The 72,089-nt window shown below is 35.4% G+C and overlaps 1 long non-coding RNA gene across 1 annotated transcript; it reads right to left on the bottom strand.

The window, feature by feature from the left end:
* Window positions 1-49,698: 49,698 nt before the first annotated feature.
* LOC115306513 lies at window positions 49,699-59,675 on the bottom strand. Its single transcript, XR_003915349.1, has 3 exons — window positions 59,558-59,675; window positions 57,257-57,463; window positions 49,699-49,844 (listed from the first exon to the last, which is right to left on the bottom strand). It is a non-coding gene; the product is annotated as an uncharacterized LOC115306513 (long non-coding RNA).
* Between the last annotated feature and the right edge of the window lie 12,414 nt (window positions 59,676-72,089).

The following is a 72,089-nucleotide window of genomic DNA, read 5'->3' as shown; positions in this document are numbered from 1 at the left end:
ATTCTCAGACCTTATTCATCTTATAACTGAAAGTTTGTACCCTTTTACCAACTTCTTCTTATTTTCCCCCAGCCCCTGACAACCACTTTTCCACTCTGTTTATGAATCTAACTTTTTCTTTTTTTCTGGATATAAGTGAGATATCAGACAGCTAGACTGTATTTTAATAAATTTAAATTTTTAGATCATTGGAATAAGGATTCTTAGATGAAATTTCAAGTAAAATCAAACACATTATGGTGAGCATGTAATTATTTAAAAAACAATTTAGTATTCCACCTATGAAACAACAGTGAACTCAACATTTTTTAATTTTTTCAGAAAATCCTTCAATTGTAAATATTTGAGTTGTGGCCAAGAATTGCTAATGTACTAATTATGGAGATCCAAAGTTTTTTAAGGACCTTACTGGATCATTAGAGATCAATTTTGGAACTTTAAGATAATGTAAAAATTTTTAAAATTGAGGTCCACAGAGATTAATTCATCTACACAAAAATAGTTAATAAATGGAAATTCTAGAAATTAAATTCAGAAAGGTAGAGTGGATCAGATCTGAAACATTTTATATACCAATGGTTTTCTGCCAATAAGTCACAGACCACAGATGCTTGGTTTTCATATAAAACCTCATGTCTGTCAGAGGACTCTCACCCTGCTTTCCTTTGTAATAAATACCCTTAAGAAGATCAAAGCATTTTTGGTACCAAACAACATAATGTAATTGATGGTTTTCTTTATTGAACAAAAAGCCTGTATCCATCGGGTCAAAGTTCTGCACTTTAGGAAAACCTACAACCTGAGACATATGTAACTACTGAGCAGGTCAGTTCATGTGGAAGTTATAATTGACAATAAGCAGGATTCCACTATGGGAGACATTTTTTTTTCAGTAGGATGTAGGATTGAGAGCTTAAAATTATTTGCATGACACATCAAAATATCATGCTTAATGCAGGTTATTTAAATGCATACAGCAGCCAAGAGCTATCTCAGATGAGTGAAATGAGCTTGGGAGGTAATAGGGAGCGGGGAAGACTGTGGCCAACTAAAGAACCACATCAGAGCTGAATTCCAGCCCTGTGGGAATATAAACATAATGTTGCCAGATCATTTGGTTTTCTTTCAAGATCAGTTGGAAATTCATGTTTTTTGGTTCTGTTTTTTAGGTGGAGGGAGGTTGGAAAGAAAATATATTGGCTTTACATCCTAACAACAAATACACTTTATCAGCCCAACCAAATAAAACTCTAAATTGCATTTAATCCACAGAGTTCTTTAATTACCTACCTCCACTGTAGCTATATCAAATATTTTTGAGATGACGGAAAGTAATGACAGTAAAAGCCAAATATGCAGATTTTTTTCCTCTATAACTTAAATCCTCTGAAAAATTGTGAAGAAAAAAAAGCAGTAAGAACCTCCAAGAAATAATTTCCATATAAGCTTCCTTACATTCAGGCCTACTGTATGAATATACCCAGTATATGTTGTGAACTAGTAAGATTGAGAAATATTGTATTTATCAATATTTTATATCTTTCCATTTGGTTGATTATAGGAACCTGCCAATAGTAGTTCACGTGGATAGCAGAGCTACGTGGGGCAGTGCGTTTTCTTGGGTGAAATGCAGGGCCTGGGCACACAGATCAGGAATTTGTGCTTCCGTCACTAGTAGTGAACCGCTATGTCTTGGATAACTGGAGGTAGGTTAAGATCAGGAGACAGCAAAATAAAACCGAATTATCTGTCAGAAACAGGAGTTAAGATACCAGGCTGTGTTTGGAAACACAGAAATCAGGGTTATATTGTGAAACAGATGCAGCAGAATGAAAGTGAGACTGAACCGTAGTAGCTTGTGTCAGATTGCACCAGGCAGATGAGATACAGTGGAGGTCGGAGGTGAGGGGGCGCGCAGGAGAAACTTGGGCTCAGGCTCAGAGGCTGAAAGAATTTATAGGCAGATCTTCAAAAGACACCAGAGTATCTGGAAGGCTTGAATACCTGGCAGGATGTAGTGGTGAATCCCCCACCAAGTCTGGTTCACATTAAGATGTGTGTTTCAGCTTGTACACTTCCATTCCTGGCCAGGCAGGACAATCAGGATCTAGAATAGAGGTGAACACATGGCAGTGTTTTTATACCTTCTCTTAATGCTAGGTTCTGAAAAACAGACAACAAATCTACAAATAGCAATTTAGTTCAGAGGCCAGGGACTGTTTTCTGTCTTTTCACTCGTACTGTTCAGTCTCCACTTAACTGTCAGTATATTTGATCTCCAAGGACCCTTTAAACAGACAGCACATCTCTTGGTTTTTGTTATGGCATTGAGAAACGCTGTGGTGGGAGTCCAGTCTGTTGAACTATTTCATGTGTCTTGGTTAAGGACCAACAACTACGCTGAATGAAAACTTGTATTTAATAGAACAGTCTAGTTAACATTCTAAAATACTGTGGCAAATCTAGTGTCATCCTCTTTAAGACATTTTACAAACATGTACTATGTGTCATGTATCATTATTGCATTCTAAGATGAAGAACCTATGCACAGTCCTAGCCCTACAAGATCTCCTGTTTAGGAGAGAAACATATCTGGAGACAAATAATCATAATAGCATGATGAAGCACTATTAATATAGATAATAACAAATACTATCTGGATACTGAAGAGCAAGCTGAGATTTACCTAAGAATTAGGGAAATCTTTACACTTCACCTTAAAGGTAATAATTCTTCAAAATCTTTTTTTTCTCTGCCTACCTGATTATTTGATACTGATGAAATAATTATTGATTAATCCTGAATGTTGTTGCATTAATTATTGGGAAGTTCATTATATGATATCACAAACTAAATGGCTTAAACTATAGAAATTTATTTTCATTGTCTCACAGTTCAAGAGGCTAGAAATCTGAGATCGAGGTTATCCACAGGGCCACGTTCCCTCTGAAGGTACGAAGAAATATCTGTTTCAGGCCTCTTTGCTAGATTTTGGTAGTTTCTTGGCTTGTGATAGCATAACTCCAGTCTTTCCATGATGCTCTCCCTGTATGCGTGAGTCTATGTCCAAATTTTTTCTTTTTACAAAGATACCAGTTGTGTCAGATTAGGGGTTCACCACACTCCACTGTGACCCCATCTTAAGTAATTGTATCTGCAACAATCCTGTTTCCAAATAAAGCTACATTTTGAAGTACTAGGTATTAGAAGTTATTATTTTGGGAGAGTTCAATTCCACCCATAACATTTATCTAAACCCTGTTTATTTGATAAAAGGCGTGAGTCTCCTCCAAGGCTAGGATTCTCTGAATCTGAACATAGATGAGAACATTGCCAGATGCATACAGGCCCAGGTGTGCTTTCTGTGCACTGTGAGCACTTGGGAAACATTGATAATAAGGTCTGCAAGGGATCTGGTGATTTGAATTACTTGTGTAAGAGAAATAGATGATAACAAGGTGTTTTAAGATCTAAGTTTAGAAAAAAAATTCCCTATAACTGCTAAGTATGTATTGGATTTATAATTTTCTTTTTACAAAGCTGCTTTTAGGTTTTGCTGAAAGATGTGTATGTTTTTGAGTTATACTAGGAATTCAGCAGGTCTTCCATGATTTCTTGCAAAAGAGAACCTGTGGTAATACAAAACTATTTGGTTAGATGTGTTCAATCTGGAAGGAGTAAGGATAGGTTCACCACAGCTCAGTTTGGTTTGTCTGCCACTAGGCGTTATATTGAAATGGTTAGAAAAGTGAGAGAGACAGATTGTTTTATTTATATAAAGAAGGATAAACCATGCTAACTCTACATAAGTGTTGGTAGATAACCAAAGAGTGATTGGCATATGTTAATAAGAAACCTATGTTTCATTGTGATTGATTTTTCATATTGAAATATAGGACATAAGCTTTCCATTACAGTGGAGGCCTGTTATACAGGGCATGGGAGGGGTCAGGGTTGATAGACAGGAAACTTGTAATTCTCACCACTTTGACACAAGTGACACATTTTAAGAGGTGGCATAACCAATACTAAGATTAGGATGTTGTTAAAAATTTCAGTCATGAAGTTTCTCTCACACTAGGATAATGAAGTCTGTTGTTGTTTATAGGAACAGTAATTGGGTACTTAGTGTTGATATAGCTTCTGTCATTTCTGACTCCTTTCTGACTCATTGATCTGAGTGTAAAAGATGAGATATTTAAAACTAGCAGTAGCGATAACATAATCAAATTTGACGTTTTCATAGAGAATATTACATCAAAGGAACACCTGTGGTTACTCAAGTTTTTTAAAGAACAGTTTAGGGGAAAAAAGAGATTAGCCAGAAGGTTAAAAAGAGAAAAGGTGTAGGGAATTAAAATCCAGAGAAACAGCATAGAGCCTACTAAGGACACACGATTAGGGATTCATGAACCCTGAGGAAAGTAAACTAAAATGAAAGTAAGATGTTAGGGTTTGGGAAGGATGAAAGACAAGTGATAAAAGCTTGCAAAATGACTTTTAGGGATAATGTTTGGAACAAAAAAAAGTGATCCCCAAATGCATAATAAAACATTTCCCTTGAGATCAGCATATCAGAAATGCAAAATCCATAGGAGATTGATTTGATCTATTAGAGTGCTTTGTTGGGACTGGAACAATCCAAAGAGGCTGCAAAGAAAGCAAAGAGATTGAATGGGTGCTTTGTGCCAGGACTTCCCTCCAGGATGATGAAGAAGTGTCTACCCCAGAGTTACTCTGTACAGACAAGGAAGGTGAAGAACTGTCAGAGAAATCAAAACAAAGACCTGATTGAAAAAATATGAGAAATTAAGTGGCCATAAATCACTAAGTTCAAATGGTCTTCATCTAAAACTTCTGAAGAAGTTAAAGAACGATGTAGCTAAGCTACCACCAAAAATGTATCAACACCTTCCATCAAAGAGGAGGGTGATGAATGCCCATCCATCCCTGAGAATAGCCCAGTGTTACTTGTAAGGTTAGGTTTTAATAAAAAACATGGTGTTGTCTAGAATTATTCATGCCTTAAAAAAAGAGTTTTATTTTTCCCCCAGTAGAAAATATATACTTTCACAATTAGCTTCTTGTTTCTGGGTGATATTTCACCACAATAGGCTTTATTCCGTTTTTGTTTAGTTTTGCGTCGGTGGCTGTTATTTAGTTCTGAGCGTGTTTCTGTACAAGTTTGCAACCTTGAACGTTATTGATATTGCTTACTAGACACACACTGATGGGTTACCAAGGAGAGGCTTGTAATCCAGCCTGAAATAACTCAGGACAACATTTGCTGGTTGTCACCTTGGTCTGGTTGATAAGCAATAACTTTATTGTTACAACATGTGGTGGGGTTTTAGGTCCTGAGCACCATGCTGAGAAGAGTACAATAAAACCTGCTTGGTAAACTTGATTACAGAAAGCAATGCATGCATCTCTTTTGCTTGAGAATTTTCTCGCATATTGGGAAAATTGTTATATTTAAGTTAGAGCAATTCTTGCAATACCCAAATTAACTCAAATTAATAAATGGCTTATGAACATGTCAGAGTTTCTGGTGACAAATTCAGGGCCTCCCTTTAAAGACCAGCCATTGATTGCACAAGAGACTATAGCTCTCTGTTTAATTCTTAGCAGGTGGGCACAGGCCAGGCCTTCCCATCTTGCATTGCCAGTGAACCTCGAACGTGACCTCTCCAAGGGGAGGAGGGGGATTCATTCGCCATGTTTACTTTTTACTGAAACTCTTTTCAGATAAAGGCTCCTAACTGTGCAGAATTGTTCTTAGTTAAGAGTGTGAGATGTGTGTTGTGACTGGTGTTTTTGACAACCTCGGGAACAACTCCAAAGCTATCACCATACCCGAAAAATAAGCTCATAAAGATCTTAATGGATCTTTATAAAGGATGTGATATGAAAGGCCAGTTAACTTTGTCTGCTAAAGGGTAAGGAAGGGATTCAAGACACACTCTCTTTACTGCCCCATTCTTGCAATTGCTAATATAAGCCAGGATTCTCTCTCTTTCCAAATTATAGCATGATTCATTAAAATGCACATCTGTCCTGTAAAGGAAAAACTAAGTAAAGACAGACTGTGGCGTTAGGTGGTGGGAAGAAGCATTGGTTCAGAGGATACTCAGGAATCTGAAGTCAGCATTTGGATCTTCTTAGACCACTGACCACTTTTGAGAGTCTAATAAAAAATATGAAAACAGTCGTCAGAAAAAATGTGTATGGTAAAAATTTAGTAATGCCGTTTCCAGTGGCTCATAAACCTTCAATGTTTGGATTAAAGACACTGTCCTGGTTAATGCTGGGTACAGTGACCCTCCGCTTGTGCAGGGACCTGTAATTCTCCTCGTTGCTTCAGGAGCGTCGCCTAGCCATATTTAATCATGTTGCTTACATTTTCGTCAAATGGAATTAAAAATATTCTTCATGCATGAGATGTAGAACTATTATTATATCGATCATTAGATAAAGTAAATCTCACTCCAATTCTAACTAACTGCCAGAATGTATAGTTTTCTTAATTCTCTGAGCAATCATTTCTTTATCAATAAATTAAAAAATTGGGTTACATTTTCTCTGAGGTCTATTTCAGCTTGGAAATTTATGACTACCTATATTTTGCAGGAAAAATTTCTTACTCTTATTGACTACTCATTCATAACAGAAGTCTCCTATCACTTGAGAAGAACACAGAAATGGTAGAATTATATACAGTTGGGCATCTGTACATTTAAAAATAGAATTTTAAAAATCATAGATATGTATGATTTATATATATGTAAAATTTATTTTATGTGCATTAGTGTTTGAAATATTACCTTTTATATGCCTATTAAAAACAGAAAATATATCTTGAAAATTTGTCAAATTTTATGATTTAATCTTTATGATATTTAGGCAAATATAAATGTCCTCTTAAATTTGTATCTAGTTAAGGAGACAGGACATCCTGGACAGGAAGAGCCATGAACTGATTTAAGCTACCTAGTTCAAATCCTCACTGTGTTGTCACTAATTCTGTGACCTTGAGCCTTCTTCCATATAAATTGGAGCAGATAGTGACAGTGTCCAATGTTACCTGGTATCCTATTTGGTTTTGTTGTTATTTATTTACAAAAAGTATTTTAAAATGTTTATTTATTATTGAGACAGGGGAAAACAGAGCATGAACAGGGGAGGGGCAGAGAGAGAGGGATACACAGAATTGGAAGCAGGCTCCAGGTGCTGAGCTGTCAGCATAGAGCCCGACGCGGGACTTGAACCCACAAACCATGAGATCATGACCTGAGCCAAAGTTGGATGCTCAACTGACTGAGCCACCCAGACGCCCCAACAGAAAGTATTTTTAAAATGAGGAGTGTAAGACTAAAACTGTATTCACTCCAATTTTTTGCCTTCAAGTAATAGAAAAACTCCAATATACACACTTATTCATCTCTGCAATAAAGAAACTCCCAAACAGCTAATCCCGGGGTAGTGTGATCTTCTGTGGGGTGGGGAACCTGGACTCCTTTGATGTTTCTCTCTAGTATTTTTAGCCTGCAGTTTTTACTGCATTGCCCAAGGAGACCACTTGGCTACTGACTACTCTATATTCCTGGCCTATGGGAGGAGGAAAGAATAGATAGATGGAAAAGATTTCTTGTTGTTCTTCAAGGATATTTCTGCTGCTTCTATCCTATTGTCCAGACCTAATCACAGGCCAGTCTTAGCTGCAAGCTTTATGCTAGGTGCCATGTGCCTGTCTAAAACTTGGAGTTTCATTACTAAGAAAAAAGGCAATGTATAATTGGAAACAACCTAGTGTTTTTGCCACCAATAAAACCCCTGACTAGATTACTTTTAATAGCCAAGATTTAACAAATCCATAGAAAACAAAAAAATGAAAATTTTTAAATAAATTACTTCAAGGCTTAGTGATTAATAAGAGAAGTGCTTAGTTTCTTCAACAGTCATTAATTCCTCTAATTCATAAACTTGTGAACTTTTGTGTTTTGCCTTCCCCATTATTCTCTGCACTCATTGTACATAACTGAAATCTTTCTTCAAAAAAACTTCCTTAAATCTCTTTATTTAGGTATTTTTTTCATCTGAAATTCAATATCTTCCACATCATACTCTAATCTTAGCACTTATGACACTATAATCATTAGTTACATGCCCATATCCCTTATTAGAATATTCCTGCAGGGCAAACACTACCTCTGACATGTTTTTGTAACCTCAGCCCCTAGCACATTCCTGAAGCATAGTGCATTCAATCACTGCTTGTTGAAAAAAAATTAATGGCCTATGTGAGGTAATTTATGTGTAGCACGTATAGAAGTCTAGCAATTGCTAGATGAGTGCAAACTAGAAACCACCTATTAGCTGTGCCACATATATTTGTTTAAGCTATCTTAGTAGTGTAACTGGTCTTTGAATGATTGCTCTAATCTAACGTAACCAGAAAGATAAGTAGATTAAAAATATCCCCTTTCCTTCTCTCCTGCTCTGCCCATTGGACAGAAAGTAAGGAAAATGAGAATGTGGAGCCATGATTTCAATTTAAGTCATGTGAAGAGTAATGTCAAAATTCTGGCCTCATCTTTTGTAGCTGAGCAGGTAGACAAACAGCCTCTCAGTTTTCATCTTCATTCTTATTCTGGACAGACCTGAGAGGTTACTCTGATATCTTCGGTAAAGGAAAGGCACTGACACTTTTTTGACCTGACTGCCAAAAAGAAGTACAGTCCCAGAGAAAGAATCAGTTAAGCATATTTCTTACTCTTTTGGGTTCAAACTGTACCATCTCTGAGAATGAATGTTTGTCTTTGGGGAGGGTGTGTGCGTGTGTGTGTGTGCGCACGTGCGTGTGTGCCTATCTGTCTCTCTTGACTGTACCGTTACTCCTAGGCAAGTCTTTCTCTGGGTACATGACATGTATTATCCATAATGTACAGGAGAGCTGAGTTGTGACAGGGATTGAACATCTGGGTCAACTCTTCACACACTGAATGAACACACGACACTGACCATCTAGTCTCAGGAAGCAACGTGCACAAAATGGTCTGGTGGAAACTCATGACATAAACACAGTTCTCTGCCCACTTATCCCTTTGTTTATATTCTTGTGGAGACTTTGGGCTCACATTACAAGACTGTCCTTATAACCTACCCAGTCCCAGCTCTGTGTCAGCCCTTAACCATCCTCACTTAACCCTTCCTGCAGTCTCCTGTAGATGTTAATGCTTACCGTACATTGTTTTTGTATGCCTTCCTTACATCACTGCAGCCTCAGGAACGCCTCAGCCTGTCACTGCTCTGGCTGCCACACTGCCTCAACCTCTCTCTCTCCTGACCCTCTCTCTCTCTTCCTCTCTCTCTTTCCGTTTAGAGCTCCTCCTTCCTCTCAACCCCACAAATCCTTTCTGTGTTATAGCCCCATCTTGCATAATTCCTCATCCCCATATTCCTGGTTCAGTCTTTGATGGCCTGAGGTCCAACTTTTCATCAATGATGTAGTCTCTCCTTTCAAGCAGGATGATGCACATCCCAGGTCCACTCACGATTCTTGTTGTCAGATTCCAGAAAGCTGGGGTACCAGGCCCAGACCTGCTATAGAACTTCTAGTCTTCACTGGCTAATAATGGCTCTGATAGTTTTCATCTTAGGATCTTCCATTTTCCTTTGTCTCCGTTGATCATCAGATTTTATTTTAAAAGCAATCTTCTTTGTGTCACATGCTCATTGACACTTAGTCTTACTCTACCCTTCTAAGCTCTCCTTCTACACAGAGGAGAAAGATGGGGAACTACATTTCCCAGCCCACTTTATCTGCAGGTTTCTGGTGCAGCTCCAAGAATGAGAAGCATTCACATAAAATGTAGTAGCTGGAGAAGGAGAAGACATTGTCCTCTGCCAGCATTTGCCGGCTGGGTCATAGGAATAAGTTTACAGTTGTCTGGGGATATGTAGAAAGTTATGTTTGGAATCCCCTGCCACAGGCAGTCCAGCCATTGGTTCTAGGTTCTTGTGACTCTTGCAGCCTCTGATTTCGTGTATCAAACCTTCCTCATATTTCTTCTAGTCCTTCCCACTTCATAAGTCTCAATTTTGACTCCATAAGTCTTCTTCCTCTCAAAATGCCTAAAATGTACTTGATGTTCTTGAAATAAGTAAGTAAATAAATAAATAAATAGGCCTGCTTGACTCCTTAAGCAAAAGATGTATAAAAGCTACTTGGACATATCAGAAATGGCAAAGGTAGTACACATTTTACTGATATTTGGGAAATGTCAGTTCAGAAATAAGGAAAATAAGCAAAATTAGTTTGGCTGGTGGGTAGACATTAATGTGGATTAGACTGGAAAAGTTCCTCACAGTAGGACTGGCTTGGATCTCAGTTAAGCACCTGATGGCACCTGGAGCTCTGTCTAGCAAAAGAACAAAAACTTAAATGCTTGAGGAGACAGAAAGTAGTGAAATCAAGTAAAACAGGTGGGATATAACCAACAGAGAATAGCAGTTCTATGACAACCTGGAGACTGCAGGCCTCTCTTCTTGTGAAGGGTGCAGCCACACCATAATATCTAGTTGTTTCCATGTAGAAATAGAAAGCATGAGTTTCTAGAATTACAGTTTATGAGGAGAAGTCAAGAAACTAACTTTTTTAAATGTTTTTTTAGTTTATTTATTATTGAGACAGAAATACAGCATGCGTGGGGGAGGGGCAGAGAGAGAGAGAGAGTGAGACACAGAATCAGAAGCAGGCTCCAGGCTCTGAGCTGTCAACATAGAGCCCAACATGGGGCTTGAACCCAAGAACCGTGAGATCATGACCTGAGGTGCAGTCAGACGCTTAACCGACTGAGCCACTCAGGTGCCCCTAGAATCTAAGTTTTAACATAAAATCTTTAATATTAATTAATTGCCAAAAATGAAAAATTATTTCTGACCATTTGTTTGCTGACATTGCTCTAGACTTAATAATTCAAATATGGAGAAACACACCACTGGAGGAAGAGGAACAGTCCTTAGTATAGATCAGTTTCTATTACATAATTAAATGGTGGCTAGAGATATAAAACTTGGAAATATGAAGAAAGGCCTCTTGTACAGTGGGGTGCACAAACTTGAGTCAGGGATGCTAGATTAGAAATTGGAATATAATCGTAAGAGACCAGGTGGCTTTAATTACTAGGGTAATGCCCACCTGAATTATAGGGGGAATGAGTGGACAGGACAGTATGGTGAAACGTGGCCTGACACATCACGATAGCAATCTCTCATTGTGGGAATGGAAACATGTGAAGGGTTGTAGTAGAAACCAGCACAATGCAAGTAGTGAGGGGGATCCTGCTAGAAGCTACGCACCAGAGGTAAACACCTAGAGGTGCTTCCTGTGGATCATACAGGAAAGATGTGAAATAAAGCATTCCTAACAGTACCCTGAAAGAAACTGAACCTTGAAAAGAAAGAGAGGGTTATAGACACTTGATACTAAATTAGTAAATTTAAATTTTTAGATGCCTTTAAAAATGATTAATTTTTATTAGTATGATCACACTATGCTTATGTCAACACAGTTTTGATTAATTTCCCAGAAAAAAAAAGTAGTTCCTTCAATATGATTTTCAACATACTGAAGAAGGTAACATTAGCTCCTTTCAGTTTGGAAAAACTAATAAATATAAGCCAGGTTAAATGAAGGCTATATATTCTTGGTAAAATAATCACTTTTAGAGACTGTTCAGATAAATGCTGAAAGTCTACCTTGTTTACATTGCCTTATGTTAAAGATAACCTACACGAAGAAACAAGTTCTTCTTAATTATTAAAAGATTATTTTCATAATTACTGAATTGCTTTTTTTCGCATGTGAGTAAAGTGAAACACATCTCTCTGGCTTACTCTTTGCTTCCAGCGCCACCTCAGCATATGGCACAGAGCAGGTAAGAAGTCACAGACAACGGTTGAGTGAAGGAATAAATAAGTGCATGAGAACATTGGCGTGATTTTTCCTCGATGGGGAAAATTTGTTATACAAAGAATTCTACATTTCATAGTTTTTACTCTAGTGATTAGAGACATCATTTTTGAAGACAAGTGTAGACTCAAATACGGAAAAGGGCTTGAGTTGTGTAATTGGGCACGGATCACTCAAACCCTCAAAATTTTATGTTGCTCATCTTTATACTTAGAATGATAGCCAGTGTGAAAAAGTTACTTTGAGATTTAAATGATTACTTATAGGTAAAGTGCCTAGTAGATGGCTAGGTTCAAAGTTGGCCAGAAAATTCTAACATTTAATGTCTATCATCAACGATATGGTTTCTTAGAATCTGCTTAATTCTTGATGTCCAATAGTAAAGTCTGTTAATTGTTATCTATTATTTGTCCTTTTCCTTATTTATCTCATTATTTAATTTTTCATTATCATTTTACTGCATGCCACTGAAACTTTTCTTTATATGGTCAGAGAGAAAGAAGGCTTACTTTTTTGAGATATTGCTTTTGATATTTACCCAATTGCAGTAAAATTCCATGATCAAGCTCCCTATATGAAGTATTTATTAATGATACTAAGTTGTATTATTGTCCTTTCTTTAGTTTTCTAAAGCCTCCCTAGTCATTACATTATTATTGTCAGATTGTTCTTAGGTGACCTGATAGTAAATTAAATAATGCCTGGTATACTACATGTTTATTAAAGACCACTTCTAAGTATTAGTATCATGACCTAACCAGATAAGGCCATTGGCTTCACTGAGTTTTTAATTTAGTCTAAGCGACCTATGTTCCAAACAAAAATAAGATGCAGCTCTGGGGAAATTATATTGCAATCATATGCTTTGAAGCTCACCTTAATCCCACTTCAAATGTATAACCATGACAGATAAAATATAAAAAATATTGAAGAAATTCACTACCCAAAAATGATGTAAAAAAGATAAATACCTCCAAGTTCAAGAAGTTGAAAAGAATAAAATAAAATAATCAGAACTGAAGCGGATGGCCTGTTGGATTCTAGATCTGGAAGCAGTCAGAAGCTGCTAGGAGTCCAACTTCTATGGAACAGAAAAGAGTAATGTATTTGGAGTAAATACTGGGAAAAGAGCCAAACTCACTGCTGGAAACCAGTTGCCTGAGTGGGGCTTTCTACCGTGCACATAAAGGAGAGAAGAAATTTCTGGTACTGGGGCTCTGCCTAGCATGAAGCAATTTGCTTGGGGACGTAGGAGGATACAGAGCCAATCTCCCAACCAGAACCTGAGACAGACTCTCCATGCTTGGATTCCTGGATCTTGGAACTATTCCCATGGTGTAAATTCCTCAAACTTCTAAAATAAGACCTGATTATAAACTCGGGTCCCAGGGACCAGGTAGAAGCAATCCCAATACCACTACAGAATGAGAGCAATAGAGAAACAGAGAGACAGAAAGACAGAAAGAGCATGCACCTGGAACTCAACATACCAAATCCCATGAATAAATATAATCCTACTAAAAAAAATCTATGACCAGTAATAATCACAAAATTTCACAGGAAATTAAAATCACACAATAATCTAAATTTATTTAACACTCTTGGAATCCTCAAAAAGTATAACTTGAGGAAAAATATTTTAGAAGCATATTTGAACCAAAATGAAGCAAAATAAAAAAATGTGGATGCATAGAAACAATTGAGAAATTTTGGAAATAAAATGAGTTGTTAAAAGAAAAATATCATAATATATAAAGTCTATAGTGACCTCAGAATGGTATAGCAAACTGTAAGTACACTGTGCTGTGGAAATAACACAAAATGAAGCACAAAATGGATGAAAAAATATTAAAGAGTCATAAAAACAGAGATAGATTAAGATGACTCAACATAAATTTAAGAACAATTTAAAAGAAACAAATATAGGAAATAGTATAGACCAAATAATTAATAAGACAATGACTGAGAATTTTCCAAAACTGAACATAACATGAACCCATTAGATTAAAAATGAACACCATGTATTTTTCAGGATCCATAAAAACAAATACACAGTTAAAAAAACAAAATAACATCAAGGATAAAGGATAAATACGAACTCTTCAGTTGCACCATAAATAAAAGACAATTTTTCCTTAGTGGCCTCATATAGCAGATTTCTTATCCACAATAATGGCCAGACACAGTGGAGTAATATATTAAACATCTTAAGAGGAAGATAATTGCCAATAAAATGGGTTTTTTTTTGTATGCAGCTGAACAATTATCCAAATGTAAGGACTAAATAAAGGATTTTCTAGACCATAAAGGAATAGGAGATTGTACCATCTTCAAATCATAATATGTAAGTCAGAGGGAAAAGTAAAATGTGAATAAGTCAATAGGATGCAAAAGCAATGGTAAGCCCAGATTATTTTAACATGTATTGACTCATTTCATTAACTGCTTCTGCATATAAAATAATATAAATTTTTGTTTTTAAGAATATAGACCTAAATTCTAGAGATAACTGTAAAGGATGATGGAAGAAATTTAGTGTGCTGGATGATTAAGAGGTAATCAAGCTTTATATTTATAAAAATTTTTAAATGTTTTAAAATTTATTTTTGAGAGACAGAGACAGCGCGAACATGGGAGGGTCAGAGAGAGAGGGAGACACAGAATCCGAAGCAGCTCCAGGCTCTGAGCTAGCTGTCAGCACAGAACCCGTCGCGGGACTCGAACCCACGAACTGTGAGATCACGCTCTGTGCCGAAGCTGGACCTTTAACCGACTGAGTCACCCAGGCGCCTCCAAGCCTTATATTTAAATGATGAGTTTGATAGAGGTATTGGATGGTTTAAGACATTGTAAGAAAGTCTTATCGTGAGAGACTGAATATATCAGCCGATATATTCAGCTACCAGGACATGTATGAAAAGAGCTCAGGCCTGCATTTCTGCAGCACTCAGCCCCCCCAAAAAACAATTCAGCAGTTGGCCCAGAATTGTTGTGACTTAATCAGTGAATATCAGTTTCTTGTATTTTGCCCACCAACTCCAGAATCCACCAGCAAAAGCCAAATATGCGTTCCAAACCATTCACATAACTGATTTCTAGTCAGCCTTGCTTCTAGCTTTCCCCATGCCAGCAACCTCTAATCAGAGCAAACCTGCAGCCTTCCCACTTTTCATTGTAAAGTTTTTCTTCTCCAGTCTCTTGGCCCAAAGCAAATGATTGTGACACCTCCCTTGCTAATAATATATGCTCTGAATAATATCCTCACACTTTGTTGTTATCTGTATAATTTTTATTTATTTTCTTCAAAGCTAAATATGTATGGCTAAAACCATTAAGGAAAACCATTAAAATAATAGACATACAATTTATAGCTAATAAATAGAGTAAAAAAAAAAAAGAAGAGAGTATAGACAACCTTATCAATTTAACAAATGTCAAGAAAGCTTAAGTTAGGCCAAAGGGGGAAAAGAAACCTTAAAGAAATAGAAGCACCAAATAAAATGTAACACGTCAACTAATTGTATCACTAATAGGAGGATTAAATTAATCAGTTAAGAGGCAAGAGAATGCCAGATTTATAAAATTGTCTTCATGTAAAGGCTATTTAAATATAAAGAGGTAAAGATATAATAAAACTATCTAGAAAGTTTGAAATGAATTTCGTGTAAAAGATAAATCAAGCAAACATGAAATACATGAAAACAGATGTTTTAATCTTATTCACAGAACAAATTCAGAATACTGAAAAGCATTAATTGGAATAGAGATAAGAATTGCACAGTAACAAAAGCAAGAAGCTGTCAACATAATATAAAATTTATGACTGCCCATGCTTTACATAAATAACTTTGAAATATACAATGAAAAATTGCTAGAAATCTAAAGACAAATGAACAAAGCCATCATTATAGTTGGGTATTTACATTATGGGTAGTTAACAATTTATGTAAATAGAAATTGATGTATAAAACAAAAAAAAAAAGTTTGGGACTCCTGGGTGGCTCAGTTGGTTGAGCGTGCTACTTTGGATCAGGTCATGATCTCATGGTTCATGATTTGGGGCCCTGCATGGGACTCTGTGCTGACAGCTCGGAGCCTGGAGCCTGCTTCAGATTCTGTGTTTCCCTCTCTGTCTTCTGCTCGTGCTGTCTCTCTCTTTCAAAAATAAATAAATATTAAATTTTTTAAAAATATAGTTCAGGTTAGGAAATAGAAGATTTGAATAAAACAACTAAATGACTTGATGTGAAAGAGAGAACAACTAAAATACAACATAAACACATATATTTATGCATCAATATAAAATAAAATATAATTAACAAATACAATACATTTTAAATTTTGAATCAGATACACAATGTTCTAAAATATGTATTTACTACAAAAATTGTCTCATGGTGAAAAATAAAATTTGCATCAACCAATAAGCTTTTTAAAAGTGTAATAAGTAGCTCTTCAAAAAATATCTTAGGCACAGATGATTTTAAAGAGTAATTTTTAAGTGAAAAAATAAATAATGGGCAACTTAAGAGAGACCATTTCAGATAATAGGAAAATAAGGAAATCTGAAAATTTCACTTACATGGATTTTTACAATGCTTGTTTGTGTCTAGCTTTTTTTTTTACCATAATGTTTTGAAGAATCATCCATGTTTAAGCATGTAGCAGGACTTCATTTGTTTCCATGGCTGAGTAATACTTAATCGTACTGATATGCTACATTTTGTTTATCCATTCATCAGGTGATCAGTGTTTAGGTTGTTTCCACGTATGCACCACCCAAGATATTTTAAAGACATTTACAAAGGTTATGTAAGAAAATTGTATTATAAACCTATCTCACTTATCACTGTAAATAAAAAACGTAATAAAAGTTTCAAATGATATTCAATAAGGTATTAAAATATATCTTATCATGTAGAATTTAAATCTAAGACTATATGCATAGATAGCTACGTGCCCTCTATTAATACTGTACACTGCCTGAGAGGAAAAAGACAGTTATCTCAAAAATGCAGAGTCTATTCAATTTAGTCTTTTTATCAAATACAAAAATTAAATAAATACATTAAACTTGGTAAAGGGTTTCTGCTAACAATATTCAATCAAATTGATACCTAATATGGAAATGTATAAACACTTCTATTAAATCATGCTTACTATTTAATCTTATTTTGAAGGTCTTACACAATGCAATATAATGTGGAAGTAAAAGTATGAAAATTGGAAAGAATAAATACAATAGGTGTTTTGTGCCCATAATATTATTTTCTACGAATAAAATACTAACGTACGTATAGCACAATTATTAAGAATGATGGGAGAATTCAACATGACTCTTGGATATAAGATTTGCAATCAAACTTCTGTCTACCCCAGTATGTAATAGATTAATATAGAGTAGAATAAAAATGTATATACTTGTAAACATGCCTTATACGTATGTGTCTAACAGGGAATATGCCGTCACAATGGTAAAAAACAAAAACTAAAACACTGTAAGGACTATAGCCATCTAAAGCTGTGTAAGGCTTTTATTGAATACATCATGAAATTTTTTTTTACAGTACATTTAAAAATCTTCTAAAATGGAGAGGTAGTAATAATTTTTTAATGAAAAGCCTTGATATTACCAACAAATTTCCTCTTAATTTTTCTACAAATCTAGTAGAGTTTCTGTCACAGTCTTTTGTAGGGTATTAGTGACTTTGTCAAGGAATGACAGAATTTATATGGAAGACTAAAGAGGATATCAAATATAGGCTTAAGACATAAGAACTGAAATGACAATTGGCAGGAAAATATTATTTTTAAAGACACCAAAATAAAATTTATAAATTTTTCAAAATGGATTATCTCATTTCAGAGAAATTGATCATTTCTATAAAACAAAAGACACTGTAAAGCAAATTAAAAGTAAAGTCAATTTAGAGGCACTGGGTGGCTCAGTAGTTTAAGTGTTTGACTCTTGATTTTGGCTCAGGTCATGATCTCCTGATCCTGGGTCAAGCCTGCTTGAGATTCTCTCTCTCTCTCTCTCTCTCTCTCTCTCTCTCTCTCTCTCTCTCCCCCACCCCTATTCACACACACTGTCTCTCAGAGTAAATAAATAATCCTAAAGTGAAAATAAAGTGAATTTAAAACAACACTCGAACTGGAAAAAAGAGTTTCAACATATATTACATACAAAGAATTAATATCCTGAACTTATGAAAACACTTTCCAGAAGTCAATAATGAAAAACATGACTAAGAACAAGTCAAAAATAAAATCGATAAATATTATGAATGCAAGTCACAAAAGAAGAATAAGGACATCTTTGGGAGGAATAAAATGGGGACACAGTTGCCTTAGAAACTAACAGTCAGTAAGAAAAGGTTACAAGGTGAAACTGCTTACACATCGGACTGCCCAGGATTAAGGAGGATCGGGAGAATGGAAGAGATGGGGTGAAAACAGGCACACTTCTACGAGCTGACATTGGTAATATTTTTTCTCATCTCATAACATAGTCAAGAAAATTGGGAAGACTATTCAAGATAGGCGATGGCAATTGTCAGTAGACTTTTGTGTACTTTCTTACTTTTATTTTTCTGGGTTTTTTTTTTTTACCAGTGCCTTATGAAATAAATAAAGAAGAAAAACAAAGTGATAAGTGAAAAGAAAAAGAAAATGGGTCTATGAGACAAAATAACACAAAATATATTATATATATTGTTTGGTTAGGACAGTCTTCTTGAAGTCTTTAGCTTGTAAATCGAGGTTTAATTATTTAAATAGCAATTTCCTGAGGCCCAGTTGGGCAGTTAGGAGAAGAGCCTACCAGATACAGCAAAGGGCAGATATTAAAGCGCTGAGAAAGGAGGGAGTGTACATGTTTCTAGGGATAGAAAAAAAGCCAGGTTGGCTTGAGTGGAGTAGAAGATGAACTGGACCGGATCAAAAGTCCTGACCACGACAAGACTATTTGTATTCTTTAGGATCAGTAGGGAGCCCCCTGAATGATTCTGAGGAGGGGCACATTACAATCAGTTCTCTTTTATGATTCTGTTCTATTATGGGAAGACTAGATTAAAAGGATCAAGAAGAGACTAACAAACACTAAATTGAAGATTGTTGCTATTGTCCAGGCAAGAAAGGAAGTTAGTGTAGACCGAGGGAAATAGAATAATTTCAGAAATAGTTTTAAGTAGCACCAGTGAGACTGTGATGGGGTGGAGGGGAGGAATTTTTTCAAGTATGGCTCTCAGACTAGCGTGAACTAGTACTATTTAGACTACAAAAAGAGAAAACATAGAGAAGGAACAGGTTAGAGAAAGGAGTGGCAGAAGAGAAATCAAGAATTCAGATCAAAGTGGAGAGAAGTTTTTAAATGCCCAAACAAATATAAAACCAAGCAACGATCAACATAACATTTGTTTGTCCAATGTAATACCTTGCTGACTTCCTATTTTAGTATCTTTTAAAATGGGAGTGTTTATTTCTTAACATTTAAAAATCATCTCTTTCTTTTCCAAATCATCCTCTTAAAATATTTGAGTGCTTTTATGTATCGAATTTCAAATAATTTTGATTCTTATTTAGTTGTAATTTTTAAAATCCCTTTGTAGGAGTTCTAACAATATGTATGTTCCTGATTGGATATCCTATAAACTATTGTGAATTCAATTCTTTTGGAGAATATTAATAATTTGTTACTTATGATAGTACACAACTTCTAGGGCTTTGAAAATTTTAAGATGTTTTTGTATAGAGAAAAGAAAAAAAAGGATTTGCAATTAGACACATTGCAGCAAAGGGGGGAAATATCATGATGTTTAAAGACATTTAATCATAAGTTTTTCACAGCATTTCACTTGATGATTGACTGATTTTAAATTCAATAATTTGCTCATTTAATGTTGTGTCAAGGACTCTAAACCCTAAATAAAATGTGTAAAAACAACACAATCTTAAAATTAGCTAACATTTCTTGAGGACTTACCATGTGCCAGATATTGTACAAAGCAATTTATAACCATCCCAATAATAAATTTATTAAGTATTATTATTCTCTTTTAGCAGATAGGGCAATATAAACCAAGTAGGAAAGATAATATACTTGGAAAACAAAAACTGTATATCCCTATTAGAATGAAATTACCTTCCTGTGCTTCTACATGCCAGGAACCAGAACTTTCATGAACCTCAAATTTGGAGGAAGAGTGTCAACTGAAGCTAGCTAGCTTCCAGACCTGAGTTAGGGAGTCATTATAATCTGTCTCCACATCATTATAAAGGAAGTTACATTTTGTCACTTAGGTGTATTGAGTAGTGCTTTTTGATTCAGGGAAGAAAGCCTATTTTAAAGGTCATCATGTCAGTTGTAACATAATCATGTTTTTATTTCCAAAACCTAGGCCTTTGGTCTTAACTGAAGAGGATACTAACTAGGTTAAAACAGTTTAACATTATTTCAGAAATCTTCCAAGAGAAAATGTGGGGGCGAAATATTTAACATGCATTTGTTCTAAAAGGAGGCTGGCTTGTATTTATAGAAAGTGCCCACTTTTGAAAGCAGTATATAATCGCAAAATTATACATTTTTAGCTAAGACACTAAAACCAAACTACATATGTTCTGTTGAAGAAGTCAGTTTCTATTTCATCCATGTTAGATAGATGTTGACAAAAATATCCAGAGGGAAAAAATTGTGGTTCTAACTTGCATAGTGAAAAACAAGACAAATTAAATGGTGTATTAGTACCTTGGAAGATTACCAAATCTATTTTCTTGGATCATTTATAAAAGAATATTGTGCACTTTATCATAGTAAAAGAGTAAAAGGTTTCATTTTCTTTGGGATATCACAACCTTTTTATTTCAAAGTCTAACTCATAGATCATTGATTATTTACTTCCGATACGTAAGAGTCTCAGTACACAGAGCACTGCACATGGAGAGTCAGCATTTTTATCTTTTCTAAGATTCGCTTCAGAATCTAAGTATGATTTTTTTCAGTTGAAGATGTGCTTATCCATATAAACTTTAAGTTTGATTTTTTCACAATTACAGGATCCACGGAGTCCTAAATTTGACATAGTTCTTGCCTTTTTTAAAGTCTAAGCTACATTTTTTTAAACCAGGAAACTACGGATTTATCTTGTATTCAGTAATGTCTAATTAATACAAATATTTCTTGTTATCTTGTTGTTTACCAACATCCACAGGCTTAATCAGCTTCAATGTGTTGTCGCATCACTAGGTAGAAGATACAACTGCTGTCCTGAGACTATAGGACTAGGAACAAAATCAGTGTATTCGCAAATGTAGAAATGATCTTTAAACCTCCCCCACCAACAGCATGAATCAAAACATTTGGTTATCTTCAAACAAATCTTTTGAATTCCTTTTTAGTGGTATGAAGTTTCTGTCATATTTCTTACAGGTCTCTTTCAGTGTTCCGTCTACCTGTTAGAATTCTAAAAAGTTGGGGATTTAGCTTTATCTCTTTGGGTTTTTTTGTTCGTTTTTACATCTAAATAATTTTTCATTTGCACAAGAAAGGACTAGAGACCACACAGAGCCAGCGTATTTTTCTGCTTTGGTATTCCTTTTCATCTTTACCTTGTAGCTCATATCAAAGCTGTAATTGTTTGCTAGCCAGCAAAATCTAATGGCTCCCTCTGGTCAAAAGCTGTCAACAGCAATCTATCCAGCAGTGGGGGCATTGCCTGAAATAGAAAAGCATTGCATATGGTCCTATTCCTTGGTGAGCTACAAACTAGGCAGGGCTTAACAGTTTCAAATACAAAACCATTACTAACTCTACATAGGAAGATCAGGGTCCTAACATCATTCATCGAGACTAGCGTATCCTTACTAGAGAATATCACTTCTGGTTCATTACCATCTATAGGTGAAAGATAAACCAGTCGTTCATTCTGGTTTTTTTTTTCCACTTTGATTTAGCAATGTGGCAATAAGTCTGTTTCTTAGATGTTAGATCATGATTTATTAGGTGTCCAAAAGTAAACCCGTACTCCACAATGGATAAAGAAAACAGGCCTCAAATGATCAGTCCAGATTTCCTGCTAAGTATAAAGACTGCTAAATTCATTAGGGAATCCAACAAAGAAAAACACTACAATATTTAAAAAAAAAAAAAAAAACTCTCCAAAAGCTGTAAAGCAATGTTTAGGAAATTCTGAGATGGGTGATTTGTTTAACATTTGTGTTATCATAATGGCATTGTGTAATCTTACTGACACAGTCCAGTATAATGACTTGAAACATCAAACCAACTATTTAGCCTCATGCTGAGTTTCCCATCCAGGCTAATTAGAATTCTTGTCTTCTTAAAACATTTGCCCTCATGGCGTTCCAATGGTTTTTCCACTTGTGGCCGGGCCTTTTGGGTATTTCTAAATCAGAATGCACTCCATGCTGCTAGCTTTACTTGCCTCTTTATCCCTTCTGTCCTCCTTAGTCCGGATTGCCAGAATTCTGTTAGTAACTCCTCCAGAGAACCCCAAGAAAGAGTTTCTATTATCTCAGTCTAGAGGCATCCAAATTTAAGCAGACTAAAAACAAAGCATTCATCAAGTAATTTCCATATGTTCTAGAGTCCCCTCTCTCCCAACCAGCTTTGTATAATGTGTTATGGAGTGTGGATTGTTCTCAAGTAAAAGTGAAAATCCTCATATATACACATAAGCTATCCACGACTTGATGTAGTTCTGAAAATATATGTCTAATCTTAATTCATCTGAAAGAATCACTCTCTAGGTATAGGCTTTAGGTAATGAGTTGAAGAAGAAAATAGTCTCTGGCCAGGTAGCAGAGGAACCATTATTCATGTGTTCACATTTAGCATCATGAACCGCAGGGTACTATGTCAAAGTAGGAGAGTTGCACAGCCCTGTGGGATCCATTATAAGGCTCCAAAAGCTCCCACCTCCCCAATATATATATATACACACATATATATATACACATCACATATATACATATATCATACATATATCATATGTTTTTATTAAGTTCTTTCTAATTAAAAAATTTCCATGAATTACACTGGTAGGAAATTAAACTCCCAACGTAAATTTTAGATGACTTATTAAGAGCTACCTTGTCCTTTTATGGAAGTCTTCAAAAAAGCATGCACACTTCTACTTCAGAGATTATTATAAACAACTGATGGCAAGTCTTATTGGAACCTGCCGTTGTTTTAATCCCACTAATACATCCCACAACTGAACTAAAAAATGGAAGAAGTTTGAATTCAGTCAGAATTCAAACACATGAGAATGGCTTTGGTTTAGTGAAAGCATGACAACATATTTGGTATTTTGTCTACTTCACTCACACATAAAACTCCAAGGTTCAGTGAACTGGTAGTATGTTTTGTTCATTATAACATCTTCAAGCATTTCTAAGATGTCAGGGGTTTGGCAAGCTCCAAAATTAACTTGCCAAGAACATTTTCCATTAGTATTTACACCCATATGTATTTTCAAGGAAATGGTCCGGGTGTTTCTGATTTAATAAGAGCTATTAAATGTACAAATGGCCCCTTGAATACACTATCCTAAATCACAACTGATTTTTAAGGGAAAAATAAAAAATAATTCATATTTGCCAGTGAGCCCCCAACTTAAAAGATTTGAATTTGTCTAAGCCTTAAATCAAAATATTATTAAATCCTAGAGTTGAATAAAATACATTCTTGCCATGCATAGCATCTATGCAATTTTCTATTCATTTTTCCATCTCTAATCGACCATATCTCACCTAACACCAAAACATTTAAAATACTTTGACGTGTATATGTCAATTTACTACCAATGCTTTCCAGATTGCCTTTAAAATGTTATTTATTTATTTTTTTAGAGAGAAAAAGAGAGTAAGAGGAGGAGGCAGGGAGAGAGAGAGAGAGAGAGAGAGAGAGAGAGAGAGAATCCTAAGCAGGCTCTGCACTGTCAGCACAGAACTGGTTTGGGGCTCAATCTCACGAACCAGATCATGAACTGAACCAAAACCAAGAGTTGGACACTTAACTGACTGAGCCACCCAGACACCCCTGGATTGCCTTTTATTTTAAGTAATCTAACTTGGTGGCAATAGTATTTATTCACCAAGAAGGCCATAATTCAGGGTGCTGAAAAAAAAATACCAAAAATTAGGTGGAATTGTATGTGATCTTCCCCTAAACACTAACATATAACATGTTAAGTAATAGATTAAATACAGTGCATGACAATGTGTAAGTATGTGTCAGCTTACTATTATATTTTGAACTCAATAAAGCATTAATATCTAGAATATTAAGGCATTAGCACCTACTATAATAATCCTGAAGCCAATATTTATGAAACTTTGTACCATCTATCTCATGTTTCATGAGGGCTATTTGCCTCTATTGTAATAAGCTAAATGCCAGATCTCTGAAATTTCTAACCCTTTAAACTTGAGAATCTTTTTCATGTGGAAAGGATGTTATTTGGATCAATCTGTGTTCATCTAAGGAACAACAGATTTCAACTGACTCCATTTAGACTCTTTTCAGGGAAGAGAACTTACAGGCTTCCAGAAGATCAGGGAGAGAAGTGAGGTGAGATGATGTTGATATGTTAGCTGCTATATTTGTTTCTTGACACTTTTCAGCATCTCTCTGTAAACGTTTTTCTTTTGGTTTTGTTTTACTTGGAGAAGCACTGGACATGACTTTTTCTTTATGACCTATGACAATGCTTTTTAAACTGAGAGAGATTCCCCCTGGAAAACATACTTTCTGAGGGAGAAGCAGGTATGAATGGTGTTGTCACTTTCTAGCTGCATTTCTGAACTTTCATAAATACTCTTTGCTAAAATGGTGTGTCTGAGGACACACTTGCAGATAAGATGTTATGCCATTCCCCCCTTTTAGCTGAAGCATAGTTGACATACAATATTACATTAGTTTCAGGTATACAACGTAACAGATCAATAATTGTATACACTATGAAATGCTCATCATGATAAGTGTAACATCTGTCACTAAAGTCACTGAAATACTATTGGCTATAAATTCCCTGTGTGGGACTTTACATCCCCATGATTAATTTATTTTATAACTGGAAGTTTGTACTTCTTAATCCTCTTCGCTCATTTTGCCCATCCCCCACCCTCTCCTCTCTAGCAGCCACCAGTTTGTTTTCTGAGTCTCTTTCTGTTTTTTGTTTTTTTGTTCATTTGGGTTTTTTTTTTTGGATTTCACATATAAGATGCATCATATGACGTTTGTTTTTTTCTAACTTATTTCATTTAGCACAATATCCTGTAGGTCTATCAATATTGTTGAAAATGGCAAGATCTCATTATTTTTTATGGCTGAGTAATAGTCCATATTCTGTGTGCTGTTGTGTGGCTTATGTCTTGTGTGTGCATGTATTTTTTCCATATGTGGTCTGTGTGGTTATGTGTTGCATGTGCTCTATGTGTGATGCATGAGGGGGGTATGTAGTGTATAAGTTCTGTGTTAGTGTATGTGTAGTGTATGGTTTGGTGTATGTGATGTGTGTATGTGTGTGTGTATGTGTGTGCACACGTGTGTGTGGCATAAACTTGGTACAATGTATTGTGTATGGTGTGTCTTAGTGAGTGTGGTTTATTTGTGCTGGATGTATGTGTGATGTGTGTGTAGTGTGTGCCTGGTGTATTTGTGTTGTTTAGAGGCACAGATCTGTTATTTATGTGATGTTTGTATAGTATGGGTGTCAAGAAACATCATCCTTTCATTAACTTATAAGTGATTTTGAACATATGCGTATAAACACTTGGATAAAGACATGTGCTTTCATCCATGAAACTACACCACACTTAGAGCACTTCTCAAATAACATCTTCTCTTCATTATAAGAAAATAATTTTTAAAGTATGTGTTTAAGCATTAGGGAAGATGATGTGCTTAAGTCATTGAAGTTACACTGTTTTAAATGACACTGCCTTCTTTTTCCATTCATCTATTGATGAACACTTACATTGCTTCCATATCTTGGCTATTGTAAATAATATTGTAGTAAACATAGAGTTGCATATATGTTTTCAAATTAATATTTCCATTTTTTGGTAAATATCTAATAGCATGGTATTTCTAGTTTTAATTTTTTTGAGGAGTCTCATACTACCATTTCATGGTGACTGCACCAGTTTACATTTCTACCAATAATGCATGAAGGTTCTCTTTTTTCTATATCCTCACCAACATGTATTATTTTTTGTCTTTTTAATACTAGTCATTTTGATTGGTATGAGTTGATATCTCACTGTGGTATTGGTTTGCATTTTCCTAATAATTTGTGATGTTGATACTCTTTCTATGTATCTGTTGACCATCTGTAAGTTTCTTTTGAACTAGAAAAAATTCCAAATAGTCAAGGCAATCTTGAGATCGAAGAACAAAGCTTGAGGTATCACAATCCCAGATTTCAAACTATATTGCAAAGCTATAGTAATTAAAATAGTATGGTACTGGCACAAAAATAGGCACATAGATCAATAGAACAGGGATCCCAGAAATTAACTCATGCCTAGATGATCAATTAATCTATGACAAAAAAGGCAAGGATATACAATGGAGTAAAGACAGTCTCCTCAATAAAAGTTTCCTAGAAAAACTGAACAGCTATATACAAAAAAGAGATTGGATCACTTTCTTACACAATACACAAAAGTAAATTCAAAGTGGGTTAAAGACCTAAATGTAAGATCTGAAACAATAAATCTCCTAAAAGAAAACTCTGGGACGTCAACCTTAGTAACAATTTTTTGGATCTGTCTCAAGCAGGTGAAAAAAAAAAGGAAAATAAACAATGGGGCTACTACCAGTTTGATACCTAAAAAGCTTTTGCACAGTGATGGAAATCATCAACCAAATAAAAGGAAACCTACTGAATGGGAGAAGATATTCAAAAATGACATATTTGATAATGAGTTCATATCTAAAACATATAAAGAAATCGTCAAACTCAACAGCAGAAAGAAAATAATCCAATTTGATATGGACACAAGACCAGAATAGATATTTTCTGAAGAAGGTGTTATGCCAGTTCTCTCTTAAAACCCCATCATCCTCTTCTGTTTATGCTCACACATTTTCAATTCTTTTATGATTCATTTGGCATTATTTGTAAAAATCCCCAGTGTGCCAAACAAAGAAACCATGAAACGAACTGTTGCCTGAGAAACTTCCTTTAACTCCAGACACTTGAATGAAAACTAGGAAACTTGATAGCTCTTGGAAAAGCCTAATTTTAAACTTCCCCGAAGTTGAAGATGTACATGACTTTGATGATGCGGTAACAAATGCCTTTACAATTCAAGTGGTTTCCAGTGTTTGCTTTCAACAAAATTAAAGGAGGATCTAATTGAATTGTCAGCTAATAAATCATTAAAAGTAATTTGGTTAAAAGATCACAATATAATTTTGGCATACAACACAGAAGGAGTTTAAATAATTGAGTGATATATCTCCACTAGAATAATTATCATTCCCATTTATTTTTTAAGATATGAAATGTGTTTCTAACTGCTGACATTTATTACAATGAAAAAGAAGAGTGAATTTGAGGCTAAATCCTGGTTGATTCTTGAAATAAGTTATATTAAACCATGTCTGCATAAAATAAAGTAAATGCCCATTCATCTCATTAGAATGAATAAAATTTGTTTAATAATTATCTATCACATCTTCATTATATTGATTGTGTATTAATGATAATTCTATAAAACTAAAAATAAATAGTGCTTGCTTTAGCAGAATATAGATGAAAATTAAAATAATAGAGAAGATTAGCATGCAGTATGCAAAGCAGACATCCAAATTCATGAAGTGTGCCATAAACAAACAAATTCCCTGAAAATAAGTAATAAATTCAATTTTTTTTAATTCAGAGTTTACAATATTTTTAAATTGTTGGTGAATATGGATCTATTCTACTATTTCTTTTGCTTGTCCAGAATAAAGAAATAAGTCTTAAGAGAAATAATTTGAATGATACATATGTCATTAAACTATCTATCAATTTTATGATTTTGGTGAGATAGTTTAGACCCTTGCTTTAATAATGATATTAATGAGTTTTTAAAAGTTGACGTGTATGAAACTAAAAAGTTAAGGATAATTTTGAAAAGAAAATACCTACAATTCTAGCAAACTTGACAAATACATTTTCAATTATTTTTGTCCTCTAGTCTGTGTATTATTTTTACAAAATCTATTTTAAAGAAACCTAATCCTGATTTTTGTTATTAGAAATATCTCAAGGGAAAATGTACAACAGAGAGATCATTTATGTTAACAAATGTGGTGGATAATTTTAGCATCATTATGGGCAGCTCAATCAGATATTATGTCACTTCTGCTACAATATAATGTGAGGTATATGATTTCACCAATGATTTTTCTAGTCAAAAATGTCCTCATTTGAATCCATCAAGCTTTTGTGTTTAGCTTGCTTGTGTTTAGTCACTGAAAATATGGCAGAAAGAGCAATAAGCTAAAAGACATTTAGAGGAAGCAAGCAGACAAAATCAGAAAGGGATGTCCTTTTGGACAACTGTCCCATTCAGGTCAATAAATCAGTGTTAATTAAAAGCATATCTCATTAATGAAAGTCTGGGAGTGCCCAAAGTGAGAATGCAACTTTACTAGAAGATAAAAATGGCATCTCAAATTACTGAGGAAAATTTAAGCTTTGTAATACGTAAGATTGTGTAATGAGGTCTCTGTAGAGAAAATTGATTTGGGTCTAGTCCTCCCATCATATGACAGGATAACTTCTAAATGGCTTAAAGAGTTTTTTTTAAAATCGCTCCTAAAAATTATTTTCAAGTAATACAACTGGTATGTTACACTATAAATCTAGAATGGAGAAAATTGTCCATATTAGGACTAAATTTATAAATTTATGAATTTATAAATATATATATATAGAACTCACCACTGAAAAATAGAAATGACAAATGAAAAACCAAAACAAGAGTGATTTGTACACAGATAAGAGAAATCCACTGACTATATTAAGATCTAAAAACAAAAAAAACCCCCAGTGCTATAGAAAAATGAGGAAAATATTCAGGTAGCTCAAAGAGAACAGAAATATAAATGCCCTAAAAATACTGAAAGATGTTCTGCTTTGCTCATAATAAGAAATTGCAAATTAAAACCACTCTGAGATCCCATTTCTCACATATTGTATTGGCTAACATCCAAAAGTTTGGCAATACCCTCTGTGGATGAAAATAAATAAAACATTCTCCTATATTGGTAATGGGAATGCAAAATGTTAAAACCACTTTGGAAGGAAATTCAGTAATTACCAGCAATATTTTTGCATTTGTTTTGTTACCCAGTAATACTACTTCTAAGAACATCTCCCAAAGATACACTAAGAAAAATATGAAAAATAAAATGATATGTAAAATCTATTTATGGTAGCAATACCTGAAAAATAATGCCTGGGGTAAAACCAGATGTGCATCAGTAAGGGACTTGGATTAATTGAATACACACAATGAAGTAACACAATAGAGTTCTAGGTAATACTAATACTAACATGACAAAAGTAATACATCTATAAACTACTGAGGATTTTCCTCCAGTATTTATTGTGAAATAAAGAAAACTAGATGGAGAAAGTGGGCATAATATGCTATTGTGTACCTAAGAATGGTACAACATATGCAACATGATGAGTATGAATAGGAATATGTTAAATATAAGCAAACACACTATGTGTTAATATATACTTATGTACATAGCTTATTGTAAAAGCTAGAAAAAGAATTTTATTTATTTTTATTTTTTTAAGTTTTTAAAAAATATTTTGAGAGAGGCAGAGATAACATAAGCAGGGGAGGGGTAGAGACAGAGGGAGAGAGAGAATCCCAAGCAGGCTCTACACTGTCAGCACAGAGTTCCAACACGGGGCTCAGATACACAAAACCATGAGATCATGACCTGTATCAAAATCAAGAGTCGGACACTTAACCAACTGAGCGCTCCTAAAAATTATTTTCAAATTATAGAACATGAGGATATTTACAGAAATAAAAAAGAAGAGGGCGAAGAGGACAGAAATACCAGCTAGACTTATTCAAATATGCTGTTTCGTGGGGTTTTTTTTAGAATCATCTAAATATTCTGCATAATTGTAAAATAAAATGTATTTAAAAGGGGGAAATTGCATTAGCAAAACCTGAAATCAAATTGAAACAAATGAAACTATGTATTGAATTGATGGTATAAACACACAGAGTGGAATTAGTCAAAGTGCCTTTAAGACACATTAATTTTACTGGGCATCCCTGTGCATGTAAAGCAAGGACAAAAACAATTTCAAAAATAAAACTGCTTTCAGTATAGATTTTGTTAGTATCTAATGATACTGTTAGTCTGATACACAGACAGACACAGTTATCCTATTTCCGTACTTCATAGAGGTTAGACATTTTTGGTCAGAAAAGGTTTTATGGAGATATAGGCAAATGTGATAGATTAAGAGGTTTAAAGATCATCAGATAAAAATGAAAAAAGATTTAGAAACATTGATACCAAAAGCAATGCTTTATCTGGAATTAGGTGCTGATTACAGCAACTTTAGGTTTAATGATGATCATTTAAATATAATCTGTGTATCAAAGAGTCAAAAAAAGCAATGGAAGGTGAAAAAATGGAGATAAAGGTATAATACAGAAATAGAGAAGTAAAAATATACTCTGATAAAAATGGATCATAAAACAGTATGTACAGTAAAACTACATTTCAGAAAAAAATAAGATATTTATACTTAGAAACTAAATCTGGACATGAGTGGACTTGTATGTTTGAGGTTGGGAGAATGTTCATATTGTTGTTGCTGCTTCTATTTTCTAATTTTCTACACTGGATATTTACTGTCTCAATAAGAATAGGTTATTTTTATTTAAGAAATAAAATCAAAATTCATTTTTTCTACCCTTGAACCAGGTGATAGTTCTCTTATTAAATCTGAATGTAAAACACTATAAAGTTTTAAATTATTCCCCATTTCTCTTTGTTATATTTGAAAATGTTAATACTCTGTAGGGTTTTTTTTTTTAATTTTTTTTTTTGAGAGAGAGAGAGACAGCACGAATAGGGAAGGGTCAGAGAGAAAGGGAGCTACAGAATCCTAAGACAGGCTCCAGGCTCTGAGCTAGCTGTCAGCACAGAGCCGGACATGGGGCTCGAACCCATGAACTGTGAGATCATGACCTCAGCAGAAGCCAGATGCTCAACCCACTGAGCCTCCCAGTGCCCCTTCTCTGTATGTTTTAAAAGAATAATGCAGAAGAAACAATGTAAATCTAACTGAATTAAAACCACAGCCTTTATCACTTATTCCTTCACAAATTTAAATATCTAAAATTTCTCAAACTACTCCTCATTCAAAGACTGGTTTTCCCAAAGTTGAGTTTCTCTTCTACCACTTGCCACTTAAAAGCTATATTTGATTTTAGTCACATAATTTTTCTTCAGGCGCATAACTAGTGAAGAAAATGGGATTTTATTTCTGCCTTTAGTTTTCTTTACAAAATAGGAAATACATTGTTTTCTTTTATGTAATTATGGAAAAGATCTCCATCATTGTTAATTGATTTTTTTCAAGTATTTTTATGCAATTGTTACTAGAAAGACATATTCAGCAATCCAGACTATGCATTACCTTACTAGTCCAGTACAATCTCTTACTGTGGTCTCTTCTATATATTGTAAGCTAATTGACAAAAGTATGAGAATAATTGATGGGGATTTTACATGGTCCAGAGATCTAAGTATCAAAAAAGGTAAGGTTTTTCTGCAGAAAGAGAGGGTATGCTTTTCTTTCCTACAGTTCCTTCTTTCAATATATTTTTATTAACATTATATACTAATTATATCTATAATTTTTTACCCATACCTTTCATAGCCTTCTTCTTGAGTGTCCCTTTCAAATTATAGTCAAAACTGGAAAAAAAACCAGATGTATTTATTATGGTGATCCTTAGAAGAAGGATGTGTAAAAGAATTTTCCCTACCAGCCCTTGGGCAGACTGACAATATATCTTTAGTCAAAAAAAGTAATAGTTCTCTCTTATCCCTTTTCTCACCCTAGTAAACAACAGCTCTTGGTTCTTTTAGGACCAGCAGCATTCATTGACAGCAGTAGTAACTAACTTCAGCATATGTTATTGGAATTTCATTCTGCTTAGGGCTTCTGCATGTTTGGAAAACTATTAGTTTTGGGTATTGTGATTAGATGAGGGTCAGTTTGGCCATAACTTTTTTATGGAGACTTTGATAGTCCAGGTTTACTACTTACTAACCTGTTCTGAAATGAAGTTTGTATCCTTTATAAGAATCACATCTTAGAAAAAAGAGTGATCCTTATAAAAACAAGGCAAGTGATTTTAATAAAGGGGCTACAAAAAAGGGAAGCTATAACCTGCTCCCCCTTTTCACTCTGGCCCCATCTGTTGTAAATGAATAAAGGCACAAATTGGGTTTTATGCTGAACACTTAAAAGTCAGTAGTGGTTTAAGGTTATAAGCAAATGAAAACCAGAAGGAGACTTGGAAGTTAAGTGAACCTATGTACTTGAAGATACACATTTCTACCAGGTAACTGTAGCGAGAAAAATGGCCAGGATAAAGCTGGCAAGTTTGAGAAAGACTACTCCAATATTCCCAATCCCTTTGTCCTCTGGAGGCAACCTGTGAAGAAATCTTCTTGAGTCTGGGCCAAATTAAAATTAAAAGATAATAGAAAAAAAGTAACAAGCTAAATTAGTTCACTTACTGATTTCATTCTTTGTTTAAGAAACATTTTTATGATTTTTGTTGTTAAAATGCCATTTCTTTTGTGAAATGATTATACTTAGAGGTCATATTACTGTTGTTTTTATCATGCTCATTTATCTAAAATACAAAAATTAGTAACTCTCTACAGATCAATAATTAGTTTTGAAATTGTACTGATAAGTAATATGGAACAGAGAACTGTACATTTGATTCATTTTGCTCACATAAAGCACTTTATAAAGTGCTTTACCCCACAGGATATGGTGTCCTGCCCTCTCCAACATACCTGGTTGGGGAAGTAGACTAAGATATGAAATATAAGGCATGAAGAATTGAAGAGCTTAGCATTGAGAAACTCAAGAACAGTAAAGGAAATTCATTTAAGGGTACCCTTCCTTCACCTGAAGCCTCTATTTTATAAATCCCCACACTTTTGAAGGGCCTTACTAATTCAATATTTGTCTCCTTTGTTAAGTCTTCTGGGTTGCCCCTTTTAGGCTAAGATCTAAGTCTCTCTTTCACTAGTATGTCTTCATAAGGAGTACATGCTCTTTAAAAACTGCCCGGCTCAAAATAGACTTTTATAAACTCAAATGTTAGCTGAGCTGGACTGAGTTTATCTTACTTATTCTGCTTATTTGGCTTTTGATTACAATTACCATAGGTTTTTCCTATGTCTCATCTCATTTGGGAAGAAGAAGCTGGTTCTATGCAGTAATTCTGGGCTCTTTTTGTTTGGCTTGTCTGCCAAGATAGAAGCGAGGCCTCCCAAGTTCATAAGGTGAACTAGGATCAGATTACTAAATTCTGACCTAATGCTTTTTTCCTACTGACTTAGAATAATGAAAAAAAATGCACTCACTTTGTATTATGAATATTCATGTGGCATCCCAGTTCTTAAAGGAGCTCCTATCAAATACATAAAATACTTTTTACAATGAGAAAGAGAGAGAAAAAACTGGAAAAGAAAAGTTATTCCTTTAAGAACTGACTGTTGTATTCCTCAGAGAATGTGTTCTCACTGTTTAGCAAATGTCTCCTAGGTATGGAAACAGAAAAACCATCTACAGAAATTACTTCCATTTATAGAGAATTTGCATCCCAAGAAAATAAATTTTACCAAAACCTTTGTTTCTGGAAGGTAAAGTAACACAGTGGTTAAGTTCTAATCGTGGCCTCTTTCTGGTTCTTTTGTATTCTTAGTACCTTCTTCTCTAGCTCTAGGCCCTGGAGCCATATTTGGTGGCCAGAGCTTTCCCTGCCACCTTACTTGGATGCTTTTTCTTATCTGTGTCTAAATTCAAGACTTCTTTTATGATACAGAGGCTGAAGGCCACATAGTGGTTTCCCCTCCTTTTTTTTTTCTTTTTTTAAGAAAATGATCTTAGCTGTAATAGTCCAGTTCAGATAAGGAGAGACCTTATAGTTTACTAATGACTAGAAAGACTTAAGTAAAGGAATTTTACGAGCATATAAATTAATCAAGGAATCACCTAAATATATATAAAAAAAAGAAATTCACCAAGTGGAAGAAGAATCTACGTGGTATGTCAGGGAAGATGTTCTGATTGAGATCAAGTTTGGATTAGCACCAGAGAAATGTTGATATAGCCTGGAAAAGCCAAGAGCTTTGAGGAGGTCAGAGGAAGACTGTAGCATGTCATCTCGGCTATTTCCTTAATTTCACTATTGTAGATAATGCTGCTATAAACATCGGGGTGTGTGTATGCCTTTGAAGTAGTGTTTTGTATTCTATGGGTAAATACCTAGTAGTGCAATTGCTGGATGGTAGGATAGTTCTATTTTTAACTTTTTGCAGAAATTCCATACTGTTTTATACAATGGCTACACCAATTTTCATTCCTACCAACAGTGTATGAGGGTTCCTTTTTTTCCACATTCTCAAAATTTGTTGCTTCTTACATTTTTTATTTTAGCCATTCTTACAGCTGTGAGGGGAAATCTCATTGTAGTTTTCATTTGCATTTCCTTTATCATCATCAATGTACATATATTCATGTGACTACTGGCCACTTGTATGTCTTCTTTAGAGAAATATCTGTTCGTGTCTTTTGCCCATTTTTTAATTGGATTATTTGTTTATGGGATATTGAGGTGTAACAGTTATTTATATATTTGAATACTAACCCTTTCTCAAATATGTCATTTGCAAATAGCTTACCCCATTCAGTAGGTAGCCTTTTAATTTCGTTGATTGTTTCCTTTGCTATACAGAAATTTTTATTTTGATTTAGTCCCAATCATTTATTTTTGCTTTTATTTACTTGCTTCAGGAGATATACCTAGAAAATGTCAGAGAGATTACTACTGACTGTGCCCTCTTCAAGTGTTTTAATGGTTTCAAGTCTCACACTTATGTCTTTAATATATTTTGAGTTCATTTTTGTGTACGGTGAAAGAAAGTGGTCCAGTTTCAATCTTTAGCATGTGGCTCTTCAATTTTCTCAACACCATTTGTTGAAGAGACTGTCTTGGGGCGCCTGGGTGGCTCAGTCGGTTAAGCCTCCGACTTCGGCTCAGGTCAGATCTCACGTTCGTGGGCCCGACCCCCGTGTCGGGCTCTGTGCTGACAGCTAGCTCAGAGCCTGGAGCTGCTTCCGGTTCTGTGTCTCCTTCTCTCTCTGCCCCTCCCCCTCTCATGCTGTCTCTCTCTGTATCAAAAATAAAAATAAAATATTTAAAAAAAAAAGAAGAAGAAGAGACTGTCTTTTTTCCATTGGATATTCTTTCCTGCTTTGTTGAGGATGTGGGGAGAGTATTGCGGAGAAGCAAGAGGAGAATCTTAGAGACTGATTGGAAGACTCGTATACAAAAATTAATAGCTTGAACTAGAGTGGTAGTAGTGGAAATGAAGCAAATTGAGTAAATTCTAGCTATAATTTGGAGAAAGCATCTTCCAGACTATGAAATTCAAAATTGTAAGAGTCCCAGAGTTTATTATGTTAACTTACTTATGTCACATGAGACTGATGTATACAATCCGAATGCTAAATTTTCAAGAAAGAAGATCGCCTATATCTTACCTATCAGAATAGTGTATCAATGTATGGGGGAAAATACAACTTAGGAAGCAAAAAAAAACAAAAACAAACTCAGTTGAGTGGAAGGCAGATTAGTGTTATGTAGGCTCTGCCAATGTTGGCTTTCAGTTTTTTTAAATGTTTATAGGCACACAAGTCCATTTTGGTGGATGTAAAATATACATTCTGGTCACAATGATCATCTTTTCATTTGTGAATCATTCTTTCTCTCTTGGAGAGCATGTCTATCTGTGGACCATTTATGATATGAGTCACAATGCCCCATTTAGAGCTCAACTTTTAGAATATAATATTTTCATTATAGATATGCCACATAGAAAATATCCCTGGTTAATATATCCTGGTAGAATCCTCCTTGTTTTTAATAAACATCCACCTCTCATTTAGTATATTCACTTAAAAATAAAAATAGGAAAAATAGTTTTCATGACCCCAGTAACACCTGGTAAGTTAACAACAAAAAAAGATACTCAGAAAAACTTGAATTACTTTTCCAATACAATGGGCAGAACTCAGAATCTAATGTGGATGTCTTAAAGAATACTGTAAATGTCAGGAAGGGGAATGTTGCTGGAACCAAGAGTGACCATGTTAATGGAATATAAAACAACTATGTTTTTAATAACTATATTACTTGCTTAGTGATCAAAAAATAATGTTTTAGGTATTTTGTATCCTAACATGGTAGTATACTTTTACACAAAAGTGTTTTTGCTATGTTGCAATTAAAAGATATTGGATAAGAATTTCAGTGCATCATGTAGTTCATTAAAGCTTTTCCAATTTAAATAATAGAAAATGGATCCTCTAATAGGCAGAATAATATTTCTCAAATATACAAGTTCTACTAGCTGGAACCTGTAAATGCTACCTTATTTGTAAAAAGGATGCTTGCAAATGTGATTAAGTTAATGCTTTTGAGATAAGGAGATTACCCTGGAGTATCTGGGTGGATCCTAAATGAAATCACATGTATGCTTATCAAAAGGAGACAGAAGGAAGTTAGACACACCAGAGAGAAAAATGTTATGATTGCTGACAGCCACCAGCAGCCTAAAGCGGCAAGAAACAGATTCTCCCCCTGGAGTCTCTAGAGAGAGCTGGACTCTGCCAACACCCTATTTTTGGCCCAGAAATACTGATTTCAGGCTTCTGGCTTCCAGAACTGTGAGAGAACCAATTCTTTTGTTTCCAGCCACTCAGTTGGTGGTAATTTGTTATAGCAGCCACAGGAAACTAATACAGGTCCCCAGTCAGCATTTTTGTAAAGAATCTCTGAATTTTCAGAAATGGATTTCTGATGTTAAGTAAATGATGTGATGTATGTATTTCCAAGTTTTTTGGATGAAAACATACTTCTGAAACATATATACTTTATATACATCCTCTTTTGTGGCAAACGTTAACCGCAAATGCTTACTCCACATCCACGAATGAACTGACACTCTTCTCTCTCCTGTTGTGACCACTTGCTCAAACTTTTGATCCAGCATTTCTCCAGGCTTCTGTCTCTGTCCCATCTCATTATCATCATCTGCTACCTCAAATGACCTGCCTGGAGGCAGAGGATGTTGTATATTGAAAGTCAAAGTTTTAGGCTATTTTGAAAGAAATCTAGTCACAAATTACCTATGGCTTGATGAGAATAAAGCACTTACATTATTGATTATGTTTCGTAATAACCAAAGTGTCAGTGAAAGAGAGTAGTCCCATTTTGCTGAACTGTAGAGGTACAATATAATTTTCAATAAGTTAAAAATGTGATCATCTTACAAATACAGAATGAATGCATATCAGAAATGTTATTTGTGTCTGTTTCCCCCCTCAGCTCATGGCTGACCTGAGTCCTTCTTGACTCTTGCTGGTTTGATATAGTTCTGAAACTCAGCTGACTCCCATCTGGTTTTGGCCTGTCCATATGTAACGTCTACTGGTAACTGCTCTGCTCTGGGGATAACTCACAGAACTCTTGCTACATTTGAAGTTATTTTTTCTACCTGATAAAGATCAGCTGTCTTTTAAATAAATAAAGTTAATTTGTGTTGCTATGGATAGGATTCATTTGCATTGCTTTCAGGTAAGGTTCCTTTACAAGTGCTATCACTGTTCTACAGTTAACCTCACCCCCCACAGAGCTGTAAAATAGTCTAATCAATAGAAAGGCACACCCCTATATGATCAGATAATCTCTGGAAGGCCAACTAGACACCACCTGGCACTTGATGGAAAGGATATTCAGTAATCTCCTTGGTAAATAGTCTCAAGCAATATTGATTTATTGTGCTGCTATCTCTGATTAAATATTGACTTTGAGTATTATCACTCACTCTTATCACCACTCCTGGCCTATTTGTTTTTGGCTAATTATGCTTGCAACTCCCATGGTTGGCAGAGATTCAGGACTTTCCTACCTCAAAGTGTGAGCCCAGCCTCTTACTGGATCCAGACAGTATATCCCTCCTCACCTCAAATCAGAGATCCCATTCCTGACTGTAACGAACATCTTCCTAAGGATAATAGACAGTAGGTAAATCCCAGTCCCCCACATTATGGCCTCGTTTTTCCCCAGGGACCTGACAAGGCAACCACCATTAGCAAGGTATTCTGAGTAGCCTCAGCATGACAGCAAGGCAGCAGGTACAAGGCAGCCCGTCCTGGGATGTCCTCATGAGATGCAACAGGAATAGAACATTCCATCATCGAGGGAGCCCTTCCGAGTTCCATCATCATTAGGAAGCAGCAAAGGAAGCCAAGGTTGATATTTTAAATGACAGGAGAGCAGAGGTAACCTCTCCTCACATCAGATAGAATACTACTTTGAAATACCGTAGGTTAAAAAGAAAAGAAAAGACGAATTTGTTTAATGGCCATAGTCTAGTGAAGGCCAGCTTATAGATATGGCTTATACACTAACAGGAAGAAATGTATTTGAGTAATAGTCTCCAAAAAGAGGATGCTTTTGCCATTTGAGTGAATGATTCCACTAACTAAATCATAGAATCAAAAAGAAAAAAAATAGTTTATAAATCTTAATGAGTAATAATATTAATATCCAAATTGACATTACCACTTACTTTCTACATGATGTTGGGCAAGTTTTGTAGTCTTTGTAAGCTCAATTGTTTTATCTTTAAAATGGGCATTTAGTCATAGGATTAGTTGATACACATGAAGTATATAGAACACAATCTAGAATACTGCAAACAAATACCGTTAGTCACTGCTGCTATACTTCTACTACTACTATAACAAATATTATTTTATATTACCATGGCATTTAGTATTTTCTTGAAATAATGGAATTTTGAAGAAGAAACCTACTTTTATCAAGCGGTTAAAGCAGATGTATCCTGCGGCACGTGGGTGGCTCGGTTGGTTAAACATCTAACTTCAACTCAGGTCGTGATCTGATGGTTCATGACTTTGAGCCCTGCACGGGACTCTGTGCTGACAGCTCAAGGCCTGAACCTGCTTTGGACTCTGCAGCTCCCTCTCTCTTTGTCCCTCCCCCACTCATGCTCTAAGTCTCTCTTTCTCTCTGTCTCAAAAATAAATAAACATTACAAAAAAGCATATTTCTCCCATCAGAAATAAGGTGTCAGATCTATTTAAAAATGATAAGACTTTATTATACCATGGACAGGGTTTCTTTTTTTCTTTTTTAATTTTATGTAGGGCTTGAACTCAGAGCCCTGAGATCAAGAGTTGTGTGCTCTACTGACTGTGACAGCAAGGTGGCCCAACATATCATACACAATTAAATGGCAAAATGCTTAACATGAAATTTAGATTATAATAATGAGATGCTAAAAAGTTCATGCTTTGGAGGCATCTCTATTCGTACATAAGTGATTTTAAGAAGTCTATTGAAAACCATACTTGATTTTCTTCTACCATAAAAACTTATAATGGAAGCACTTCTCCTGCCTGAGGACAATAAATAATTGATAACTGTAAGTTTCTAGAATACCACAGAAAGAATGATTATTAATGAAAGAAATAGATTATGCTCTTTGTTGTTTAACTTTTAGAAAATATCTTTAGGGGTGCCTGGGTGGCTCAGTTGGTTAGGCTTCCGACTTCGGCTCAGGTCATGATCTCACAGTTCGTGGGTTTAAGCCCCACATTGGGCTCTGTGCTGACAGCTCAGAGCCTGAAGCCTGCTTTGGATTCTGTGTCTCCCTCTCTCTCTGACCCTCCCCTGCTCACACTGCCTCTCTCTGTCTCTCAAAAATAAGTAAAAAACATTTAAAAAATTAAGAAAAGAAAATATCTTTATGTTTTGGTACTGTTATGCAAGACAGAAAGAAATATGTTGAGGGAGAAAATAGATGTAAAAATTATTAAAGTAATTAGACCATTTAATAGATTCAATTAATAATTATGCAGTATTAGAGATAACACTTCATTTGGTTTCCAACCCATTAGTAATGACCTAGTTTGGTTACTCCCTCTTGCCCTTCTGTTTCATTCATTTTTTCTCACATGGGCTTATGCTTTCAATACTGGCAAAGTGACTTCTTTTCCTAATTTTCATGCTACCTGTATAGAAAAAGTATCTGAATTTGGACACTGGTATTTGTCATGCACAAAGTTTCACCATTTAATTTTTTAAAGATTTCTTTTTCTTTTCTTTTATCTTTTTTGGTTAATCTTTTGAAACCTTTCTGTGCTCCCTCAAGTGCTTCTGACTTGCCCATGTGTCACTGATTTCATCACAGTAGTTTCAGAATTGTAATTTTTACCTAAGTCATTGGAATAGGTAACACACACACACACACACACACACACACACACACACACACACCATAAAACAAAAACAAAAACTGGGGTGTCCGGGTGGTTCAGGTAGCTAACTGTCTGACTCTTGATTTGGGCTCAGGTCATGATTTCATGGGTTGTGAGTTTACACTCTGCACTGGGGTCTCTGCTGAGCGCATATGGATCCTGCTTGGGATTCTCTCTCTACACTTCCTGTGTGATCTTTTTCTCTGTGTCTCTTTCTCAAAAATAAACAAACATTAGAAACCCCACCAAGAATTAATGTACAGATGTGATATGATTTCTTATATTGATTTGATTTTAAGAATCAGTTTGACTGTGAATTTCATTTGTGCTAACCACTTGCCATGTAAAACCACCCAGACCTCTGTCTTCCTTTCACCAGGTTCCTAGAGGTAAGTAATAGTAAGTGTGTACCACAACCAAACTGTGCCATTCAGAGCCTGGAGAGAACATATGATAATAGCTTTCTGGAAGAGATTTTCCAGTGGCCTACTCAAGAAGGGGGTCTAATTTGTAGTGCTCGTATTGCGAGGGACTTTATATACAGTATTTTCGTTTTCAGAGTAATTCTCTAAATTATATAACTATGCTTATTTTAGAAATAAGTAATTTCATTGCTACTGCTAAATCTGAATTTAGAGTCTGTGTTGGTTTCATCCCACCAAGATACTCCCTGTCATGCAGCGACACATAAGGAAGTGCAAAGAGATCAAATGGATCATCTGTCAAAAGCCAAAAAATTAGAGATATGTGGAATAGCAGAATACCTACTGGATAGTGACTAGTATTGTAATTGAGTGGTAATGATCAAGAAATTTGAAAAAAAATTTAAATAGAATGCTAAATCTCTACAATAATCCCTGCCATGTCTAACTAAAACAGTGCCAAGACCAAACATGTTACTTATGTCAAATGATATAAGGAAGAGTTATATGTTTTACTTATTTATTCAAATGTTCAGTCTTCTTTATTAAAACATCACATTATCAGCCTAAAAAAACAGGCAAACTGAGAGGTCATAATTTCCTTTAAAATCTCAGAAGGATTTGAGTATAAACACACTCACACACACACATGCGTGCATATGGACATGCCCCTGATTCATTATCACTGAAACTCGGGTTATCCCTGCATATTTCAAACATTATCTTTCTGGACATGCTATCAATATTCCTCCCTCTTGAGAGAAATTCAGTGTATCAGTTCATTTTCATTGAAGTTTCAACTTCAGCATTTATTGACTGCATCGGAATTGCATGTGTTTGGTTATGATGACTGAATAATACTATCTGGTGATCCAAAAGCTGCATTTCCAAATTGCTGATATGGAGAAGCAGAATTTCATTTTGCTCTTGAGCTCTGTGCTATTGTCAACTATTTTCCTTCATTTGTTTGGAGCTTTTCATTAACTCGATCATTCATTGGATATCCATGTTTATTATGTCTTTATGACATGCAAATCATTTATTGTTTTAATGTCCTAGGTGCTGACAAAGTGTTAAATATAAATACTCTTATTTAAGCAAGGAATATATTTCTTAAGGTGCTTTGCTCTATAGGTAAAATCACCTCAATCAACAGAAGAAGAGGGCTTGAGGGCATCCTCAAATGCGGTAACATGGGATGAAGGCTGCCAGACAACAGGCTTTGGATTGTTATCATTGGATAATGTTGGATTACCCAGTGGTGCAAATAATAATATACACAGTAGTAATCTCATTTCTAAGCAGGCATCTTTGCAAGGTAAAAATATGAGAGACCTAGGAAAAAGCATGAGGGTAATAACAATATAATAGCATTTATCAGTTCACATTAAGAGATGGAAATGTTTATGTATAGTTGTTTTGGTTGTTTTTTAATTTGTATATTGTCCTGAGGGAAATCTGTAAAGAGATTCCATGGGCAAGGTTTCCAAGATGATGTTCATGAGGGTATCCCGATATTTTCAAAGAATTTGATTTAAATAATTTGATCATATTGCAAGAAGGTTACAGCATCTGTTTTAAACTCATCTACCCTGTATAGTAACATGAATAAATGGAGACATTCATCACTATGCACACAACAGAAATTGTGTTCTCCTATTGATATAATTAAATACTCATAGAAGCCTAAATGCATAATAGCTTCCAGACCCTTTATTTAATGCCAAAAATCAATGGCTCCGCTTCCAATGAACTCGATAGGCATATGTTCCTAGTCAGAACCATTGTGAACCCTCTCCAGTTTCTAAACATTTATTGCTGGTACTGTAATAATAAACATCTTGCATTTATAAAATGTAATGTTGCCTAGAATTTTTCATTTTTCAAGAATGCCGAGCACACTATCTAATGGCTCTCATATGTCCAGTGTGCCCACGAACAATTTGTCTTCTGAGTGCAGTGTTAATCTGACACCTCAAGGACAGACCTGTTTTCAGAGGGACTCAAAGAAAAGCTAGAAACATTCATAGGCTTAATAACTACTGAAAATCCTAGCAAACTGTGGCTGGGATTACTCAGATTTCTGGATCACATTACTTCTTCATGCCATATTTTGCTTAACCAAGGGTTATTAAAAATGCTAGGAGATTATTTTTTGACTTATTGCCAAATATGTACACTAAACACGCATTTAATATATGTGCATATATATAAAATCAAGCTAATGATGACATTTATGGTTCAATTGTTTTGTTTCTCATCTGGTTCAGAGATGGGTGTGTAACAGTAATGCACTTTCCATTTGTTTAAGCCAGTTGCATGTGATAACTCCACAGCAGGATGAAGGAAGGAAATATATTCTTTGTCCATAAACGCTGTAGGGCAAAGGAAAATCCCTCCTTTAAAGACAGATCCAAGATTTTGATCCCAGGTCAAGGGTAAGCACATTAAACATGATGCTTTTCTGTGTTTTTTGGGTTTTGTTTTCGAAAATCTATTTCTCAAAAAAAAAAAAAAAAAACCCACCAAAACACATAAAAAAAAGGAGATTTCTTAATGGTGCTATCTGCTTGGAGTCAAAAATTTAAAACTCTCATCATCAATGGAATAAAATATTGCTTCCTGTAAAAAAGAAATTAATTGACAGAAGAAAAATACTAAACTGAAGCTAGTAACAAGGCAAAGATATTCACACCTGGACCCATACTGTTTGCTTCTCCTATGTGACATCCGTTATTAATCTTCACATTCCCGGGCGGGTTGACTGAGACTTGGATATTCACACCAATCCCTTGAATTCAAACAATGTTTCATACAGGTGCGAGACTGAAGTCAGATGAAAGTGATATCCATCAGGTCCACATACAAATTTTGCTCATTGCTTTCTCATGCTCTGTCTTTAAGGTGTTTTCCCCCATCAAAATTGTCAACTTCATAGTGATTTTTAATGTTCTCTCCATATTTCTTATTTCAAGGAAATACTTAACCCAGAGCTTTGAGAAAATGGCAATGGCTCAAATAGAAGAAGCAGCCCCTCATATATGCTGGGCACGACTGTTACCCTTACAGATCTCCTAGGTTACTTTTTTCCACCCACGAGCATTAGGGAACAATTATGACCGTTCAGGGTAGGAACGATTTTTCATGTGAGTTTAGTATTTTAGGCCATGTTACTTTTTTCATCGATTTTAGCCACTGGTGTTTCCAGTTGGGCTAAAGTGATTCACCTAATTTTCAAAGTTGACCTATCTATCCAAACTCTAATATTGAGGAGTCATGTTCATACTCTGTAGGCTGGGAATATCTCTAGAATAGAAATACAAAGTTTGGCATAAGTTCTGTAATCTCAAAATGAGCCCAACAGTCCTGTCTCAGGCCTCCTTTTTAAAAAATTTTATTGAAAAAAAGTTGTATTGAGATGTCATTGAAATATATAACATAATATTCATTTCAGGTGTATAACGTAATGACTCAATATTTGTATATATTGTGAAATGATAACAGTAAATCTAGTTAACACCCATCACCACAATTAGATACAAATATTTTTCTTGTGATAAGAATTTTAAGATTATTCTCTTAGTAACTCTCATATAGTATTATCAACTATAGTCACCATATTTTACATTACATGCCATGAGTTACTTATTTTACAACTAGAAGTTTGTACCTTTTGATCATCTTCACTCATTGCACACTGCCACCACCCACCTTGCTTTGGTAGCCACCGGTCCTGTTGTCAGTATCTTTGATTTTTGTTTTTGCTTGTTTGGTTTGTAGATTCCACATATGAGTGAGATCATATGGTATTTGTTTTTCTCTAAGTTATTTCACTTAGCAAGCAAAATGCCCTCAAGGGCCATCCATGTCACAAATGGCAGATTTCTGTTTTCCTTTTTTTTTTTTTTTTTTTGTGGTCTGCATGGTTAATTACTTATTTATATATTACTTTTTTAAATCACTTTAAAACCACTAACATCATCTCATGTCTATTAAATAGAACCAACAATGCTGGCCTGTTTAAAATACAAAGAGGCAAAGAAACAACACTGTGCACCAACCCAGTATTATACAATACCAGCCGGCTGGCTGGCCACAAGGGTGAGGGGGGTGACAGAGGAGGGGGCACCCTGGGCAGGTGCCTGGTGCCAAGAGGGGCAGGGGAAATGAAACAAAAGAGGTTAGGAGGGGAATGATTGTTACAATGGGGGGAGTACAAAAGGCACATCAGGAGAGAGGACTTGGGGGTCAGGGCAGGTCAGTGCTCTCTCCACCAGGGCACAGTGTCGGAGGGTTTGGCCCAACCACCTTGCGTAGAACCCGCCTAATCTGCCTGCCTCTTCAGGACTGGGAGTTCAGCCACTTCTCACTCTACACAAGAGAAGGGGATCTTCAAAGGTTCATTTCCAGTTTTTTTAATCTTTCAAAAACATTTTCTCCCCAAACCAAATTTGATTGGCATGACAAAATTGAAGACAACTCCAAACACAACTTCCTATGTTTAAAAAGGAAACCATGGTTAATGGAGCAAAACTGAGAAAGAGGTCTTCTTTGAGCTAAATATAGCTTCAGCATTCTTTTCATAGTTGTTTGATTTTTTTAAGAAGATCTTGGCAAAGAGTTTCCTAATCAAACGAACAAATCCAGAGTGAAGTGAAAGAGCCCATATGAATAGATGTTTATTCTGAAGAAGTTTTCAATGCTGTGCATGACCTTTTACTGAGTTTCTGATTTTATTTATTGCTCTTTACATGCCAAGAACTGCTTACTTAAAGCTACATTTATCTGTAGTCTTTCTACTGGCGTCATGCAATCTTCTGTTAGTGAAGTGATAAAGGCTGTGGCTCATGAACACATATAAATGTTTTGTTAATTCAACCCTAACACTCAAAAGAAGTTGAAACACTTTGCTTTTAACTACCTTCATTCCTTCTCCAAAAAAATAATTTAGAAAAGAGGTGAAGCACTTATACAATACCCTGTATTTGTGTTTTATAACTGAGGTGTTATCTCTAGTATAGATATCTGATTATTACTTTTTTAAGTAGCAGGTTACATATCTTTCCAGAAATTCTTATATTCGTGTATATTTTATAAAACATATGATTACATAATGTTTTATACTCCTGATATCATAAGAACACCTTTGCATGTAAATAAATACATACAACATCATTTTTGTGACCAAATAATACTTTACTGATTGTTTAGTTGTCATTCCTATTTAGGCTGTTTCCAACTTTTTCCTGTCATGTATAATACTATGATAAAATCCTCCTAGCTATTGCTTTGAATCTCTATCACTCACTTCACTCATATAGTTTCTTTATATTCATTCTTAGGTGTGAACTTTCTGGGTCAAAGGGAAATATATATTTTGCCAATGTCCTCTGTAAATAGCATGCTAAGTTCTGTGCATATAAGCGGTATGATTCCATTTTTGGGGGGGGTTGGGAGTGTTCATACCTTTGGAAAAGGTAAGAAGAGTATTAAATTTTTATTATCATAAATTGAAAGTGATAATAGCTGCTCGTATTGAATTTAGTCTGCAATTACTTTTTATATGTTAAAAGACGCTTAAATATATCTTTCGTCTAGATGTTTTTTCTCAATCGTCTTCATCCTTAGGTCATAAGCTTTTACATTTAGAAAAGGCTGAAAAAACTTCAGAATATTGAAACGCAATAAACATGGAAGAGACACGATCCTTTGGGAAGAGATTGACTGCCCTGAATTCAGCCGTGTGTATGAAAGTGGCGCCTCAGTGTCCCTAACACTCAGACTGAATCTCTACACCTTACCCTCTACAAAGGCAACAAAAACCTACCCTAATTATGGATCCTTCAAAAACTGTGAGACTTCTTTTCCATATCTAATATGCAACATATAAGATTAACTCCTAAAAATTTAATAATTCTAATGTAAGGCAATACCTCAAAAGTAATACAAATTAATCCTAATCTGTTTTTATAGCAAACCACTTTATAGAAAGAAAAAGGGAGATTGTCATGTCAGTCTATGTTTTGCCTCTGCAGCATTATGTATAAAATAAACATTTTTAAAAGCGAGTAGATTTAAAGTGGAAATGTATGTCTCCCCCTGAAAAAAATCATTCTTGCAAGTTGTGTTGGAGTAAATCCAAGAGCTACATATATTGCTGAATATACTTTCCCTATGAATGGGAAAGAATTTATAGAATGAATACCCTAACAATAATGATAAACTTTCAACAGAACAATGATATCAACCATTGTATTAGGGTGATTTCCTAAGGCTGTAGAAGTTAAATAGTAACAGAACATAAGTAGTAGTGAAGCAATATGCAAAGCATGCTACTTAAGGTACATAATGTTATTTGCGGGTTATAGAGAGAAACAGGAAATAAGAATGTTATATCAGGAGGATAAATATGAAGAATACCATAGTTCCTGATGTTCAGGCCATACAGGCATTGCTTTGCATCACTCATATGTAAATGAGGAATAATCATCTCAAATTCCACACAAACTTCCCCTAAAGAGAGTGCCATCCATTACTATAGTCTTATTGACTTCAGTTAAGTGACACAAGACCAGGACCCAAGGACAGAATATCTAGGATTGTGCTAGACAGTGTATAGATTTTCCATTAACTTTAGCAAGAAATGCTAGCATAACTTCAGGTGCCGAAGTGTACTTAAAAAAAAACAAAACAAAAAACTAATGTCCCTTCTCCTGGATATATTTCTTTCTTACTAAAGAAGGGAGATGGATTGCTGGAAAGAATTCTTGGCATCTGAATGTTTGGCAAACTGTCTAGTTCTTTCTTGTCTGTTTCTTTTCTAATTTTGTTGATTTGTTTTTGAAGACATCACTAGGTGTGTTCTGCCATTTGATTTCAACCGGATGCCAAAACAGACTTTGAAAATGACTCAGCAAAATAGCAACTTTGTTCTAAACTACTGTGTTCACATAAGACATTAGGATTAATAATAACCCCAAATGCAGTGCATGGTGATGTAGCCAAAGAACTCCTAAGAATTATTTTTGTTCATTTATAGTTACACAGTATGCTAGGCAATGTTTGATTATATAAGCATGTTTCTGTTTGTGGCCTTAAAACAAGTGAAAAAGAAAGATGTAAGCCATTAAGAAAGTCAGTATTTTGGGGACAAATACACATTATTCCTGTTATTTTTCAAAATGTGTTTCTATAACTTATAGTGGTTTAACCACATAAAAAGTAACAATACACATGGCCCTGTTCTATCCAGGTAGAAATTACTAATACTAATGGAGAACTACTTTATGAAAAATAATAATAATAATAATAATAATAATAATAACAAAGAAACTAAGAACAGTATTGGAATTTCTTTCACTGCACTTTCAATGGTTGATGAAATGTCAGTGTTTCTAATGATATTCTCAGGCGGGTTTATTTATAAATACACTTTTCATTCCATTATATATGCATTCAAAGCCTGGGCTTACCTTCATATATGTTCAGAATACAAACCATTGCCTGAGTAGAAGTTACTTGATGTCTATTTTTTATTGGGAACTAAGATATTCTTCAAGGAGCTTTTTTTTTTAATATTGTGTTGAGAAAATAAGGATTTAATAGTTTATTGTACTGATATAATATGGCTCACAGTAAATTTTGTCTCAATTCTGTGATGATGAACCATTATAAAGTAATTTAGAATAACACAATATGTGGAGATGATTGGGATTCATACTTAGTACTTTTGTACCTCTCAATTTAACTACAAAGAGAAAAGAAGTCTTAAATACCTCAGAGTGACTCCAAGATAACTTAGTATCATGATGAGTTCCTAAAAATCATTAGTATCTTCATTTCGAAGGGGAAAAAAAGGAAAAACATTAAAATTATGTACCTTTACATTAATGCCTGAGATGAATGTGATTACCTTTTTTTAAATGTTTATTTAATTATTTGCAGGGGGCGGGTACCGAGAAAGGAGGGAGAATGGATCCCAGGCAGGCTCCATGCTGTCAATGCAGAGGCCCCTGTGGGCTTGATGTCTTGAACCATGAAATCATGACCTGAACTGAAATCAAGAGTCGGCCGCTTAACTACCTGAGCAAGCCAGTCTCCTCGGGATTGTCTGTTTCGTTATAACAACTTTATGGGCAAACACTTGGAAATATGCTAGTAGGAAATCATGGTAGAAAAGGTAACATATCTCAACCCCACCTAATAGTCCCCTGTTATGAATCTTCCATGTGCCTAAAATATATCAAGCAGAATGAACCAGTATGAAACATATACAGCATGGCCCTATTTTTAGTTGTATATTTTCTGTGTGAGGAAAAACTTCACCCAAAACAAGTATAAAATAAAGTAAAAAGTATGACAGAAAGTTTACTCACCATACCATATGTTTAAGAATCTCAGGGAAGTAGACAAAATAAAAATATAAAAGCAGTCAACATATGTAGAGGTTATACACAAATTAAAATTTCTACATTCCTAATTCTTTACAGGATTGTATTTGCTTAATTTTTGCTTTCTCAGTGAAAAAGCAAAATATTTACAAGCTGAAATTTTGCACAGTTTCCAATGTATTAACTTGTTTCTATAATTATTAGGATAGGCTTACTGCAATAACAACCAGTTTCTCAAATGATTAACGACATAAATGCAGCAGTTTATTTCTTATTCACACAAAGATACAAAATAGACATTTCTGGCTGAAAGGCTGTCTTTCACATGGTGATTCAATGACTCAGGTTCTGCCTTTTCCCAGGACCTTGTCATCTGCCATTTCCAACCCTATCAAAGGCAAAAATCAGAGTGAAGGAAGCACATCTGTCCTTATTAGAAACCTAGACTTTTGGGGTAGTTCAGTTGTTTCTGCATCCAACTCTTGATTTCAGCTCATGTAATGATCTCACAGTTCCTGAATTCGAGCCCACATCATGCCATCAGGCTCTGTGCTGACAGTGTGGAGCCTGCTTGAGATTCTCCCTCTCTTCCCCTCTTTTGGCCCCTCCCCCATCTCTCTCTCTCTCTTTCTCTCTCTCTCTCTCTCTCTCTCTCTCTCTCAAAATAAATAAACATAAAAAAAAGAAATCTAGACTTCTGTACTATTGGAAGAACTTAATAATGTAGGCAAATCTACATTGAAAGAGACTGGGAAAGGTAGTCTAGACGTATGCCTGGTTCTAATTCTTTTATGATTAAGGAAACAATGGAATCTTGTGGACAACTGATTTTAGCTCTCATTAAAATAGTTGATCGATGAAAACAAGAAAATTACTCTGATTTTCTTGACTTTCAGTCTCTAATATTACTGGCATAATTAGGTATAATTTTGTATGTTCTTTTCATTTGGTCTATAATGCAATCTACATGTCTTTTCAAGATCATTTTAGTGAGTGTAGCAAGCAGGAATAAAGATGGTTATATATATTTCATAAGTTAGTATTTGAATTATTTTTTCTAAACACTTTGTGTTAAAGTATAATGAAAGTTATATATAAGCTTATACTATAAATCCTCTCTCTAGTTTACCCTTTTTGATAGGACACTACCTAGTTTTTAATATCAAAAATTCCTTAAAATATAACTATTTCTCAATCATATACTTTTCTACTGATGTTTATTTAGAAAAAATTTATTTGAATATGCTTTTACATATATGATATATATATAATGTTACGTGCCGCATGTCACATATGTATCATATATACATTTCCAAACTTAAAGATTTATATAAAATTTTATGAAAGAAAAGTTTCATTTTACATTCCAAATGCAACTGTAGATTGACACAGTCACAGGTAGGGCTTTGTAACGTACTTGAGTGCTAATACAGGAGACAGAGCTCTCTCACATGTGGCTAGTGTCATGCAGGTCCACTGCAGGATCATACTTAGTGTCCTTATTTTCTTTCCTTGTATAGATATTCTATATTCTATGTTTCATTAATGTCTGTCTTCTACATAGCCTTTGTTTTTGCCTCATGTTATAAATTGTCTTCAAAAGTCTGAGAAAGCTTTAAAGAGAAGTGTGGGGGAAGTAAGTAAAATATATGAGAAGAGTACTTACAATAGCAGAGAAAATTTTTTAAAAATTAATATTGTTTGATAGGAGACACTAAAGACTTCATGTGCATACTGTGCACTTCAGTCAGCACTTTGTGTATTCTAATAACAAGTAATGACAAAAATAAGCAGAAATTCATAAAGCATTTGGGAGCAATATGCGTAGTGGGACAAAATATCTACCATTTTATGTTGGGAAAGCTTTGGATAAGCCTGGAAAAGGGGATAAATGCATTTGTGTTCCTTTCAGATATTTTCTTGTGGTTGATTTTTAGTTTCATAGTTTCATAGTGTTGTGGTCAGAAAAGATCATGGTATGACTTCAATATTTTGAATCTGTTAAGCCTTATTTTGTAGCCTAATGTGTGAACTGTTCTGGAGAATGTTCCATTTTCACTTGAAAGAATATGTATTCTGCTGTTTTAGAATGGAATATATCTGTTAAATCCAACTAATTGAGTGTGTCATTCAAAGTCACTGTTTTCTGTTGATTTTCTGTTTGGATGACGTGTCCATTGATGTAAGTGGGGTGTTAAAGTCCCTTACTATTGTTTCATTATTATCAATTACGTCCATTAGAAGTTGCTTCGTGTATGTGTGTATTCTCATGTTGGGTGCCTAAATGTTTACAATTGTTAAACCCTCCTGTTGCATTGTTCCCTTTATGACTATATAGTGTCATTCTTTGTTTCTTGTTATAGTCTTTGTTTTAAAATCTATTTTGGGGCACCTGGGTGGCTCAGTCGGTTAAGCCTCCGGCTTCAGCTCAGGTCAGATCTCACGTTCGTGGGTTCAAGCCCCGCGTCAGGCTCTGTGCTGACCGCTAGCTCAGAGCCTGGAGCCTGGAGCCTGCTTCCAGTTCTGTGTCTCCTTCTCTCTCTGTCCCTCCCCCTCTCATGCTCTGTCTTTCTCTGTATCAAAAATAAATAAAACATTAAAAAATTAAAAAAAAAAGAATAAAATCTATTTTGTCCAACATAAATATTGCTACCCAGGCTTGCTTTTCATCATTTGCATGCATCCTTTCACTTTCAATCTGCATGTATTTTAGGTCTGAAATAAGTCTCTTCTAGGCGGCATATCAGTGGATCTTACTTTTTTATACATTATGTTACCTTGTGTCTTTTGATTGGGCTGCTTATTTCATTTCCATTCAAAGTAATTAGTGATAGCTATGTATTTATTGCAATTTTGATACTTGTTTTGTGGTCTTTTTGTAGTTATCTGCTCCTTTCACACTTGCTCTCATCTCTCAACAGTTTATAACACAATGTTTATATATAACATTGTGTGCATATAGCAATTTATATCAAGTTGATGGCTGATTAAGCTTTAACTCAGTCTTCACTCCCACATCATGTTTTAGATATATTGTGTCATATTTTATATCTTTTTATTTTCTGAATTCCTTGACTGATTTTTTACATATATCTTTAATTTTATTGCTTTTGTGCTTCCTACTTTTTTTTATCCCACCTTATGATCTTCCTTTTCCATTCAAAGAATTCCCTTTAATATTTCCTGTAAGGCTCGTTTAGTGGTAATTGATTCCTTTAGCTTTTGTTTATCTGGGAAGGTCTTTATGTCTCCATCTACTCTGAATGATAGACTTGCTGTTTATTCTTGGAAGCAGGTTTCTTTTTTGATCTTTTTTTCTTCTTTTCATCATTTTAAATAGATCATACCACTATTCTCTGGCCTGCAAAGTTTCTGCCTATAAATAAGCTGATAGCCTTATGGGGTTTCCCTTGTGTGCAACTTTTATTTACTCTTGCTGCTTTTAAAATTCTCTTTGTCACTACTTTTGGCCATTTTAATTACTGTGTATTTTGGTGTCACCTCCTTGGTTGATTTTGCTGGGGACACTCTATGCCTTTTGGATCTGGATTTCTGTCTCCTTCCCCAGATTTTGGAAGTTTTCAGCTATTATTTCTTCAAATTATTTCTTCAAATAATCTTTTTTTCAAATTTCTTCACCCTTTCTCTCTCTTCTCTTTCTGGGCTCCCTATATTGTGAATGTTATTATGCTTGATGATATTGCTGGTTCCCTAAGTCTATTTTCATTTATTATTATTATTTTTTCTCTCTCCTTTTCAGCTTGATTGCTTTCCATTACACTGTCCAACAGGTTGTTAATCTTTCCTTTTGCTTCCTCTAGTCTACTGTCCATTCCCTCTAATGCATTTTTAATTTCAGTTGTTGAGTTCTTCATCTCTAATTTTTTTAATGTTTTCTATCTCTTTGTTGAGGCTCTTTGAGGTCCTCCTATCTTTTCTCACATCCAGTAATTATATTTATGACCATTACTTTAAATTTTCTATCAGGCATAGTACTTACTCCATTTTGTTTAGCTCTCTTGATCTGAGTTTGTCCTGTTCTTTCATTTGGAACATATTCCTTTGTCTCCTGATTTTGTCTAACTCTCTGTGTCTGTTTCTATGTGTTAGGAAAGTCAGCCACATCTCCTACTTTTGAAAGTAGTGGCCTTATGAAGAAGAGGCTGTATAGTGCCCTGCAGTGCAGTGTCCCCTGTTCACCAGCACAGTGCTTCTCCTATGTGTATTGGGTGCACCTTACAATTGCCTTTAGTCCGTCTTTTGCAATGGCTTTCTTTGTGGGCAGGGTTTGGTCCCTGTGTTGTTAGTAGGCCAGGCTGGGACTGCCTTGAGCTTGACTTGAATCAGGCCAGGCATTTGCTAGAGCCATTGTAGCACTGAACTGCATGGTGCTCTCCCTGTGTTGTCCCCCGAGAGGTTTTTGTTGGTGGGTGGGCCCTGCAATCACATCAGATGTCTGCCCTCAGCCCTCTGAAGTTGGACTAGTGTGTGTGGATATCTTTCCCTCTCCCGAGGAAAGGAGTCACTTTGGAGTTATGCTGGCTTCTATTGAGGTTGCTTGTGCACTGCTTGTGGCATTGGTTCGGATCGATTCTTGCCAAGGACGTGTTGGAGTATGGGGATTTGAAAGAGAATGTGGGGGTAAGGCAAGTGGTGCCTGCAAAGCCTCTGCTTGTTCACTGGGGAAGGGGACCTGCAGCTTCCAAGGGAAACTCCTGAGAGTGTGTTAAAGTGGATGAGTCCAAAGAAAGGAATGGGGACACGGTGTGCTATTAGTAACCTAGGTAAAGCGTGTTCACACTATGCTGTTTCCCACTGATGTCCTTGTGTTACACAGTAGCACAAGGGATGGAAATGGTGCCTGTCAGGTCTTTTGTTCTTAGAGAAGTCTCCCAAAGGTCCCTGCCCCTCTCGCACACACTCTGAAATTAGTAAATAAACTCCTTCTTATACACCTGAAGCATTTTCCAAACTGCTGCTTCTATGCTATATCTCAGTGGGATGATTGTTTTGCTGTTTCTTTAAGGGCAAGGACTCAGTTTCTTATCACCTTCTGGCTCTCTTAGAGCTGAGCTCACTGATTTTTAAAGTTCTGGGTGTTAAGCCCCACTGATTGTAAGAACTTATGGTTAGGCCTGTCTGGTTTTCAAAGCCAAATGGTATGAGGATTTACCTTCCCCCATGCCTAGGGTGACTGATGGGGGTCTGCTCTCTCTCCTCTTTGTGCCCAAGGCATCCCTCCCTCCTTTGGAGAGTATCATGGGTCAGATTGGCTTCCGACTACATCTCCACCTCCCTCCCCTCCTGGACGTGGCCTCTTCTCTACATTTAGCTGTAAAGAGTCTGTTCTGCCAGTCTTCATGTTGTTTTTTATGTTATATACACTGATGTAGGTGTTACCTAAGTATATCTTGTGACAAGGTGAACCTAGAAATCTATTCCACCCTTTTCCCTGGAAGTCTATCTCTTGACATTTTGATACTAGCTATTCTAACAGGTGTGAAGTGCTGTCTCATTGAGGTTTTGATTTGCATCTCCCTGATGGATAGTGATGTTGAGCATCTTAGCATGTGTCTGTTAACCATATGTATGTCTTCTTTGAAAATTATCTATTCAAGACCTTTGCCCATTTTTTGGTTTTAGTACAAAGTTATATAAGTTCTTAATATATTTTAGATATTTACCCCTTATCAGATACATCATTTGCAAATATCTTCTCCCAATTGGTATGTTGTTTTTTCATTTTATTGATGTTTTCCTTCACTATACCAAAGCTTTTTATCTTGATGTTGGTCCAATGGTTTGTTTTTGCTTTTGTATCCCTTGCCTGGTGAGATATATCTAGAAAAATGTTGTCTCATGTCAAAGTGATTACTACCTATATTTTTTCCTAGGATTCTTATGGTGTCAGGTTTCACATTGAAGTCTTTAATTCATTTTGAGTTTATTTTTGTGTTTGAAGTAATAAAGTGGTCCGGTTTCATTCTTTTGCATATAGCTGTCCAGGTTTCCTAGCACCATTTATTGAAAAGACTGTCTTTTCCTCATTATATATTCTTGCCTCCTTCACCATGTAGTTTCTTTTTAATTTATAATTTTTTTATTTTTTAATATAATTTATTGTCAAGTTGTCTAATATACAGTGTGTGACATAGTTTTTTTTAATTGTGTACTAACATTTGCATTTTTCTAAATATATTGATTACATTTGATAGACTGCATTTGATAGGCTAAATCATAATTGAATGCTTATCATAAGGTGTGAAAACAATACAGTGTACAGCCTGTACTCCCTAATTTTTAAACAAACCGTATCATTCTTTTGTTTATCAGAAACTGATGTTTTAAAACATATCACATTCCTGACATGGTGTTTTATTATTTGTATATAGTCATTTTGTTACTTATACATAGTCATTTTAGAAAATCTGTTGAAGATTTTAGGTCACTGTACAAAACATAATGTATCCCATGGAGAGAATAGGAAATGGGCTTCTAGTAATCATTTCACACAGAACTTCTGACATGCAGAAATAAATTGTGACATTAATAGACAGTACCTAAATAACATATTTTAGGCTATAAATGTGACTTAGGCCAAGAATATTGAATTTGCCATTATTCAGGCTATAGATATGTGTTTGTTTAAATACCACATTGTTTGATCTATATGAATAGGATGTATGAATACAAATGACTTCTAGTATGCTTCTGATGAAATTACATCCAGTATATTTCAATTGATTTGGATTGAGAAGCTATATGTGTTATCAATATGAGAAAAATCTTTGTATCTAGTTTTTAGGCTTTTCATAACAAGTGAAAAATTTGGGAAATATAATTTCTTAAAGTGATTACCTGTTTCAAGCTTAGTGATAAACTAAGGACATTATTTATCTGTAATAGATAGATAAAAAGCAATGTATAGTAGCTTGCTAGTATTTGTGCCGCCGAAGCGAGCACTATAGTAGCTTTCTGTAAGAAGAGATCTATTGTTGTCTTCCTGTCAGTTCCTTCTTACTGCAGAGCAGTGAAAACAGAAACAAAACAAAACCCACAAACAAAATGTGTACAGTTGTTTGCGCTTTAATGCAGGTTACATTGACCTAGGCTGCTGCTCACCATTGTTCATATATAAAGCTAAAGACAAACATGAGATTTATTGATAGGAATAATTAACACCCTAATCAAGAAAAAACACAAAATAAAACCTTTTTATGGAGCCTAGAGCATCAGGTATAACACAGATTTTGTGAACACACTTGTTCTTCCTTTGAGCATTGATTTGGCCTAACTATGAACAATTTTACTTACTTCATTCTAGAGTTCTGAAAAAAACATATGTCAGGGCTTGGCTTGTAAAATCAGCGGACACCTCTCTATGCTTGGGCCAAAAATCCCTTAAACAGATCCAGGAAAAGCAACAGTTCTGATGAGAGATTACAATATGTTTGACATTTTATATTTCTCTGTGTATAAAAAGCATTCAACCTACAAAAAAAAAAGTGTACCTGTGTTTGTAAAAGTTCAAACACCTAACAGAAGAACAGATGCCATGTGTATTTGTTGTACTATAAACAAAGGAAAATACCCCAACGTAGTAAAGACATAATTTAATATTACCAATAAAATGTAAACAGACATTTACTATTGCCCAAGATTTCAGGCTTAATCATTAAAGTCACAAATACCACATCATATATTTAAATTGGCATATGTATATAATGTGGAGAAAAATTAAGCCACCAATAAGTTGAAAATATTGGAAGCATTCTATCCTCAGACTCTATTATCACTGACCTTCACAGAGTGTATTTTGGCAGCATTATTGGATTGATGTCCCAAGGGTTGAATTAAAACAAGACTTGCACCATATGTAGACATGCAAAATCTCGCTCGTTGGATACTGCCATAAACAAGGTACTCCAGGCCATCGCAATCTCGTGCTTCTTTCTCTGGGACTCCCAGTGGGAGATCAAGGATTTTTTCATAAAATAGATTTTCTTCCTAAGTGGCAAGACAGAGGGAAGGAATAAACGGAACTGTGACAGAAGCAGATACCAAATCCCACATATCAGAAGCTATAAAAATGCTCGTGGGCCCATAGCACTGAGGCAATATTTAATTGGAGAGAACATTATAGGCTACAGGGAAAGTCTCTTTAAGCCATACAACTGTGTCTTGTGGAATTTCTCTGAATAATATGATTGTAGGTGACTTCCTACTTCCTACTTCATTGGTTCTGTTTTTTGACAGAATAGAGAGATAAACTGTAAAATTCTAAGATGACGAGCTCATAAACTTTAAAAAATGAACTTAGAAGTCTGTTCACAGAAAATATAAATTTAATTTAGAATACAATTAGCTATCAGTATGGATCATCCTATAATGAAAAACATCTGTATTAGTTTAGTTCTTAATACAATTGGTGACTGAATTGTCAGAGTTAATTAGCGAGTATGCTATAGAGATTCGATGTGCTGTAAGGAGGGAGGTTTGCTACAGAGGAATTTATCTGCGTCTTATTTACAAGGTCTAATCTATTCTTGAGCAGGAAACCGAAAGAAGAAATTAAAAACAATCCTTCCACACTGCAGATTGTTCCCCTGAAACCTGTGTTTGACCACTAACTACTATGTCCTCAGGGAGAGGAAGGGCACCATAAACCTGCTCTATCGGTACTGACAGGACAGGCTAATGTCTTCACTTGCCGTCAGCCCGTATTTGTGCTTGTATTTTCAGGATTCTGAATAAGCCATCTTTAATATCACTAGGAAGCACGTTCCCCCATTTCTGTTACTTCATTTTCTCCTTATCACATGTGTCAAATATAGAAACATGTGGCTATTCTAGATCAGAGTATATGATTTTTACAAGTTTCCAGATTCTGAGAGTATATCACCTAGAATTCCTGATATCACATCTCCCCATTTTTTAAAAATTTTATTTTTAACTTTTATTTATTTTTTGAGAGACAGAGAGAAACAGAGCATGAACAAGGGAGGGGAAGAGAGAGAGACACAGAATCGGACACCAACTCCCGGCTCTGAGCTGTCAGCGCAGAGCCTGATGCAGGGCTCAAACCCAGGAACCGTAAGATCATGATGTGAGCTGAAGTTGGAAGCTTAACTGACTGAGCCATCCAGGTGCCCCTCCCCATCTTTCCATTTAAAAACTGCTTAATTGAAGTTTTGTTTATTTTAGACAGGTAAACCTATTATTGAAAGGTGTTATATTTAAAAATAACTTTAAAAAATCTTAGATTAATTTAAACTGGTTTGCAATGCTTTTTCATTTTCAAAATAGAAAAAAAAATCTAGATTAGAATTTTGAAGATACATTGGCAAAAATTTTTTTTCTTTTAGTGGAAAAGATGTACCAATGATGTATTTTCAGTTGAAGTTCACTTTTGAGGAGTTTCAAATAGCTTGTATATTCTCACATGTGGAAAGCTACAGCAACAGGGCAGTAAAATGTTACTTCAGATCACTTGAGATTTAGCAAGAGCCTTTTATAATATTAGGTAACCTCCTGGAAATGTGATTCTATTCTACCTTTGCTGAGTCTAAGATATACTGCAAAGATTCAAGTCCCTGGAGATCCGTGTGCTGCCATAAGCAAAAACCACAAGTGGTTTTTGAAACTCGTTCCATTATTATTGAAGGAAGAAGAAAGATTTTTTTTCTTCCCTGTATTCCATATGGAATATGTTCTGTGTGTGTATGTGTGTGTATATATATATACATATATATGTATATATATTCTATATGTGTACGTGTGCACATACATGCACGTGCATATATGTTATATAGGTATAAATATATATATGTACATGTATATATATTCCATGTAATCGAGTAACAGTCTTTGAATAATATTGGGAAATGTAGTGGTAAGGTATGACATGCAATATGAATCTTTCTACATAACATGAAAAATCTAAAGGAGTTGCTTGAATTAGATGTGTTTTGGATAATATCACAAGTATTGATTCACAGTTTTAGAGAAAAATGAATAAAATAGTTACAGAACATGCATTGATTAGAAGCATTTGGCTTTGAAAGCAGAGGGGAAAACAAACAAACAGAAAACAAAACCCACCTCAATTCAATTTCTACTGTCCTATTTTACTGAGGGAAGTCATTTCACTTCCCAGAGACTCAATGAACTTGTTTATGTTGCAGAGATGATATATCATAAGGTTGTTTAACTTTTCAACGACAGTTATTTACGGAACAACTACAGTGGGCCCTGGCAGTCAGCGAGGCTCAACACCATATGCCTGAAAAACAATCAAAAACATCGTCAACGATGGCGGCTGTAAACAAAGGAGAAAGATTGTCCTTAGGGACTTATAGAATATTATTCTAGAGAATAAGAAGGCTAGTGCTAAATAAATTAATGCAAAGTCAAATGTATATTGATGTATTTTCATAGTTGTTTTGAAATAGAAACAAGTGGATTTCCCAAAAGAAAAAATGGCAGAAGAATGGAGTGGGGTCCCGAATGCCCCTTTAGATACTCCCCCGGCTCCCCCTCAGCACGGTCCTAATCCAGCTGCTCTGGCAAAATACGGTTAAATGCAGGGCAGGGCATCAGCGTCAGAGCCGTTGGTCAGCGGAGGTCCGCTGGCCGGTTGCTTGCCTGACAGCACCTGTGCTCGACCTTCAACGGTAGGCTCAGGCTATGTGTACCTCCCTGCTGTTTCTTCCTCAGAGGCTTTCAATTTAACACTCCCTCAGCCTGTTGTACTCTAGATTTTTCACATGGCTCATTCTTTCACATTTTTAGGTCTTTACTCAGATACTATTTTCTCAGAGAGGGCTTCTTTAAACCCTAACATTTTAAAATTTGCAACCACCCCAAGCCCAAACCTACCGGTTCTCCTTATCCTCCTTTTCTTTCTGATTTTTCCCTACAGCTTGGACCATCTAAGATAACATGAATTTACTTCTTACTTTACTGTCTGTCTTCCCACCTATTTGTAAACTCCATGAGGATAGAGGTTTTTGTTTGTTTCGCTCACTGTTGTAGCCCCATTGCCTAAGACAAGGTCTGTGGCATAGTTAGAGATCCATAAATATTTCTTGATATTGGTATAGTCTGGGAAGACCTGCCTGAAGAGGTGATATTTAAGCTAATATATAAATAATGACTAGGAGTAACAAAGACTGGGGACAGGTATTCAAAGAGAAGGACATTAGGAAGGGACAACTTTTCAAGCCTACAGAATCTGGATCTAGGGAGGAACCTAAAGATGGCTTTGATTAGGGGAGAGTGGCCTGAAATGCAGTGAGAGAATCAGAAAACAGCCAGCTTGCACATCGACTCTCTTCCACTTTGTACAGAATTTCCTTCCTTCCTTCCTTCCTTCCTACCTACCTTCCTTCCTTCCTCTTTTTCTTTGCTCTTTTCTTCCTTCCTTCCTTCCTTCTTTCTTTTCTTTCTTTCTTTCTTTCTTTCTTTCTTTCTTTCTTTCTTTCTTTCTTTCTTTCTCTTTCTTTCTTTCTTTCTTTCTTTCTTTCTTTCTTTCTTTCTTTCTTTCTTTCTTTCTTTCTTTCTTTCTTTCTTTCTTTCTTCTTTCTTTCTTTCTTTCTCCTCCCCTCTCTTTATTTACTTTTTTAAGAAAGCAAATAACTAACTTAGAGTTTGGAAAAAAGAAAAAGAAAATGAGAAATAATATTTTAGCCAACTGAAACAAAGAAAGAGCAAGTGGGGGCAGGGGGAGATGGGTGTGGGAGGAAAGGAGATGGGAATAAATATTTGTGAGTTCAAGTTTTGAAGGCTACAGTTCTTAAAATAATGGAGATCGTGACGGAAAAGCATGGGATGGCAGGAAATGAAGAGAATTAAAGAAATGCAGAAAGTGAAATCAACATTCTGTGCTTACATTTACTTAATACCTTCTGTTTCCATTCTATCACTATGACTCTGAGTTTGTTCACCTTTTTTTTTTTTAAATTGCTTTTCACATGGTGCAATTGCTAACTTTCTCTAATGCTGTCTCAGTGCAGTGTTTCTCTTACTTCCTTTCCCTCATGGTACCATCATAAACATAGGCCTCCTGCCCCATCACTTCCAACACCCACCACTGACAATTCTAACAACCTCTAGCTCTCCCCACCTTTTAACTCCAGCATCTCTCTTTGACCCTGATGTTAGCTGCCACCTACATGGGTTCCTAGAACACTCTCCAGTCCTTCGTCCCCTTGACTAACTTTAATTCTAAAACAAAGTAACAGATACTTCACTACTAAATCCATGTTTTGTATTTTTATTAACAAAATATCTCTTGATATCATGATAACTTATTATACTAATCAAAGGCCACCAACATAACGGGACACTAACTGGAACAACAGGCATCAGCAGAGACTTTTCTGGGTCACATTTACCTTTAGGGAACATATCCTAAACAGCAAAGGCAGCAGTAGTGGCTAACACTTATTGGAACAAGGATTATTTGTCACACGCTGTGCTAAACCCTTGGCTTTAGTCTCACACACGCACATAACTCTACTTGTTGATTTGAAAGCCATGGTAGAGAAGGCCAATTGAAACTTCACTTTGACATTTTATCTAATGACAAATGAAATAAGCCAACTGCTAAATATAATCTATAAGCAAAAGTTTCTCAATTACTAGCTGAATTACACACACATAATATATATACCATTTAAAAAAGAAATTACTTTTTTTTTCCCTAAAGAAACTCTGCCAATGTTTTTATACAATTACAGGAAAAGCTTTCTTATAATAAACCAAACTGTCTCATAATATAATTCATTGTAGCCTTTTTGAGACATACAATCAATTCTCGTTATCCATGGTAGTTATATTCTAGAAAGTCACTGCAAATACTGAATTAATGAATACTGAACCTAGGGGAAATACAGGGTTAGGTGCCTATGAACCTTTGGTCACAAAATTGTCATCAACTGATCAATATGTAATCTTGTTTTAGGTGCATTTCTGTTAAAGACACCTTATATAATATATTTTATTGATTCATTAACATTGAACTCACAGCAAACAGCACTCTAACTTTCTGAACAGGGCTTAACTAACATACAAATTTTCTCCTTAAGGCACATCACAGCCTTTAGAAACATGAGGCAACACTTTGGCATTATGCTTGGGGGCCATTTTAAACAGCAAAATATGCAGCAAAATGGACAAAAATGTGAAAAACGTGGAACTGAATAGACCACAAAAGCAATACTTAAGAGAACTGAAACAAGAAGATAAAGTGTTACCTCATTCAGCCTCAGCTGGGAACATGAACATCCGAGGTTCAAATTTTTACCGCTTCATACATATCTGCAAACGACCATGAAAGTGCCATGATACTGACTTGGCAGTTACAATTACATTATACTAAGTGGATAGATTTGCAAATACAGAATCCACAAATAATAAGGAAGCCACAAATGGTGAGGCTTGGTTGTAATTTGAATTAATGCACACCCTGCTTAAGAAGTCATGTGATGGCTTTGAAGTGAATTTGGAATAGTACTGCTTCCTTAACATGGACTGCAAGATCCTGCATCATGTCCCTCTGTCTTCCTTTTTAATTTATTCTTGCTCATCACACCCAAGCACACTGATTTTTTTACATATTAATGACTCCTTCTCAACCCTATCCTTCCAGGTCTAGTTTCTTCCTTGACTCCGAGTCACACAGTGATGCATCCAGCTCCATATTGGAAACCTTGGTTCAGATGCCTAAGGAGACACTTAAACCTAACACAACCAACAGCTGAACTCATGACACTTCCTCCCAGTTCTGCTCTTCCCTCATCAGAATGAATGTCTCCCATTCATAAGAGGCTCTGGCCACCTCAGCCATGTTTCTGGCCATACGAGAATGCCAGCCTTATTTCTCCCTCTGAGACATGGCGTTTGTTTTGTCCCCAGGATGGAACTCTCTTCTCTCTGGTGTTTTCAAGGTTGTCTCCTTCTTTAGAAACTGATGGAATTCGCACATCCACTGAGCCCTTCCATGACTACCCTTCCCTCAAGATCATTCCATCATATCTACCTGGTTCATTTTCCTCATAGCACTTCTCACTTCTCACATACACCTTCATATAAATATATATATTTTAACTGCCTCATTCCAGTGGAAAATATTATCCTGGAGGGCAGTGACTTTTTTCTCCTTTACCATCTCATTTCATTCACTTAGGACAGGCAGTGCACACTAGGCCCTCTGATGTATGTTGCCACCTGGTCGATTTCTAGGGCATCTCCCACATAGACACTTTCCTGCCCCAGGGCCAGTGCTCTCACTTGGTGCTGATGGATGGGCCAACTATGACTCCTTCTTCAGAGGTCACCTGAAAATTTCACTTTCTCAGTGAAACCTTCCCAAAGAATCCATTCTAAAATAGTCTTCTTGGGGGTGCCTGGGTGGCTCAGTTGGTTAAGCATCAGACTCTTGATATCCACTTGGGTTGTGATCTTGGGGATTTGAGATTGAACCCCCCAGTGGGCTCCATGCTGAGCATGGAGCCTGCATGGGGTTCTCTCTCTCTCTCTCTCTCTCTCTCTGCTCCTAAACCCCTGGAAGTAAGTAAATAAATAAATTAGTCTTCGTGGGAAGGGAAAAGAAGAGAGAGAGAGAGAGAGAGAGAGAGAGATGCAAACCATAAGAGACTCTCAAATACAGAGAACAAACTAAGGATTGCTGTAAGGGAGATGAGCAGGGGATAGACTAGATGGGTGATGGGCATTAAGGAGGGCACTGATTGTGATAGGCATGGGTTTCTATATGTAAGAGATGAATCACTAAATTCTACTCCTGAAACCAATATTGTACTATATGTTAACTAACTAGAAGTTAAATGAAAACTAAAGCAAAGATAAATGCATACATACATACATACATACATACATATATAAAGTAGTCTTTTTGTTTGCCTCTGGGTGTTGTGTTGCTTGGCATCTTATTTATATTTAAATTTTATTTTTACTTGTTTAACATCTGTCTTATTTACTAGCATAGGGATGGCCAAACTCTGGCCCATGGACAAAATTCAGCCCACTGCCTGTTCTTATAAATAATAAACCTCCATAGTAACCTAGCTACACCTGTTTGTTTATGTGTTAACTATGGCTGCCATTATGCTACAATGGCAGAGTTGAGTCATTTCAACAGTGACCATAAAATATTTCAAGCCTAGGATATTTAGTATCTGACCTTTATAGAAAATTTGCTGACCTCCGCCTTACTTTACAGTCTTCTTGAGGTCAGTAATTCTCTTTTAGACATCACTGCATTCCAAATACCTAACATAGGACCATGCATTAACTATTATCTCTTGAGTGAATGTTGAATGATTTACTATTGGAAGTAATGTGATTAAGTCTTTTTTATATTAAAAAATAAAGTCTTTTTTTCTGAATGTAGTTGTTTTTTTTGCTCTAAATTGCTTGATTTTAATTATTTGAACTAGACTTATTTCCCATTATTTCCATTTGCTATATAGCATTAAAACAACACAGAGAATTCTACCTAGTAAACCTCTGACTATTGCTGAAGTAACAAATTTAAAATATTGTGTTTTGTGGGCTGCTCAATTTAATTCACAAAAAATCCTAGTCCATGCTGAGTTTCGTTCTCTTGCATCCTGCTGGCTACAGGTATAGCTTCTCACTCTTTTGGCACAGCACTGCTGTCGAGGGTATTTCCAATTCTATTCCAAATCACCTTTCCTCCAATTGTTATATAGTCTTGTGTGTCCTTTGAGATTGGATCTCTGCCTTCTGTTGTCCTACCTTGAATGTGACCCATTTGAACTCCACTCAGTTCATTTCTCATTGCTTTTCTAATTTGCCAAGTTCATTTTGAATACTGAATCTATCTTCCACGAGTACCCCTGTCCTTATTCTCTTCAGAAGATTGAACTCATCTACAAATTTGATGAGCCTATTCTCGATTCCATTTTCCAGGTCATTGAAAAAACACTTAAGCATTCCTGGAACCAAAGGTGACCCCTTCAAAACATCACTTGTTATGTCTCCCCAAACTGACACTTATTCATCAATAATTTCTCTCTGGGTATAGATAGCCGTTCAGTCTACTGACTATTGTTGGCACAAAGTAACAGAGCAGCAAAAAGTGTTCAGAAAAACTACTTTACTGTCGGCTTCCCTAAAATAATGCAGAAGAGTGGATGGTGCTGTTTAGAAATGGAATCTCTTTTGTATATGGAGAATTATGTTTTTTGGTTTTACAGTCAACTCTGCAGCACAGCCTTTCATAAACACTGTGATTAGATAGTTGTTTTGTTACAGAAGTCTTTTGATTTTTCCTCAAGTCTCCTTTACATCTGTATTCTCTGTCTTCTGTGTTTGAGTAAGTCCCATTCATTTCTGTTTCTTGGTATTTCCCATTGCTCCATTACGAGTAGAGCCTCAGTTCAAGCTCTCACTACTGCTCACCAAATTATTGGGAAAAAATTCTTAACTGTTAATAATCTTACCTCTAAACTCTTGTTATGCTTTCAGAGGGAAATATCTTGTCAAATATTATGTTGTTTTGTAATTCCCTTTCTAAGGAATCCTAAGTGATTCTAATTGTCCCTCTAAATAAAGTAAACTTCCTAAGAGGGCTTTCAGGACCTTCTCTCTTCTTGTTAGCTCTGACTTTCCAGGATTTAAAGCTCAATTCATGCCTTGTGTCCTGATAAGGAAGCAACATAATCACCAATATGATTTTATAATAACATTTGCTAATAACAGAATATGCTTTTATTACAGTGTTTTTAGTTTGCAAGTCTGTTTGTCTTTATCAATGTAATATTCATACTAACTACCTTTTTAAGGTATTCCTATGAAGAGCTACTTTATTGGCACTTGTAACTGAGTATATACAACTTTTATGTTTTTTGAGGGAGAGAGAGTGTGAGCTGGCAAGAGAAAGAGAATCTTGTTTTTTTTAATTTTTTTTTTACATTTATTTATTTTTGAGAGACAGAGTGTGAACAGGGGAGGGGCAGAGGGAGAGGGAGACACAGAATCTAAAACAGAATTTGAGCTAGTGGTCGGCACAGAGCCCAACACAGGGCCCAAACCCACAAACTGTGAGATCATGACCTGAGCCCAAGCCGGATGCTCAACCCACTGAGCCACTCAGGCGCCCCAAGAGAGAGAATCTAAAGCAGGCTCCATGCCCAGTATGGAACCTGATGCAGGGCTTGATCTCATAACCATGAGATCATGACCTGAGCTGAAATTAAGAGTCAAATACTTAACCGACTAAGGCACTCTGGTGCCCCTACATTTTTTATAATATTATAGTCATCTTTTGATCTTAAAATGGTGAATTGTACATTTATCTGTGATTTCTTATTAACCTCTTTGGCACAACTTGATCCAAAGATTGAATCTCGAATACAACACATAATTATATGTGGGCTTTACTAACTAAAATTTTTTTTTAAATATTACTATTTGCATAATTGCACTAAAAGTAAAGAACAGGAGACTTAAAAATATTACCTAATATGCTTATTAATTCAGAAAAACAATTAAAGAACAAATTTTAAATACTTTGCCAATAATTTAAGTACTATTTGTCTTTTAAGAATAGCATTAATAATGTTTCAACTTATATGTACCCATTGCCCCTAGTATACTTGCATATAGAAGATACTCAGTAAAAATATGTTAACTTATTTGTCAGTATAAATATATAAAAATATACATTTTTAACTCGCTTTGCTATATTACATGCCTGTGCAGGGAACTGAGGAGAGAGAACAAGAGATACTTACACCATAGCACCCATTAAATAATGAACTTTGGCAACATAGTGGTACTTTTGAGTTTAGATAATAATTGTTAGTATCTGGATTCTAGGTGTCTCAGTTGGTTAAGCTTTGGGCTCTACCTGCCAGCCCCTCTCTTGGTCTCTCTCCCTCTCTCTCTGCCCCTTCACTCATTCTTGCGTGCATGGGAGTGCATGTGCACTCTCCCCCCCACACTCCCATCACTTAATAAATAAACAAACAAACTTAAAAAAATAATTGTGGAGCCCCTGGGTGTCTCAGTCAGTTAAGTGACAGACTCTTGACTCGATTTCAGCTCAGGTCATGATCTCATGGTCCTAGATGGAGCCATGCATCAGACTCAGTGCTGACAGTGGAGAGGGAACCTGTTAGGGATTCTCTCTCTCCTTCTCTCTCTGCCTCTACCCCCACTCCCCTCTCTCTCCCTCAAAATAAAACTAATAAATAAACATTAAAATTAATAGTAATTGTTAGTAGGAAGATTCATTAATGAGGGAAAGTAGGGTACATAAAAGTTTTTCACAGTGATTTCTTAATATATTGAACCACTTTGTTGGAAAAAGTTACTTTAATTTTCTAAGCAATACAGAATGCAAGATAAAATTTACATGGTTACCGATGCCAAAATATTTAGCATATACTCAACATTCAGTCAATGTTTAAAAGTGCTGAAAGTTACAGGGGTGCTTGGGTGGCTCAGTGGATTAAGCATCTGACTTCAACTTTGGCTCGGATCATGATCTCCTGGTTTGTGAGTTCAAACTCCATATCGGGCTCTGTGCTGACAGCTCAGAGCCTAAAGCCAGCTTTGGATTCAGTGTCTCCTTCTCTCTCTGCCCTTCCCCATCTTGTTCTCTCTCTCTCTCTCTCTCTCTCTCTCTCTCTCTCTCTCTCTCTCTCTCAAAAGTAAATAAAGAAATAAACTTTAAAAGTGCTGAAAATTATATGAAATGGAATTATCAGGGAAGACTTTCTGTAAAAGAAAATTAAAAGGACACACAAAAAAACCCCTCATATTTATAGGTAACCTAAGATATTAACAAACAATTGATTTTTTTATTGAACATGTTATTGATAAAATAAAGACATAAGAAAACAGATGAGTTTCCTAAATATCTTATTAGAAAGTTTACTAATTTATGATTGGATTACAATACATATTATAACAGAGATTTTGTTCTTGATTATTTTTCTACAAAAATCTGGATTTACTAAATAGGTTGTACTGCTTGTACTTTTCCATCACATAAATAAAACGACACATGTAACATGCCACTGTGAAATGTTAAAGTATTGTAGAATGATTATTTGAACAATGGAAACCAGCTTTCACTCTTCTGATACTTCCTGCCTAAAGGACTTTTAGCTTTTGCTTTAGTTTTTTTCAGATTCCTTCAGTGTTCTTTTAAAAGCAGTGTCTAAATATATATAATCAAAATGTGCTGTAGTAAACTTCCACTCAATTATGTGACAAGTTTTAAATCTTGGTGAGAGAAAAACAGGTTTTTTTTACATAAGCTTGTGGAAACAGTTAGCCATCTTTTTCTAATATGAATAAGGTAGAAAGTAAAGACTTTGCAATCATTCTTGGTAGTCAGTGCTGTCAAATAAGCTAGGATACGTTTGAATGTGTATAATTACTAAATGAGCCCAGCTTAGGAGTCAATGAAATATGTTTCTAAAGACTGGGGGTGTTACCGTCTATTTCTGTTACTTACCAACACTGACTTTTGGTAAGTTATTTAGTATCTTGTGCCTCACTTCTCACTTATTAGAATCATTAATAAAGAATAAATGAAATAATACCTTTAAAGTAATATATTAATTTCCTAGGGGTGGTGAACAGCAAATTATAACCTCGGTGGCTGAAAAAACAGAAATTTTCTCACAATTTTGAGAAATTGTGTATTTGGAGGTCAGAGGTCTGAAATTAAGGTGTCAGTAGGATTTTTTTTTTCTGGATTCTCTGAAGGAGAATCTGTTCCATACCTTTCTCCTAGGTTCTAGTGGTTTCCAGCAATCATAGGTTTTCTTTGGCATATGAAAACCACCGATCTTTACTTCTGTCTTTACATGGAAGTCTTCCCTGGGTCTCTCTGTATCCTATTTTCCTTTGTATAAGAACACTAGTTATTAGATTTAGGGCTTACCCTAAATCCAGATGATCTCATTTCAAGATCTTTAGTTTAATTACACCTGCAAAGGCCCCACATCCAAATAAATTTCCATTCTGAGGTTCCTGTGAGCACAAAGTTCAGGGAGCCATATTTAACCCGTCACAAGTACTAAGAACAGGGCTGGCACATAAGTACTCTTATCAGTTTATAAGAGTGAAAATTGGATTAAGTTAAATAAAAGCTAGTAAGAAAATGAATATATAAATTTTGTAAGTAGCATGCTAATCTTTACAACTGATTAAATAATGAGCTCAAACTATTTATATTGTTAGCATAAATAAATCTGGGAAGTATAATGTTGTGTTTTAACAAGTAATCTTCAAAATGCAAGGCATATTATTAGGATAAATTAATATTATTTCATTTTAAGGCTACAGATACAAAATTCTTGATAAGCATTAATTTTGATGAGAGAGAAGGAGTATATGACAGGCAAAAAGAGAATATCAGGGTCTTGGACAACTTTTGTAATAATAATTCTTAAACCTATATTTTTAAAATTTAATTTAAAATAGAATCAAAATAATAAAATACTTGAGACTACAATTAAGCAAGAAGGCAGATGTGTATGCTAAAAACCACAACACATTGCTGAAGGAAACTAGACACCAGTAAATGGAAAGGTATGTCCTATTTATGGACTGGAAAACTTTATATTGTTAATATGTAAATATTGCTCAAAGAAATCCATAGATCTAGTGTAATCTCTGTCAAAATTCTAATGACGTCTTTTGCAGAACTGGAAAAATCAATCCTAATCTTCAAATGGACTCTCATGGGGCTCCAGGTAACCAAAACAATATTGCAAGAAGAACAAAGTTGGTGGTTTCACAGTTCCTGCTTTCAAAACTTACTACAGGGGTGCCTGCGTGGCTCAGTTGGTTAAGCATCGGGCTTCAGCTTAGGTCATGATCTCACTGTTCCTGGGTTTGAGCCCCGCATCGGGCTTTGTGCTGACAGCTAGCTCAGAGTCTGGAGCCTGCTTCAGATTCTGTGTCTCCCTCTCTCTCTGACCCTCCCCTGCTCACGCTATCTCTCTCTGTCTCTCAAAAATAAATTAAAAAAAAACCATAAAAAATATTTTTAAAAAAACTTACTACAAAGCTACAGTAACCAAAACAGTATATCCTAGCATAACGACAGGCATATAGACCAATAGAGAGCTCCAAAATAAACCCTCATGTATATCATCAAATGATTTTTGAGAGGAGTACCAAAATCCCTATATAATGTGGAAAGTACAGTGTTTTAGCAAACGATATTGGGAAAACTGATTATCTACCTGTAAATTTTTTTTAACATTTATTTATTTTTGAGAGACAGAGAGAGACAGTGTGATCAGGGGAGGGGCAGAAAGAGAGGGAGACACAGAATCCGAAGCAGGCTCCAGGCTCTGAGCCAGCTGTCAGCACAGAGCCCGACTCAGGGCTCAAACCCATGAACCCTGAGATCATGACCTGAGCCGAGTCAGACACTTAACCGACTGAGTCACCCAGGTGCCCCTGATTATCTACCTGTAAAGGAATGAAGGTGGATCTTTACTCAATGCCATATCCAAAAGTTAATACAAAATAGATCAAAAACCTGGAAGAAGAAAACTTGGGAGAAAAACTTTATGATGTTAAATTGGAATTGGTTTCCTGGCTATGACACCAAAAGCACAGGCAAGAAGAGGAAAAAAATGATATAAATCAAATTGTAGAACTTTTGTTCATCAAAGTGCACAATTATTAGAAAGAAAAGCTGACCTACAGAATAGAAGGAGGAAGTTTTCACAAGTTATATAATACAACCATACAGCTCTCTCCTATATTACAAAAATACTTGAGGGAAGCATCTTAAGAAAGTATCTTGGTAAATATTGTATGCTCCAAAAATACAATTGTATTATACAGTTGGACTGTATATTACAAGTTTTTAAATTTGTTTTTTAATAGAATTGATCAATACAGTCAAATGAGTATCATATAGATACTTTTGATAGAATTCTGAAATTTAAAAAAATTTAATCTAATCTTTATTTGGGTTATGGATACACATATGTTTCTAAATGTAGATGTCTATATATGTGTCCACATATTAACACATATCTAATTAGTAAAAAGTTCTCATTATATAATTTCTGGAGAGTATTATTTTAAAAATTGGTTCAAATGGAGGTTGGAAGCTTATTGACTTTGCTTTACAAAATCCACCTTAAAAATATTTGGGAGCCCAAGTATTTCTATTTCTCCAAGATATCATTTTCAATTCAGTTGGTAAGGAAGAGATTTTTAGTTTCCTATCCAAAGCATACGTGTCTTTTTAAGTAATAGATTCCTCATTTATATTCCAGGAAATTAAAGTGACTACATCAATCTTCCTTAGACTTGTTAAGCTAGTATACAAGCAAAGGTTGCTGGATAAAACCTTGTGGACTTGCCCTTTAAGAGGAGCTACCAACTGGTATGGGCCCCCTTTACCCTTCCAATCTTCCTTCTGGTCATCACAAAAACAATGACCAAAATTTCAACAGCAATTTTGGACCTTAAAAGTGATATTTAGGGGCGCCTGGGTGGCTCAGTTGGTTAAGGCTCCGACTTCGGCTCAGGTCAGATCTCACGTTCCTGGGTTCAAGCCCCGCATCAGGCTCTGTGCTGACAGCTGGCTCTGAGCCTGGAG

The sequence above is a fragment of the Suricata suricatta genome, chromosome 2, assembly GCF_006229205.1.
Source record: "Suricata suricatta isolate VVHF042 chromosome 2, meerkat_22Aug2017_6uvM2_HiC, whole genome shotgun sequence".
Classification (NCBI taxonomy): Eukaryota; Metazoa; Chordata; class Mammalia; order Carnivora; family Herpestidae; genus Suricata; species Suricata suricatta.
Note: the sequence above shows the minus strand (reverse complement) of the source record. Positions and strands in the feature narration are given on the sequence as shown.